The 72,089-nt window shown below is 29.9% G+C and overlaps 4 protein-coding genes across 8 annotated transcripts in view; 1 reads left to right on the forward strand and 3 right to left on the reverse strand.

Annotated features, from left to right (window-relative positions):
- The first annotated feature begins 1,972 nt into the window (after window positions 1–1,972).
- On the forward strand, window positions 1,973–23,979 carry LOC129292842 (uncharacterized). Its single transcript, XM_054930497.1, has 6 exons — window positions 1,973–2,137; window positions 3,522–3,846; window positions 3,930–4,146; window positions 21,734–22,271; window positions 22,599–22,697; window positions 23,138–23,979. The coding sequence occupies exons 1-6, from the start codon at window positions 2,074–2,076 to the stop codon at window positions 23,392–23,394; spliced, it is 1,500 nt and encodes a 499-aa protein (XP_054786472.1). The 5' UTR covers window positions 1,973–2,073; the 3' UTR covers window positions 23,395–23,979.
- A 10-nt stretch (window positions 23,980–23,989) lies between these two features.
- Window positions 23,990–30,546, reverse strand: LOC129292843 (cystinosin homolog). 4 transcript variants are annotated; one of them, XM_054930498.1, is made up of 12 exons: window positions 30,495–30,546; window positions 30,133–30,349; window positions 29,779–29,925; window positions 26,985–27,126; window positions 26,092–26,238; window positions 25,829–25,961; window positions 25,645–25,734; window positions 25,419–25,543; window positions 25,218–25,260; window positions 24,510–24,627; window positions 24,377–24,426; window positions 23,990–24,298 (listed from the first exon to the last, which is right to left on the reverse strand). In XM_054930498.1, the coding sequence occupies exons 1-12, from the start codon at window positions 30,504–30,506 to the stop codon at window positions 24,161–24,163; spliced, it is 1,362 nt and encodes a 453-aa protein (XP_054786473.1). In that variant the 5' UTR covers window positions 30,507–30,546; the 3' UTR covers window positions 23,990–24,160. The 4 variants fall into 4 exon arrangements, with proteins under 4 accessions (XP_054786473.1, XP_054786477.1, XP_054786475.1 ...); XM_054930502.1 differs by lacking the exon at window positions 30,495–30,546 and having other exon boundaries at window positions 30,066–30,262; XM_054930500.1 differs by lacking the exons at window positions 26,985–27,126; window positions 30,495–30,546 and having other exon boundaries at window positions 30,103–30,276.
- A 21,699-nt stretch (window positions 30,547–52,245) lies between these two features.
- LOC129293764 (cystinosin homolog) lies at window positions 52,246–54,272 on the reverse strand. Its single transcript, XM_054931865.1, has 8 exons — window positions 54,073–54,272; window positions 53,732–53,864; window positions 53,527–53,616; window positions 53,290–53,414; window positions 53,147–53,189; window positions 52,813–52,930; window positions 52,675–52,724; window positions 52,246–52,582 (listed from the first exon to the last, which is right to left on the reverse strand). The coding sequence occupies exons 1-8, from the start codon at window positions 54,189–54,191 to the stop codon at window positions 52,442–52,444; spliced, it is 819 nt and encodes a 272-aa protein (XP_054787840.1). The 5' UTR covers window positions 54,192–54,272; the 3' UTR covers window positions 52,246–52,441.
- A 16,058-nt stretch (window positions 54,273–70,330) lies between these two features.
- LOC129293413 (cystinosin homolog) overlaps window positions 70,331–72,089 on the reverse strand; it is a 4,255-nt gene continuing 2,496 nt past the window's right edge. For both annotated transcript variants that reach the window (XM_054931362.1, XM_054931361.1), the window contains 3 exons: window positions 71,000–71,117; window positions 70,852–70,901; window positions 70,331–70,731 (listed from right to left, as the gene is read on the reverse strand). In XM_054931362.1, the coding sequence (XP_054787337.1) occupies window positions 70,588–70,731; window positions 70,852–70,901; window positions 71,000–71,117 (312 nt within the window). In that variant the 3' untranslated portion in view covers window positions 70,331–70,587. The remainder of the gene's footprint in view (window positions 70,732–70,851; window positions 70,902–70,999; window positions 71,118–72,089) is intronic.

A 72,089-nucleotide genomic window follows, 5' to 3' on the forward strand; every position in this document is an offset into this window, starting at 1 on the left:
TACATGTAAATATAAACAATCACTTATTTTATTTAAGGATTTCTTATCCTCGTCCATATAAAACAATGTAAATAACACAATTTTGCTTTTATACAGTTATTTAACTAGGTGAAATTCAAATATTGCTCAATACAATTTAAGGTAGTTCTTTCAAAGATATTTTTACATTCACACAACTTTTTATTATAGAAATTTTCACCTCATCAACAACTTATTCTATTTTGTATCTTGTCATTTTGTGTACATTAAAAACATAAATGATATATTTTATAAACAAAATTTATGACCCTTGCACTTTGTTATTAAAATTTTAAAATTAAAAACCAAAATTAGAACATACATAAATAAAAATATATATGTTAAAATACTATCATTTAATTATAGATGATAACTCACTCTATCTTATAATTTATTATCTAATGCCTATTTATAAAGGGATGATAAAATTTTAATCCTTTAATTTTGCATCAATAACAATTTAGTTTTTTAAGCTTATTGTTAGAAGCAAATGTAACATATCATTAAAATTTGCTAACATAAATAAAGAATATTGAGTTGACAGCCACATAAGTTAATGATAAAATCAATCTGACTTGAAGGCAATTTTTTTTTTCATTTAGCCACATGTAATATGTTAAGTCATGAACATATTCTATACATCAGATTAATTTAAATTTGCTTAGTTATTGATAAAAATTAAACTTAAAAAACTAAAGTAATAACTAAGCAAACTTGTAGAGTTAAAAGTTTTATTATTCTTTTAAAAAAACATCATACTTTATTTTAAAATTAGTTACCCCATGGATATTAAATAAATGTACACCAACTTATTCAAGTTGGATCATTGTAGAATTATAGTAATTTATTTTGGAATTTAAATTTTGTAAATGGCTTGGATCAACTTATTTAATGAATATATTAATTATATATATTGAATTATATTAATATTTAAAAATTATTAAAATACATTTTTTCTAAAATTTTAAAATATTTATCATGATCAAAACATTCATCATGTTTATTTTTCTTTTTAAAAATTTAAGATTTTTTTAATATTATATGATAAACCATCTTATAAAAATTAAATTAAATCGAATATATGTTATTGTGTCACTAGTGAAACTCATTAAGTGTAAAGATTTGTTCCACTTATTAAATCTAAATTTGATTTATATCACAAAATCAGTAAACTTCTAACGTTATCCATTGGTGAATTTTATTATATATTTTAAAAGTATTTATTACATCTTTTACATGATTTGTTGTTATTTTTTTTATAAGCAAAACGATAATTTTCAAAAAGTATTTATGACATATTTCCTTAATTACTCTTTATTAAATGATATTATCATTAAATTATAAAACAATAAAACATTAATGAAAATCTATCTTAATCTGAATTTTTAATTTCAGATATAATTAAGATTAATTAATTTTTTTAAATCATGTGAATTGATTAAAATTTGCTTATATTTAAAAATAGAGTGAATAAGTTGATTGATTTAAACAATAGAACATTCTATTTTACAATTTATTATTTAAATTTGTATGTGCAATTAACTATCTTATACATATACAAAATACAAGTAATAAATGATAAGTCTCCTATATTTACAAAAAAATATCATATGTCATACATATTATTTTTATTATGAATCTCATATTTACAAAGATATTTTATTACATGTCTCAGACTTATTTTTTAAATTTTTGTTATGGGTCCAATAAACTCTTAATATGAAAGGATGAAATAGGGAAAAAAAATTAATGGTTACTGTTCAAACAACCATAAATGAACAGTTACCATGACAAATTTTAAAAATAAGATAAGATAAGAATTTACAAATGTATAAGATTTCATGAATTTATAGCTTTCACTTTTGGAGTCTTTTTTTTTTATTGGCCAAAAAAAAAAACTTCTTTTCCTTTGGCGGTCCTTTTTCCGTTTGTTTTCTGTTGACTTTAGTATAGCTTGGCTGCCACCTACCTCCCGCCGTCCCACGTCCTTCGAAAACGGTCCTGTGGGAAAAATTTTCAGTTACCCTCTCACAAAATTTTCATTGCCAAGCGAAAATGGTCAGTCACTGTATGTTCTCTGCTGATCTGTCTCACACTTCACCCTGCTTCCACCATAAAGGTACTTGATGTTTCTTTTTCCTCATACTTGACTTTTGTTTCTCGTTGTATCATCTTCATTTTCTTGGCTTGTTCTAGATCTGCCATCTCTGTTTCGCTATGATGCATTAAATTGACTTTGCTTTAAGTACTAGGAATGACAAATCAGTATTAGAAATTGAAGCGCTGGAAAATGCAGTGATTGATTACAACTAATTAGGTATGAAGCTTTTCCATAAAATGGCAAAGACAAAGGGTTGCACTGCCTAAGTGTGAGACTTTAAAGCGGCTTGAAATCATGAGGAAAACTAGGAAGTTTATAAAGAGTACTATAATTCAAGACCAACTTGGGAGTTTACTAGCAGAAAGCTGTGAAGTATCTTTTCCGAGTAAAGCTGGAGAGAGGATATCCAACTTTGCTCCCGACGGATCTCTCTCGTATGAGAGAAAATCTTCTCTCAACTTTCCTTGATCTTGAAGCAAAATAAGTATAATTGGGTAGATACAACCATTCTGGGAGAAACTTCACTGTAGTCTCGTCTAGTTCTTTTGTATGTTTTTTTCTTTTCCTTCAGGGAAGAACCATCATTGAAGACTGTCCTCTCACAATACTCAATGTAGCCAAAATTTAAAGCCATGTTAATGGAGACAAGCTAAGTTAAAGTGCCTGAGTGACTGACTTCTCTTGAACAATTCGTTTCCATTTTCAAGAAATTTTACGGTGACCAAGTTAACTTGAAGCTTTATTCACCTATCTTTAATGATTTATCTTTTGGGCTCTTCTGAGCTGGTACAATAATCAAAATACTCATGTAGTTAAATGTCTTGCTCAGGAATTTATCTTTTGTCAATCTTCTGCCTCTACATAAAAATATAGGCCGGTAAGCGGCGGTCAAATTAAAATGGTTTTCTTTCAAATGAGAATTTTTAAGATTGAAGTTTCTGTAATAGTGGGCGTTAAAAAGAAGTTCGAAAACACCAACTAGGACTTTGTAAAAAAGAACTATGGTGAAGCGGGTGTAGTATTCTTGAGAGTTTGACAGGACATAAAAGTTTATGTAAACAATTTTCTCTTACATGCTCAAAAGAAAAAAACAATTTTCTTTTACATGCTTACAGAACCCAGACTATATAATACACTACAAGGGGGACAAATATTGTCGTCTGAATTATTCAAAGGGAAGAAACATGAGGGTGTTGAGGTACCAAATAATAGCGTGTAATGGAGGTTCTTCGAATCATTTCATATTAGCTTTGAACTTTTGACGGTATGTTAAAAAATAAGATATAATTATTACATGGTTTGAATTGGCATTGTGATTTGTTTTTATGGTTTTACCTTACCCAACTTAGTAGTATAGCTTGGTTATTACTTATTACATCTTCTTGTTACTTGCTACATTCAGTTAATGGGAACTGGCCTCAGCGTCTTGCCTTGGATGTAAGGCCAGTGCATGTGAGACCTTCAAATGCTTGCAGAATAAGAGCAACATCAGATGTTGACAAATCAATTGAAATTCCCAATCAGTGGTACAATCTAATTGCTGATCTTCCTGTTAAACCTCCTCCACCATTGCATCCTAAGACTCATGAACCAATTAAGCCAGAAGACTTGTCTGCTCTTTTTCCTGATGCGCTTATCAAACAAGAGGTGACTAGTGATAGATTCATCGACATACCGGATGAAGTTCGAGATGTTTATAGTCTTTGGCGACCCACCCCCCTTATTAGGTTTGATTGACTGTTTCATTTATCTCAAACTTTATTTCTAAAACTGCGGTCAGTTGAATCTTATAATTCTTAGTTGACCTTAGAGCCAAGAGGCTGGAGAAGCTTCTCAATACACCTGCCAGAATTTACTACAAGTATGAGGGTGTAAGCCCCGCAGGATCACACAAACCCAACTCTGCTGTTCCACAGGCCTGGTATAATTTGCAAGAAGGCGTCAAGAATGTTGTGACTGAAACTGGTGCTGGACAGTGGGGAAGTGCATTAGCCTTTGCATGTAGCATATTTGGACTTGGCTGTGAGGTAGGAGTACTATATTGATGAATAATTTTCCCAGATGACTACACAGGACCTGTTCAAAAGAAAAAAGGTCTCGAGTGTTATGAACTTCCTGTTAGTACTTGTACAAATTTTTAGCGTGTCTAAACTAGGAAAGTAGAATGAATCTCTGATTTCAAATCTTGTTAATATTCAACATAGTCAAATTCCATTTTAGTGACTCTGCTTTCTGTCAAGAACCATTTCAACTCAAACAGAAACTTCATTTTAACTAAGGATATGTGGCATCGACGGAACTCTAAATCACTTGGTCATGAAAGCTATTATACCGTATCAGGAATTATTCTTTTAAGTTTAAACTGCTATGAAAGGGTCTATAAAATTTTTTTTAAGGTGAATTAATCTTCCCTCTCCATTCCCAAATTATGCTAATCTCTCATCCTTATTTGAAGTATTATTAAACAAATAATAAACCGAATAAATGAGTCAGGTCAGAATTTTACCAAATCTAGGTATAGTAGAATCTACCCAACCATCTACATTAGTTAGACTATAATACATAATAGATGCCCGAAGAGAAAGAGAGGGAGAGGAAGAGTGAACTAGAGAGCTATTTACTCTGGGATGCTTTTACCTCTAGCCTCTGGTCACTATCCATGATGAAGGAGAGTATCCGCATAAAAGGAAGATTCAATGCACATTAATTTGCCTCATTATAGAGGAAATATGTTGATTGGAATAATCGCAATCATGATGGAGGATTGTTTTTGATAGAAAATATGGCAAATATTACTTTAGGAGGAAATAATTTATTAGTTCTTTATTGCTTTTCATTAGTTTATTAGTTTTTGTTGCTTTTCACTTAACTTTTGTAAGTTTCCTTGTTATGAAGAAAACCAGGCAGCACAAGTGACGTTTCCTTGTTAGGAAGGAAACCTTATACTTATAAATAGCATGACTTGTGTATTCAAAAGGGGATGAAAAATGAGTGAAGTTATTTGATATATTTTGAAAACTCTCCCTCCAGTCTGCGTCCTTCCCCTCTCAGTTCTTCATCCCTCTTTGTTCTGCCCTTCCTTGTCTCTTCCCCCACTACCCTCTTCTCGTCCCTCTCCCTACCACTCGTGAGTGTTTGTGTTTTACATCAACTTGGTATTAGAGAAAGGCTCTGATTGTTCCTAGGCTTTTCCGTGGCCAGAGATCGTAGAAAACTCACAAGGAAGCTCAACATACTCTGTGTTCACGCTGCAAGCGCCCAGAGCCACATTTCCTGATGTCAGATTCGAAAACGGATGCCACCGTCGTGCTCAGGAGGAGAAATCCGGTCAGAACTAGAAAAACCACCTCCGCTCGCGGGCACACACGCCGGCACATGCCGGAGGAGTTTCTGCTCGTGGTCATCAAGTGCCTCACGCCCCATCACATGCGCCGTCCGTACAGTTTCGCCAGAACCTGATTTTCAGCATTTTCTTGTGTTTTTGCAGAATTTCTTCAACTCTGAAGAAGCTAAAGGGCACAAGTCATCGTTTAAAACTTATTTGGGGGTAAGACTTTTTGTTTAGGCTCCTTAAGCAACGCTGGTAAGGCTGACAATGCTCTCATTTAACTGGCTTATTTGGTTATTAAAGGGAGGTGTTTTATTTATAGCTAGTTCTGAAATCTTTGTTGTGTGGTACTTTGGTTTCTTTGAGCATTGCAATTTTTATTTTTTTAATCGTGTTTTAATTTAATATTTTGGAATATATATATAAAAAAGGAATTTACATTGATCATTATGTTATTAATTTGTGACTTTTGATAGTAGTATTCATATAACCTAGGACACCTACCTCACACAATTCAGCCCTATACCCGGGTCCAAAAATTACCCTAGTTAGTTGAAGTTTCTAACGATTTTCCTGAAAGGTTTTTGAACCTTCGGAGATTTTTGTGAAGATTTCACTCGAGTTGTTACCTATTTAGCATACGATCCCTGTGGAATTTTTGAATTCTCAGAAGATTAGTGTTGTTAAAAAGGAACTTCACCTATTTAAGTGCGGGCAACTTGGGGGCCTTTCTTCCTTAGGTTATTAAATCCACTCCAAACTTGCACTTTACTATACCATCTTTGTCATTGTATGACCATTCGTGATTTATATGATAACCAAGCTTTATTAGACCAAGAAATTACTGCCTTAAAATTTGCCATGGCCAATAACTCCCAAATCACCCAAAATCATCTTGAGGAATATGAAAGGACTCAAAGGGCATATGTGGACCAGCGGCTAGATGAAATTAAAGAATTCATGAACAATAAATTTGAAGAGATAATGGGTGCAATTCAGTTAACATACATACAAGATATAGGGAAAACGACTAAAGGGTTACTCAAAAGACCTATCATTAGAGGAGAGTCAAGTCTTAGAAATGAGCAATTCCCAGTCCACAATCAACTTAGGGGTAATTCTCTTAGGATTGGTCATTCCTCTAGAACTATAGGTAAAAGACACAGTAGACCATCTCCTCATGAGTTTACTAATCATCATTCTGATGACATAGATGATACTTGGGATGGACAAGGGCTTGAAGAACAATATTATAGACCATACCAGCTAGTTTATAGGAATGGTAGAGAAGGCCTTAGAAGGACACATGCTGATAACATCACCAAAAAAGTTAAAGTTGAAGCTCTTGAGTTTGATGGATGATTGAATCCTAGTTCGTTCTTGGATTGGTTAGCCGGCATGAAAGATTATTTTGAATGGTATGACATGAGAGATATTCAACGAGTTCGGTTTACAAAGATGAAGCTTATGGGATCTGCTAGAAAATACTAGCAAAATGTCCAAAGGAACATTGAGCGACAAGGTTATCCACCGATTGAGATATGGGACGAAATGAAGGCCAAGTTGAAAGAAAAATATATGCCGACTCATTATAAGAGTCAACTGTATGACAAATACCTTAATTTGAGGCAAGTCTCCATAGCTTCCGAGTATATTTCTTGATTCGATGACCTTATGATTAGATGTGACGTGGATGAAGAGAAATGGCGTACTATTACCAAGTTTGTTAATGGACTCAAGCTATATATACAGAAGGAGCTCAAGTTAAACTTTCCAGAGTCTCTTGAAGAAGCTTATCATAGGACTTTGGAAGTAGAGTCTCTGTCATAGTACTCGTCTGTAAAGTGTATCGACATGTAGAGCAATCAGTTTAGACAAGCACGAACTTCCAGTCTGTCTGAACAACCAACAGGAACACTTATATCTAGGCCTAGCTCGTCTTTTACACCTACTCAAGCAACTGGGTTGAAGGGTAATACTTCTAAGCCTAGTGAGGCTATAGTTCCCGCTTCCCGCCCTAACAATTCTTTTATTGAGTGTTTTTGCTGTCACTCAATGGGTCACATTGCATCGAAATGCCCATAGCATACTCTAGTTATTGACTTACAAATGTGAGGGTGAGGAAAACGATGCAAATGCTGATGTTGTCATAGATCTGGTTGAGTGTCCTTCAAATGTCGATGAGGACATCATCATTGATGAACATGGGTGTGAGACACGTCGAGTTGGAGTTATGCGATGCATTCTATTTGTCCCTCTACCTAGTGATTCATGGAAGCGAACAAGTATTTTCCACATTTTTGTGAAGTGTGGAGATAAAGCTTGCAAATTAGTGATTAATGGAGAGAGTTCTAGAAATGTTATTTCTAGTCAAGGAGTAGACCAACTCGGCCTCAAGACAGAACCTCACCCAGAACCTTTTCGTATTGCATGGGTCGACAAAACTTCTTTACCAGTCACCCAACAGTGTCGCGTTCCTCTTCACTTAGGTGACTCTAAAGAAGAGATTATTTGTGATGTTCTTCCAATGGATGTTGCTCACATTTTATTAGGTCGATCGTGGCTTTATGACCACAATGTTATCAATCATGGTTGTGAGAATACCTATACATTTAAGCATAGAGGCAAGACGATCCTGTTACGTCCTGTTAAGCCTGACAATGAAGGCAAATACTCAAGTAAATCGAAAGGCATAAAAACCCAAAACCCACAACTTGCATCTTCTAACAAAAAAACAATTTGTATAAGAAAACAGAGAAAGTACAATTGTATTTATTTTGGTATTCAAGATCTCACAATGAATTGCCACTACTTTAGAAATGCTAGAAGAGGTGCAACAGCTCTTACAACAATTCCGGGATATCACTCCAGGTGAGTTTTCATCTGAATTATCACCAATGAGAGATATCCAACATGCAATTGATTTCATTCCAGGTTCTAAACTCCCCAATCTACCGCACTACAGGATGAACCCTAAAGATAGGGCAGAGCTTAATCAACAAGTCAATGGATTATTGGAAAGAGATTATATCTAGCATAGTATGAGTCTTTGTGCAGTACCTGCTCTTTTAAGCCTAAAGAAAGACGGCTCTTGGAGAATGTGTGTAGACAGCAGCGCCATCAACAAGATCACCATCAAGTATAGGTTTTCCATTCCTAGACTTGATGACATGCTTGATTTAGTGTCTGGATCTAGTTGGTTTTCAAAGATTGACCTTAGAAGTGGTTATCATCAGATTAGGATTAGATCTGGAGATGAGTGGAAGGCTGCTTTTAAAACGCAAGATGAGTTGTTTGAATGGCTTGTCATGCCTTTTGGGTTATCAAACGCCCCAAGTACATTCATGAAAGTAATGACTCACCTCCTTCGCTTATACTTGGGAAAATTTTTGGTGGTATACTTTGATGACATACTAGTTTTTAGCAAGTGAAAAGAAGAACACTTGGAACATTTTGAGTTAATTTTTCTCACCTTGCATCAAGAACAGTTTTATGTTAACTTGTCTAAGTGTTCATTTCTTCAAAATCAAGTCATCTTCCTAGGTTTCATAGTTTCTGAAAGGGGCTTAGCAGCTGACCCTAAGAAAGTCCAAGCCATTCAAGAATGGCCTGAGCCACAATCTCTCCATAAAGTACGAAGTTTTCATGGCTTTGCTTCTTTCTATAGATGCTTCATTAGAAACTTCAGTACCATTATGGCACCTATCACTGATTGCTTAAAACAAGACAAGTTCCAGTGGACTTCTACAACTTTCATGGCTTTCCAAGATATTAAGAAGAAGCTTTTTAAAGCTCCAGTCTTGTCTTTGCCGGATTTTACAAAGTGTTTCAAAGTTGCTTGTGATGCGTCTGGGACAGGAATCGGAGGTGTATTAAGCCAAGAAGGTTACCTTGTGGCTTTCTTTAGCGAAAAGCTCATTGATGCCAAACAAAAGTACTCTACTTATGATAAGGAATTTTATACGATTGTGAGATCCCTTAAGCATTGGAAATACTATCTTCTTTCGCAACAATTTGTTCTTTACCCTGATCATCAGGCGCTTAGGTTTATCAACTCTCAGTGGCACTTAAATGCTAAACATGCTAAATGGGTTGAGTATATTCAAGGATTCACTTTTGTGGTCAAGCATCGTTCAGGAACAGAAAATGCAGTGGCTGACGCCCTGAGCCGACGGATCAACTTGTTGCACACTATAAGCGTTAGTGGTGTTGGTTTTGAAAACTTGAAGGAAGACTATGCTTCATGTCCAGATTCTGGGATAATATACCAAGAAGTTCGCAGTCGTAACCATCATGAGCATGTTCATTTCATCCTTAAAGACAGTCATCTCTTTCACGGAAGCAAGCTGTACATCCTACATACTTCTATGCCAGATTTTCTTATATGGGAGTTACACGTTGGAGGTTTAGCTGGTTATTTTGGGGTTAATAAGACAATGGCATTAGCCGAAGATAGGTTCTACTGGCTTTTACTCAAGCGTGATGTGGCTCGCATAGTGTCTCAATGTCGAAATTGTCAAACTTCTAAAGCCAGGCAATAGAATACCGGTTGGTATACTCCTTTGCCGACTCCCGAGGCACCTTGGAAAGACTTGAGTATGGATTTTGTCTTAGGATTGCCTCACACAGCTAGAGGTCATGACTTTGTATTAGTTATTGTGGACAAGTTTTCAAAAATGGCTCACTTTATTCCTTGTAGCAAAACTACGGATGCTTCACATCTGGCAAAGTTGTTCTATAAGGAAATTGTGCATTTGCATGGTTTACCTATCACTATCGTATTTGATAAAGATGTTAAGTTTGTTTGCTACTTTTAGAAGACCTTATGGAAACTTTTTGGTACCCAATTGAAGTTCTCTTCTACTTTCCACCCCCAAACTGATGGGCAAACTGAAGTCACTAATCGCAGTTTGGGTAATTTGCTTCGGAGTTTAGTTGGAGATGGGCTGAAGAATTGGGATTTGGTTCTATCCACTACAGAGTTTGCATATAATAATTTAGTGAATAGGTCTACAGGCATGAGTCCCTTCTAGATTGTTCAAGATTTTAATCCTAAACAGCCTGTTGACCTCCTGCTAATCCTGTTGACATTTTGCATCTTTGAATCTATGAAATCCTTTGCCAATTGCCTTCATGAATTGCATGCTGAAATTAGGCACAGATTAGCGACGAGTAATGATCAATATAAATTATCTGCTAATACTCATCGCCGATTTCAAAGCTTCAATATAGGTGATTATGGCTCGCATTCATCCAGAACGTTACCTTAAACACACTTTTAAAAAGTTGCATGCTCGAGCTTTGGGACCTTTTCGCATGACAAAGAAATTAGGACCTAATGCTTATCTTTTAGAATTACCTTCGGATATGGCGATAAGTCTAGTTTTTAATGTGGAGGATCTTATGTCTTACTGGGGAACTTTTGAGCCTACCCTTTTGCTTTCTGATGATTCTGCAGGTACTCGGCCTTCACAGGTGCCAATTCCATCATTGCCTGCTGTCTCACCATTAGTTGACGAAATTGAGACCATTATGGATGATTAAATGGTCTTTACCTCTAAGAGGCCCCTCCATCGTTATTTGGTTCGTTGGAGAGGTCGATCTGATGAAGATGCCACCTGGATTTCAGAAGATGAATTCTAACAACTTAATCCTGCTTTGCTAGAAGCCTATCAACTCTCTACCTCTCCGAAGGAGAGTTCTTTGCTGCGGGGGGAATTGATAGAAAATATGGCAAATATTACTTTAGGAGAAAATAATTTATTAGTTCTTTAGTGCATTTCATTAGTTTATTAGTTTTTGTTGCTTTTCACTTAACTTTTGTAAGTTTCCTTCTTGTGAAGGAAACCAGGCAGCACAAGTGGATGTTTCCTTGTTAGGAAGGAAACCTCATACTTATAAATAGCATGACTTGTGTATTCAGAAGGGGATGAAAAATGAATGAAGTTATTTGATATATTCTGAAAACTCTCTCCCTCCAGTCTGCGTCCTACCTTTCTCAGTTTTTCCTCCATCTTTATTTTGCCCTTCCTCGTCTCTTCCCCCACTACCCTGTTCTCATCCCTCTCCCTACCACTCTCTATTTTTGTTTCATCTCACTTTTCCTTTTCTATTTAAATCAATGTGAGTGTGAGTGTTTGTGTTTTACATCAGTTTCCCTTTCAGGCTATCAATCAAAAATTAATATCAGATTTCAGTCAATTAATTATGATTAAAATTATTGCAAATCCCACTGATAACTTATCATGTTCAGAAATTATGCAAATTCAAAATTCTAACGTTGGCATCAGAGCTGTGTCGTTTTTATGGTTGCAGTTGTAGGTAATATTGATAAAATTTATTTCATTTTTGTTTTCTCATTGCTGTATTTTATTTATGCTTAAGTGTACATCATGCATAAAATTTCCTCTCTTGGCCATTTGTTGATAAAGGGGCCTCCTTACCTTGATTTAGGACTTGGCTGGCTTTTCAACATGCTCTAAATTCAGCTGCGTTTAATATTGAATGCGCTCATAATATCTGGCTTCTTGTTTTATTTCTGGTATTTTTTTCATTTATCTTGGGTTATTCGGGTCTTTGTCTTATTGTATATAAATGATTTTTTATCACTTCTGGATCATCTCTTCTTCCTCCCCATATTCTTGTGAGTTGAAATGGTTTTTTGGAAGCGTCCAAAACCTCCGTTGAAGCTGTTCCTGAGAACACGCAAAGGAAAAATTTTCAAAAAATATGGATCTCTGAAATCTGGGTTTCTAGCTTGCAAAATTAGTATGGTTGTGTAGAGGATGAAGAGACGATTCCAACGAGACTGGAATCAAATCAAATAAAGGGGATACAAAGGAGAAATGAGTGAAAAAGGGTGATAGACAATCGGGCTAGAGGTTGAAGACAACCTCTATGACACGTTTTGGCCAAGGCCAAAACGACGCATCGTTTTAAGACTCATAGGGCACTGCGTTTCATTAATGAAACGCAACGTTTCATGTTGGGTTGTCAAACCAGTTGACTCGGTCAACTGGTCAACTCAACTTGATCAGGCCCAAAATTTTGTTTTTAAAAAAATTATTTTTTTTTCTTTACTCGCTTGGTAAGTGTGTGTGGGCCACGTGCTTACCCTTTGGTCAAAGTAAATATATGGTTGGACTTGTGACACCGAGAGGAATTTAATGGCAAGCCGTGTGTGGCAGAATTCAGCCTCCATGGTGGTGTGTGTATGTCATACTTTGGCGCCAAGGGTAAGCTTCGTCCCATTTTTTGCATTTTGAATGAATTTTTCATTCCATAACCTTTTAGAGGCGTGTGAAGGCGTGTGGGAGCTCTTTTTGGGGCACAGTTTAGACCTAAAATTCCTAAATTCATGATCTACGTAATGATATATTGTTTGCTTGGTTTTTGATACAAGTTTTATGTGTTTTATATGTGTTTTTGACCATTTTTCACTATTTTCTTTGCAGAAATTTAATAAAGGCTTTCTTAATTTATAGTTGACATTAATTGAATATGTCTAATGGTAGAAACTCTCCAATATATTCTCCTCTATCTTATTATTCTGATGAGGAGGAAAATACTTTATGAAATTTATGCTTAGTAATTCCCCAAAGAAAGCAAAGGCTTCACTGAAGTTATATTCTAAGAGCAGAATTAAAGGAAAAAGGTCTATTTCTATTCGAGGATCTTGTGAGATCCAAAAGATGTCAGAAGATCCAGAGGTTGATCAACCATTGATGTGTTCTTTGGCTAGAGACCTTGTAGAAAAATATGCAAATAAAATCAGGCATGCCAATGATCTGAAGATTGTGCCAAAAGAGTAAAAGATCTTCTTAGAAGATAGGCCATGGCTCATGTTTCTATGAATAGCCATCAAGGATTTGAGGGAAGAATTGAATAAGAGGGGCAAGAAGTATGCCACTCTAGTTTGGAGAGAGTCACTCGAGGAGGTTATGCAAGGCATTAATAATGACAAAAAGGATTTTGCAATTATAACATGCTTTCCTCAATGAGTTATTTTTTGTTTAGCCCTTCTCGATGCATTTTTAAGGACAATTAGTTATTGAGTTTTTTTTAGACTTGCTTTAATTAATTATTGGATCTTTTATGGATACTTATAATTGATTTATAAATATTGGTTATCTACTTTTCTGTTTAAGCTTTTATTGTTATCTAATTGTTTTACTTTATAGATATTAGTTATCTATTTAAATGCTTTTATTATTTAAAATGCTTTGTTTGAGCGGGAGTCATTCTAAAATGCATCGTTTAGAGAGGACACAAGGGGAAATAAGTTCAACAAAGATCCTAACCAAGAGGAAGGTAGTACTGAGATGGGAGTCAACTTAGCTGTGTCCTGAACATGAATCTAGCAAACCCTACAATCCAATTGGCCAAGGATCTAACTTGAATAAACTATATTGTATACCATATTAAGAATGCATAATTGTCTTTGTTATAGTAATGGCAACCAAATCCATCGTCCTTGAGCTTAGCAAGGGTGATAAGCTTAACAGGAACAACTATGACATATGGCATTGCAAGATCTCATATGTCCTAAAAGAGCAAGACGTTATGGACATCCTAACAACTGTGATCCCAAAACTAGAATCTAGGAATTGGAGGGAACATGAGGTTTACGCATCCCAGAAAAAAATAGCATTGTTCACATCACCATGCTTAGTGACAGGCTAATGATATCATGCGTGAATACAAGCGCTATCCCATTGCTCAAAGCATGTGGATAGCCCTGAAAGAGAAATTTGGTGGAACCTTTACCACTAAGCTGAGGAAGCTTGCTATCAAATTCGACACATACAAACTGAGACCTAATATCTCTACTAGGCAACACCTAAGAGAAATGTTGAATATGATTAGATAGTTAATAGGTAGGACATGTTATTTCTGATAAGCAGTAAGTGCAAGCTGTGATCAAATCACTCCTAACAAGCTAGAAACACAAGAAAATAAATCCAACACACAGTGAACACTTTGTAATCTTTAGTGATGTGGCAAGGCATATTGAGCTTAAGAAAGAAAGGATGGAAGCTGCGAAGTTCAGCCAAGCATACTTAGTTGAAGGAATGGAGGGTTCATCCTCCAAACCTAAGTCTAAGAAAGGCAAGGGTCTGTAAAAGAAGAAAAGTGGATTAAAAGCCCAGAAAGGCAAGAAACCTGCAAAGAAACTCAACTTGAAGAAGGTTAAGTACTTCACTTGCCAAAAGAAGGGTCTCTTTGCCAAGGATTGTTTTAAGTAGTAAAAGGTACTAGAGCCTAACTTTTCTTATTATGCTTATGTTTCTAACACTGCTTTTATTGTTGAAACTAATCCTGTGTGGATTATAGATTCAAGGGCAACAGACCATATGATTGAGATTGTGGAAACTTCTCCGCATTTCGACAATTAGCAACAGGAAGCAGATGGCTTTATGTTGGGAACAACGCTGGAGTTGAGATGAAAGGGATTGGCACCTGAGGGCTAGTATTGCAAGGTGGGCAAATCCTAGTGCTACAAGATATACTCTACACACCAGAGATTCAGAGACATTTAACATTTGTTATTTCTTTAGCTAGTCGAATAAATGGCTTTTTCCATGACTTTGTTGTGAAAATTTTAGATGGGACAAATTGTATTGGTTTTAGATATTTTTCCAATGATTTCTTTGTTTTGGAGAATTACTTTGGTAATTCAAGTTCTTGTTTTGCTATTTCCAGTACTTTAAATTATGATATTTGGCATGCTAGATTGGGATATATTGGTCAAGGAAGAATGATCAAAGTAGCAAGAAGGTTTGCTAGGAACTATTCCAAAACAAAAATTTTCTTATGTGAGCGCTGTCTGGCTGGCAAAGCAATAAGGAAACCTTCTGAAAAAGAAACTAGAGTTGAATTTCCTTTGCAATTAGTATATTCTGACATTTGTGGATCAATGAGTGCGAGAGCTTGACACGAAGAATGGTATTTTATTACCATTATCGATAATTTCTCTTAATATGGCCATATTTTCTTGATTTCTCATAAATATGTTAGAATGCTTTAGAAAATACCTTAACGTTGTAGAGAATCGATTAAATAGTTAGAGAGTATCTATCGAAACAATTCAAAACTCTTGGTGAAGAGAAGGAAATAGTAAGACAGCTTATCATCCCCGGCACTCTTCAACAAAACGAAGTTGCTGAAAAGAGAAACTGAACTCTCCTTGACATGGTTAGGTTTATGAAGGTACAAGTAAACCTACCATTTTGGGGGGATGCACTAATGACAACTACTTTCATATTTAATCGTGTACCCTCTAAATGACATGGTTGGTTTGCTGATTTAAGTGGGAGAGATGAATCATTTTCACATGAAAATCTCACCTAAAAACAAGAACAGAATCTTGAAACCCCACTTTGGAGAAGCAAGAGAGACAAAGCTCCGAGAAGACGACTCTTAGAGAAAATGAAAAGAGGAGGAAAAGAGAAAATGGAGAGCACAACCAAAGCTCTGCTAGAGCACACACATTGGGACCCTTGAGGATAGTTTGAAGCTCCCAAACACCCAAGGTAAATAAACTATGCTCTTATCTTCCTTTCTCTCCCACATTTATAAAGGTTTAAGTTAGGGTTTGAGTTGAAAAGTTGATTTTCAGTCCATAAAAGCTATGGTTCTGAACCCATTGGTTGAAATGAATATAGTGGGGGTTGTTTGTGGTAGATAAACCCTATATTAATGATTTTATCAAGAGTTAGTTGGGGTGAGTTATTATTATACGAAAATTGCCATTAATATGGTTGTTGGTAGAGTTGAGGCTCATCAATGGTAGTTTAAGGACTCAATGGTAATAATGTGAGTTAATGGAACCTAGTAAACCCATTGGGTATGGATGGGTAGTGAAATTATGGGATAAATAGAATAGAAGTGGAAATTAATGTGGCAAGCTCATAAAAATGGTATAATGACAACACCTTTGTGTATGATTGTAGTGTGATTTGTATTGATACCATTCAAGCTTGTGAGAATCTTTGAAAATTAGTATTTAGAAGAGTAAACCTTTGATCTAAAAGGTTTGTGGTCATTGGGGAAAATCTAATTTATATAGTTGAATATTAATTGTTTGTTTATTGAACTGGGTGAATTGAGATGTGATTTATGTTTCTAAATTTTGATGCAAATTTGGTATGTTTGAAATGGTAATGAATTGATGAATTGGTTGGAAACAATATTAGAAAAATGGCAAACCTTATATAGGTTTGCATTTAGTGAGCAACAATTTTGATTAGTTTGCTATTGTGAAATTAATGATAATATGGTATTTGGCATGTGGAGTGAGTGAGTATGTGATTATGGATATGTAAATACCTGTTATGTGGTTAATGATTTAATTGCATGAATATGTGTTGTACATTCATCGCATGACCATTGGCGGAAGTTTGCCTAAGGAGAGAAGTAGATGGTTAAATCCACGTGGTATTAGCAGTGATCGTTGGAATCGAGAATTTGCTTTGGCACTGACCATTGAAATCGGGAGGTAGCCCGTGTCCCATGGTTAATTCGGGACTGTTCCACTCGTTATACAAGGGACTAAAACTTAACTAGCCTCTACCGGTTCATCAGGAGGCTAGATGAGAGGTACGACACTCCATAGTTGTTAGTATTGGGGAAACCGAATTACATAAGTAAGTTAATCTTTGACTCGGTAGCTCCTCACAAGTAGAAGGCTTGGATAGTATGTGAAGGACATAGCCACATGATAGCCATCAGTTTCATGTCGAAGGTAATAGGAGGGTATAAGGCTGGCATTTGATCATGCATATAAATCCGGCCATATGGTTGTTAGTATTGTAGTTCAGCACATGTTAAGGGCGCATAGCTGGTAGTATTGCGACCCCGTATTGTGCACTGTGATTTAAAATGAATATGTGTTTTTGGACCCGATCACATGGTTGTTAGTATTATGAACCGTGGCCAAGTTCATCATATGTGTTTTGATGGTGTGTTTTTGCCTATTTGCATATGTTCCAATTGATATGCAACTGTATAGATTAGGTGAAACTTGATTATTGAGTAGTTGTACTCACCCCTCAATTCTCAATATTTTTAGGGCCTAGCTCATTGGATCTGAGTTGGAAAAAACGTTCTGAGGCATAGGATTGTAGTGAAAATCCTATTTTTATGCCTCTCCTTGTTGTTTTATGTATATGAATGTTAATACAATTGCCAACTAGGTTTCAATGATTCATTTTGTACTACTTGCATGATTATAGTATACAATTTATGTATTTTGTGCCTTGAGTTAGTGAGTTTTGGTTGTAAACTTATAGGTAGGGCCAAAATACTTGTGCAAGTAGAAATATAAATATTTTGAATGATTTGAAATGAAAATGATGGTTTTGTGCATGAATTTCTTCCCCCTTATATTTTGTGGAATTTGGAGTTGAGTGATAATTTTGTGATTCATGTGTTTTGGTTGAGTATGGTATGTTGCACAGGTCCGTCAGAGTCCATTGAGTGTGGTCGGATGGTCGGTATACACTTTTGATACTTGAGGTTGAGTTAGGACACCATGGTTGTGAAATTTTAATGAAAAAGTGGTAAAATGGGTTTTGATATCCAACTTTTCATAGAAAATGAATTTAAGTGTGAAATTTGTGTCATTAGCTAAAATTAGGAGAAAGCTCTGTGTAGACACTGAAACCATTTCAATCGGATGTCTGACGGAGATTTGGGACGTGTCAGAAGTTCGCTCCCACTGCTGTCAAATGATAGTAGTTGTTGCTTCAAATTTGCGCAATGCGACGCGGCGCAGGGTCATTTTCTGCACAAAACATAGTTTCGAGTTTTGAAACTCATTGTTTTGGGTCCCATGATTTTTAAACTTCCGCATTATTTTAAAACTTTGATTTGAGCATTTCAAATGTTTGTTTGAGATTGAAAATATTAAATTTGGGGATCCTATTGTCTATGACTGGAGAATTCTTCCCACTTTTGTAATTTACAAACTTGGTAATCTTTTGAGGGTTCAATCCCTTGATTACCTCAAAATTAGAGTTAAATGTGGTTAAGTAAAGGAGATTTTACAAACCAAGTTTGGGAATTGGTTGACCTACCGCTGCTAAGCCGAAAGGCAATTGAAAACAATGGGTTCTCTAATACAAAAGAAAAGCAGATGGATCAATCAACAAAGCAAAAGCCCTCTTGGTAGCTAAGGGGTATATACAACAAGAAGGTGTAGATTATGAGTACACTTTCTCACTAATTGTGCATTTTAGTTCAATTAGGTTAATCTTAGTTATGGTAGCAAGCTTATATTTGGAATTACATCAGATAGATGTAAAGACCACTTTCCTAAATGAGAAACTAGATGAGAAAATCTTTATGGAGTAACTAGAAGGCTCTATACAAAAGGGTAAAGAGCATAAAGTGTATAGATTCCTTTGACCTATATATGGATTGAACCAATCATTTAGGCAATAGAACTTGATGTTTCATAAAGTAGTAACCTCATTTAACTTTGAAATAATCAAAGAAGACCATTGCATATACATGATGGGTGAATTTGTCATATTATCCTGTATGTCGATGACATACTGTTAGCCAAAACCAGCCTCAAGGCAGTTAAAACAATCAAGGATTTATTATCCTTAAATTTTGAAATGAAAGATATGGGTAAAGCAGAATATATCTTGGGAGTCAAGATAAACAAAGATTGTTCAAGGAAACCCTTGTCTTTGTCACAAAAAACCTCTGTAAGCAAAATCCTTGAACATTTTAACATGAGAGACTGCAAATCCATAGACACCGCTGTAGTCAATGATCATAACTTAAGTGAGGAAATGTGGCCCACTAAGAAATTTGACATTGAACGCAGGAAACAAGTCCCATACTTAAATGCAATTGGTAGTCTAATGTACGCAATGTTATGTACTCGACTAGATATTTGTTATGTGGTTAGACTTATAAGTCGGTTCCAGTCCAACTCTAGAATCAAACACTAGGAAGCTATGAAGAGAATAATAAGATACCTAAAAGGCACGATGGACTACGAGTTGTGTTACCAAGGCAACAGTTTGGATTTGGAAGGCTACATTAATCCTGACTGGGCAGGAGATGTAGATGAGCGACATTTAACTTCAAGATATGCATTCCTGTTAAATAGAAGAGCCATCACCTGGAGCAGCAAGAAACAGACATATGTGCCTCTGTCCTCCAAGGAATCAGAGTATATGGCGTGCTTTGTCATGGTACAAGAAGCTGTGTGGCTTAAAAGGCTCTTAGAATGAATGGGAATAAACCATGGAGAAAAGGGTCTAATATTGATACATTGCGATAGTCAAGCATCCATAATTTATACTAAAAATCCTAAATATCACAATAGAACTAAGCACATAGATAGTAAGTATCATTTTGTTAGAGATATGATTACTAAGAAGCAAATCAATGTTCAATAATTATCTACTCACAAGGTGTTAGTTGATCCCCTTACCAAACCTATAGCCAAAGATCCATTTGTGAAACATGTAAAGGCTTTGGATATGCATAGGCTATAATGTATTTGAACTTATCTCATGAATAAAATTATGCATTCTTCTTGGTAAACATGAGTATAATGATATACAATATTCAAGTATATTATGCAGGTTTGCATGGTAAGTTCTCTCATATGAACAGTTGCCTTCGATGTTCAAGAGGAGCCAATGAGATCAGATAGAATCTGATCACCACCAATTTAGAAAGAATAATGGAATAGTTAAGAAGAATCATATAATGAATGTTGCTTGAATAGTGGTATCAAATTGAGATTTGGAAGCTAAAATCTAGGTTAAATCATATAGGCTTGCTATCCATGATACCTGTAGCCAAGCAAAGAATTCATTAAAGAAGGACATTATGAGTGATTTAGGGAATTCTAGTTTAAATACTGTGTGTGTCTGAGACTCGAGCTTAAACAGTGTTGATAAATCAAAATTGATATATGCTTCTAACAAAGAAACATTGTAGCATGCAATTCATATTGCATGTGCTTAAGTTTTGACCACAGTTATGGAAGTGGATGGAAGGATCCCTATTCCATCACCGTGTGAGTCCTAGAAAGGAGAAAAATCATTTCATAGTACCTTTAAGACTTAGACAATGTCATGAGATGATGAATTTGTGATGGCTACTTTAACTTGTACCCCATAGTCATGAATGATTCGATTTAATGAGCCGAGTATTGAGAAAGTGATCAAGTCAAACTTGATTGACATAAGGGCTGAAGGAAGATTAACCCTGAAATACATAATTGTGCTAGTGTTTGAAACATGCCCCTTGCAAGTAGAGAACTTGTAAGTATAGGTACTAAGCATATGAGAAGGTACTTTGAGTTAGATGAAGAACTCGAGAGGGATTAGAGATACCAAGAGTAATGTGTATGGGTAAATTTAGGGTGCTTGAGGCAACTTATAATTGCAGTGCAGGTGTGCAATAGGGTGTCTTTGTATGTCGATGCTGCCATAGGATTTTTAGTGCACAAACATCCAAATTGAGGATATCATGCCCACGCAGTCACGATAGAGCACCAAATATGAAAGAAAAGAGATGGAGTTCGCATGATGATAGTCTTATCAAGTGCAAGTAAGAGATATTAGAATTTTAAATTTGCATCATTTTTGCCCATGACAAGTCATTAGTGGGATTTGCAATCTTGTCATAATGAGTTGACCGGAGTCCAACATTAATCTTTGATTGATAGCCTGAAAGGGAAACAATCCTCCATCATAATAGTGATTATTCAAATTAGCATATTTCCTCTATAATAAGGCGAATTAATGCTGATTGAATCTTCTTTTTATGCAGAGACCTCCTTTCACTATTAATAGTGACCAAAGACTGGAGGTAGAAGCATCCTAGAGTGAACAATTCTCTAGTTCACTCTTCCTCTCCCTCTGTTTCTCTTAGGTGCATTTGCTGTGTACTATAGTTTAGACTCTAATAGCCTAAACTTGTGTGGGTGGTCGGGTAGATTTTACTATGCCCAGATCTGGTAAGACTCTACCCTGAGTCATTTATTTGATTTATTATGTATTTAATAATCTTTCATTATGAATATACACAAGCCTTTGAAACTTAAGGTAAGAAAAAAAACTTTTCAAACCAAAATATAAACAAGCAGACCTCACTTGTCCAAGTTACCAAGCTGTCATGATTATCTTTTGTGTATTATTGATTCCTCGTTTCGCCCATGACAAACAAAAATTTTGCACGTGGTTTTGATCTGGCACTGCAGTTTGTAACTGTAAGCTCAGAAACTGTTATATGTATTTTAACAACAATTGTAGGTTTGGCAAGTTCGTGCATCTTTTGATCAGAAACCAAATCGGAGATTGATGATGCAAACTTGGGGTGCAAAAGTACACCCATCTCCATCTACAATCACCGAGGCAGGTCAAAGAATCCTTGAAAAGGATCCATCAAGCCCTGGAAGTTTAGGAATAGCTATATCTGAAGCTGTAGAGGTTGCAGCTAAAAATGCTGATACCAAGTACTGCTTGGGAAGTGTGCTCAATCACGTTTTACTACATCAGACTGTTATTGGGGAAGAATGCCTTCAACAAATGGAAGCTATTGGAGAAACCCCGGATGTTATCATAGGATGTACTGGTGGCGGCTCCAACTTTGCTGGGCTTAGTTTTCCATTCGTTAGAGAGAAGCTTAATAAGAAAATTAACCCTATTATAAGAGCAGTTGAGCCTGCAGCTTGTCCTTCTTTAACACAAGGAGTATATGCATATGATTATGGAGATATAGCAGGGATGACTCCATTGATGAAAATGCACACACTTGGACACAACTTCATTCCGGATCCAATTCACGCTGGTAAAAATATTTTAGGAAAAAAATATAATTTTCAATCCTTGAATTTTTTCTCAATTATCCATTCAATCTTTAAATTTTGACTCATAACAACTCAATACCTGTCATTTCTTGACTTAAAAACAACTCAACCCTTATAGCTGTTTTTGATTTGATACAACTCAATTCTTAAAATTCCTTAACTCAATAATAGGGATTGAGTTGTATTAAGTTAAAGTTTAAGACTAAAAGTAATGTTATCCCAAAATTTTATGATGAGAGATTTTTGCTCAGATTTGTCCGTTCATACTTATTTTTTGCCCTAATCCGTAGTTTTTTGCTTATGTGTAGGGGGTTTGCGCTACCATGGAATGGCTCCATTGCTGTCACATATCTATGAGTTGGGATTTATGGAAGCAATTGCAATTCCACAGACTGAGTGCTTTCACGGTAATTGTACTTGCCTCTATTGAAAAGACTAACTACTATCCAGCCTTGGTGTTTTCAAAAAAAAAAAAAAAAAAACCTATTTTGATCCTGGATTGAGAAAGGCAATTCAATTTTGTTCTTCACTGATAATTTATTTTCATCTTGTCCTTCGACGATTATTATACCAAAATTAACGCCAAAGTTAATGGATTAATAGCTTGGACAATTAATGACTTACCTAGTATGGTAGTTTCATGAATCCACACCTCAACTTGCTTGCACCAAGTTAGCAATTTGTTAGGTTTGATGTTAAATTTTGCTCGGAGATAAGATGGAAGGGTAACAGTGACGACATTTTATTGATTGGGGGACGAAAATACTGTTTTTTGTTACTCTAGAATGAAAATATAGCAAACAACTATGGAAGGAATTAGAAAGGATAACTTGTTACCTTGTTGCAGGTGCCATACAGTTTGCCAGGTCTGAAGGGTTGATACCAGCACCTGAACCTACTCATGCTATAGCGGCAACTATTAGGGAAGCTCTTCGTTGTAGGGAGACTGGAGAGGCCAAGGTCATTCTGACAGCTATGTGTGGACATGGCGATTTTGACCTGGCAGCTTATGAGAAGTATTTGCAAGGTGATATGGTTGACCTCTCGTTGTCGCATGAGAAGGTTCAGGCTTCACTGGCCAATATTCCTCAACTGATAGTCTGAATTCTTGTATGAATGAAAAACGGTAAGAAGACACCTAGGGGACAAGGAAAAGGCATATTTGTCTTCCACCTTTAAGGCATTTTTTCAATCCTGACAGATATTTGCCTGTTACTTTGAGATCCTTCATCTGAAAACCATGTATCACGGAATTGGAGCCCTCGTGTTAGCTATATCTACGCCATACTGGAAGAGTATTAGTCATGTCACTTGGAACTTCTGGTGAATAAAACCAAGTTTCTTGATACATTCCTTCTGATGTGCACTGTTTAGAAACCTCGTGTTCTTGGAGCTGTTGGTATATTGCTTTCATACATTTCAAGGAATCTTAGATGCTGGGTATAAAACATTAGGGAAGAAGATACCTTGGGCCTTTTTTCCCTTGGACAATAGGATATCAAAATATTCAGCTAGTTTTGTTGTGACAGAATTTGGTGTAAAAGCAATGGAATTAGTATGTCATGAAAGTTGATAGCGGTAGAAATTTAGGCGCATATCTTAAGAGGTTCGAAGTGCTTGTATGACTGCGAATCTTGGGCGCTAAATTCTATTGTCTCAAATTATAACAACATTTCTTCCATATTCTTACATTCTCGTATACTTTTAACCCTGGTCAATCACTCTTGTGAAACGTAAAAATTAATACAAGGGAATGATCCCCCACATTATTACAACATAAAAGCCATTCTAAACATCGACTTGGAACTATGGGTTAACCATTTATGAAGAATGATCTCACTCAAAGCTGACTTCTGAACTACCACAAATCCTAGACATTTTGTGCCACTTGTCTGTCAGTAGACTTGGCAATCTCAATTTCAAGAGGAGGCTTTGAGTTTGGATCTTTTTTGTGCCGATATAGAACATAATGCTGGATCATGAATACAATGTCAAAGAATACAGAAACCTGCAATTGCCAAATTACATCACTATTAACAATTCATTGTCATTCCGTACAAGTTAGGAGTGAGAGAATGATCCATACCAGAGACAGCATTAATTTTCCTATATTTCCATAGAAGTTCATCAAAGAACCTGAGATTTGAAATTTTGTCAGTGTGATGATATACACAGAAAGTTCATGCGCTTATAGCTAAAGGAGATATGTCAAGACAAACCTTGATCTACTGATTGCAAAACCATTTGTGTGTAGTTTCCAACGCTTCCAGAAAAATCTAGCAGAATGTTAGTAATGCTCCAGCCTTCTGTACTTTTTCTTTTATAGTTCATCACAGCCTACATTCATAACTCATTAATTACAAATGGAAATGGCCATGGCCAGTTCATTTTATACCAAGAGCAGTCCACTAGCTAAACTAATGATTCAAACATATCAAACCCAAGGGGGGGAAAAAAACAAGTTCTATAGTAAATCATGCATTTGCATCAGTTAAGAATTATGAAATTCTAATTTTGCCTATGTTCTATAGCTGACCCTAAGCCTAGATATAAGAGAGATGTCTTGTTTGATCCTCTGCAGCCAACATAAAACCTTATCACATCCTTTATGGCATATATCAAAGATCCTCTACAGCCAACATAAAACCTAAAAGTAAGGTATGGTGTAGCTTGAATATAGTGTCAAAAGAGCAAAGTAGTACATTAGCACTTGCTAATTTGTTAATGTTTACGTGTTAGAAATCCTAGTCGGTGGTCTTTAATGGTGTTGGCAAGGAAGCAAGATATTAAGTGGAAAGATATCCATAACTGTGCAAACTACCAAGAGAAGAATACAAAAATGATTTTCAACATCAGGGTCTATTAACACGTTCCTTGCAATACAAATTTCATGAAGAGAAGAATTACAAAATGGATTAAATCCTTACCTGGGGGATATATTTTATAACCGTCATGCAAACTTGAATGCCACTGTAAAATGGTTAATTTCAACACAATTAATTAGAAGGAATCAATCCCAAATAAACATTCATGCATCATGTCATTCAATCATGTAGTGTAATATCTATGACGAATGAAGGCAACAGTTTGGTGTTAAAAAAATGAGATGTTAAGAAAGAACAACATACTTGAATACAGTGAGCAGCCAGAGCCAATGGTGTGTAGAGAGAGTTACAAAGAAGCAGATTGCAGCAACTAACCAAACAGTAGACACAATTCCAAGAGCTATTCTGGACACTTTTTGATTTCCGCGCTACAATAACAAACTATAATAAGCCATTTGAACAATGTCCCAGAAAATTAAAGAAATTAAAAGTACAAAAAGCTCAGTGGAGAAAAGAGTACGATGGATACATCATATATAGCAATTTGGAACAAGGAAATTGCAGTAAGCAGAACAGCATGGGATGAGAAAGCAACATCATTTGCTGCTACAGGTATCATCTGAAAAACAAATGAAAATTAACGTGTTCGTTTTAAATATCAAACTTATAATCTTTGATTGTGTATTTATAAGCTCATTATACAAGGAATTAACCTCCTTTTGACCGAATTTGTTTCTGTATTGCTTCTGAACAGCAGGGCTGAAGAACAGAGATGCATTGTAGAATAGATAGGATGAGTGCTTAGTGAGATTGAATAGCACAAAATCAAAGTTCAATCCCACAACGCTGAAATCCAATAAGGTGAGGCAAATTAGTTAGGAAGTTTAAAAGTAGTAAAAGCATGAACGGAGATTGTGCTTTTGAGATGATGATGATGATGATGATGATAAATGAAGTTGATCTATTGTGCTTGAACCTTTTCCTGCGATAATTCAAGATAACTTGTGGGTAAAAGCTGATAGACCAGCAAATAAAAGTGAGCCAACCCAGGACTTCATATGAGACATGTAGTGGGACTGAATTCCAAGAAGCCATTTTTTTTTTCCTTTGGTCTTGATAAAGCCTACAAAGTACCAATATATATTGTCACTGAACAAAAAGAATGAATTAAATTTGGTTGAACATATAAGCTACTATCTCCATATGTTTTACCCTTGGTATAAACAGAGTGTAGTGCATAATCTTGTGCAATATTATGTACACCATCCTTACACTAACCTTACACCAAATAGCAAACACAATCTCAGAACTTAAAGTCACAAATCAGTCAAACTGTCAAAGAGGGGGAAGAGCTTTATTTAAAAGTATAGTATGAAAATTCAGGTTAACTCTCCTGATTAAATCAATAAACTATTAAATCAGTGTTTTAAATAGTTTTTTAAAATGCATTGCTAATGACCAATTTAATTACAATTTGACTATAGTTTGGATCATTAACTATTAATCAGTACCCTAACAGGTTCAATGTCCGGTTCAGTTTTGAGTATAAAAAGCTATCACAACTTTAGGAAAAACTGTTGATAAGGAACATAAGAATAAAATACCTTGTTCAAAAAATAAAAATGAAATAATACCTGGAAGGAAAAACCAAACCTCGAAGATTCTTGAAGATTTTAAAATCTGTGATCTAACCGTAAGATACCTTCAAGAATGCATTGATGATTCTTGAAACTTGATTGCAGATCTGCAATGTACTTTCAAAAATCTTCAATGCTTGGTTCTTCCTCCCAAATATTTCACCCATTTAATCCTTATGCACAATTTTTCCACTGTTTTATCTCACTCAGTCATTAATCTTATATCTCTTACCTGACTTCCTTTGTGGGTGCTTCGTCAGAAGGTGAAGCCTTGGCTCTGCTTACATTGTAATGTGTGAAGTTGTAGTTTTGATTTGTAGCTCCACACACAACGTTATTAATTCTGGGTTTTATATAACTTTGTGTTTCAAAACCTAATGTACAGAGTATTTATTACTCTATCTCTTAAAAAATGTAAAGCATTTTTAACCGAATATCACTCCAATAAAGTAGTTATCTACTTTCAAACTAACCTTATCTTTTATATTTACCCTATTAAATACTCTACAATAAATACAAAGTCATTCATTAATATGGGCACCTTTAAAAAAAAAAAGGCAATGATCACACCTCAAAAGACTAAATACCTTACATTTTTTTAACATTCAACTCTTCAAAAAATGTTTTATATTTTTGAACGAAGAGAGTAGCTGCTATGTAAACTATCCTGTAATTATTTGATACATTATGAAAAATTAACTTGGTGCGTTGTATCTGCCCTGTAAGTATTCTTGATACATGCATGTGATGCTGAGTTTAATCTTCTTTTATATATATATATATATATATATATATTAGCTGAGTTTTCTTTCTTTCTTTTTTTTTAGTGGGCCAACACAGAATAGTATTTTAATAAAGCAGAGGGCAAACGTCCGGAAAAAAACAGCAGAGAAAGAAAACAAGGTAAGCCAAAACAGAGCAGAGACAAAACAAAAGCTATAAAGATGAAACAAAGAAATCAATTAGCCATCACCACGCCGAGTAACAGAAGCTATAATAGCTGAGTTTAATCTTTAACAATGTTACTGATTTGAAGTTTGAGCCTTTTCTTTTGCCTCCAAAGAAACAAAGAAAGGGAAAAAAACAAAAAGATTCTCCTCAGTAACATATTAAATATATAATTTTACTTTATAATTTTATACTCAATCCATTAAAAAATATAAAATATTTTTAATCAAGTCTCACCGTCAATAAATTAATTAATTATCTTCAAATTGACATTATCTTTTTACATTTATTTTTATTTAATAGAGTGTTTTAGTTTTCACTTAAAAATAAATATAAAATAATTTAATAATTTATTTTTTAAGGGCATTTTTGAAAATCAAACACATTAATTACACGTTAAAACATTAAAAATATCTTATATTTTTTAACAATCAATCCTAAAAAAAATGCCTTAACCAAGGGAGTATATTTTTTAAAATTTAACAATAGAAAAAATTTATAATATTCATTATCTAGTATTTTTTAATTATAAAAATATGTTTGAAATTTTTAGAATAAATATAAAAAAATTAAATTAAATACGCACACAAACACATGTACAGTAGTTTAGAACAACGCCGCCCAAAAAAACCAAATCACGTTGAATCAGCCGGAACTATTATCATAAAGATGCCACTTTATACGTGTAGCGGTGTAAGCAAAGTCCTTATTTATTAATTGCTTTTTTGACCAGCCCTTATTTATTCAATCGCTTTATATCGTCATTCATCAATAATGCGCATGTGCTTCATAAATCTACACCTTTCTACTATATATTATAGCATGTGAAAAAGGTCCATATATATTATTATTGTTGGGATATACGTATTATGGTGTTGACTATACCTCTCAGAAATTTCCGTTCACACACATTTACGTGGCCATTCTCGGTTCACACTCATACACTTAGGTCGGCCCATCATTTCTTAGAATAAATGAATTGATTTTTTGTTGCTTTCGGAATCTCACCAAACAAATCATTAAGAATTGCGTTTCAAGAAAATACTTTTTTTATCATTTTATAAAATATTTTTAAATAAAATCACGTTTGTTCAATAAAATTTAGTAAATATATCTTTTGTTTTTATTTTTTAAAATAAATATATAAATTTTTAAAAAACTGTTTATTTAATATTACATTTGTAAAAGAATATTAATGAAAGAATTTTTTATTTTATTAACATAATTGTTACTCTCTCTAATCATATTTATGAGTCACTTATAGCAAATTTTACTGAAATAAAAAAAAAAAACCTTCAACCTCATTAAATCTACCTTAAAATTTAATACATTTTTGCCTCTACCTTTTAGTAAGACAAAAAGAACTATTTTTAATAATTTTTTCTAGTATCTAATAAGAGTATAAATGTAAAAATGAATGTAAAAAATAGTGAATTGTCCTCTAAATAAGACTAAAATTAATCTATTAATCTTCTTTCTTTATCTTCTAAATAGGACTAAAAAAGTATTAATGAAAACATGATGTTTGTGTCTTTTCTATAATTTTTGCAAAAATAAAAAATAAAAAAATATTTTGGATTTTTATTTTTTCAAAACATTTTTTTAACTTTTTATTTTTAAAAAATAACAAAGATAGTTTTTGTTTTATAAATGGACTTTCAGCAGGGGGGGGGGAAGACGAAGAGTTTTTCTACCTGTCAAACTTTTAGAAAACTTGCTTTCTAAAAAGATTTTTCAGAACATTGAATATGGCATCCGAACATCCACTAGCTTCCTTTATGTTTTGATGTTTGTTTGAGCTTAAAAGGTGAACGCACAATTGTATGTTTTTGTGAACAACCTTGGCACATGACCGATTTGGCAATTGACTTTTTTATATGACTGGAAATTAAGTATCTTATCAGCCCACATCTTTTCTAATGTTCTTAAATAAATTAATTATAAACAATTTCCCGTCATAGAAAGTAATATTTTTTTCATCAGCTCCATCTACATCTATATGCCAAAAATTAATCTAAAATTAATAAAGAAAAAAAGGAAAGAAAAGAAAAGAAAAGAAAAGAAAGCAGAGTTCTTACCTCCGAGTCTTGTTACGGTAATCAACAAACAAACTTGAATCTGCTGAAACACTAATTGGATCTCTCTGTCCCTCAGTTCAGCTTCAAATTTGACGTCACCAGAATCAGATGTTTCTCTATGTCTCAGTTTAAACTTGCATTTGAAATCTGCATGCAACAAGCCAAAATGCAATGCTCAGAAACTAATATGTAAGCTAACAATGAAGTTGCGTATGTGTGAAGCTCATCGATCATCACGTAAGGGAATAAAAATTAAAAGCTTGGTTTGAATATCTGTGAGGACATGCATGCAGGAGAAAGTAGAGCCAAACAATGGTGATGAACCTTTCTTCTTACTGCTAGATCAGATCTTGCCTGCTTCTGATCTTCTCGTGTGCGTTTCCACAATGTGTTGTCTCGGACTTTTAAAGCTGTCGAGAAGATGATACGACCTTGAAGAGAGAAGAGAGAAGATCGAGTGGGCGAGAAAAGAGAGAACTTTTTTTCGCTCTTTCTGTATTCTCTGTTCTTGGTGTCTGGGAATCAGATGCCACGCATGCAGTGATCGATCAGAAATGGCAATCTCGTCTCTCTACACGAAACTACATATATATCATGCATCTGGCATCAGATACCACGCGATTTACTGGAGATAGAATTAAATATGGCCTCTCACACCGAGTGGAGCCGTGGATCAATTAATGATGAAGTTGTTGAGATGTAAAGTGTGAACTGACTTGACTTGGCATGGAAAAAAAGTCTCATTGGATATATGTTTTTTCGAAATCATTGGATAGCTCAACTGTACTTTTCCCCCCTTTCAAGATGCTCCTCGAGCCTAACAGAAGTTATGGTGCTAAATTTAGATGAGAAATCTCAAAAAGGTCCCATTCGAGCTTGATTTGAACAAGCTCCTATTAAAATCTTCTCAACTTGATATGAGGCAGACCTTAAAATACTTGGTGTTCCATATATTAAAAAAAAAATATATATATATATATATAAATAGCCTCTCAAACTACTCCCTCAAATTGATTTGTTTGTTGGAAAACATCTCAATATTTCAATGATATTAATTAACTTCCACCATTTAATATTATTGTTAGGCATCTTAAAATTTTGACCACTTTTATTTTTTAAAGGCACTACTTGAGAGAGTAATTAAAGGGCTTTTTGGAAAGGGCAATGTGGGAGGTTGCCACTTAAAGGAAATGAAAAATATTTTAAATTAAGTTAGATAAAGATGGCCTTAGAAAATGAAGTTTGGTTCCAGTCTGTTAACTCTTTGGAGAATGTATGTTAAGTCATCTCTAGGTTTTGTATCATAATATACTTTCATCTCTAGGTAATTAATTCATTGAATTTGTCTTAAATTAAAAAATATTCCAACTTTACTCGTCTCAGAGAGAGAGAGAGAGAGAGAGAGATAACATTCAAAGAGGCATATATAGAAACATTAAATTAGAATTAAATTCTCTTTTTAATAATTTACTCTGAGTAAAATTTGAAAAAAATATTAATTAATAACTCTATATGTGTCTTATATTAAGAATGAATAATTTTTTTAAAATACGTCCTGAATAAAAGCTGGAAGGAGAATTTCACAACAAAAAAAATTGAAATAGATATGAGAGAAGTTTTCTTCATCTCTCCCTCTGGTTACGAGTCATGGAAACATATCAAATAAATAAAGTAATTTTTTATACCATAAAATCCCTTGGGTATTTATTATAAGAATAATTGTTAGATAATTTTTTTATTTTTTATACATAAAATTATAAAATTTAAGAAACATTTATCATATTTTTTAAAATTACCTCGTTTAAATTTAAAGTTTATCTTTACAAAGTAAACTTGTTTCATTAATTATAAAGGTGTTGTAGTTCAAATTTTTAATTTCAAATATAATTAATATATTTAATTAATTTTTTTAAAAACAATGTGAGTTGATAATTTTTTATATTTAAAAACGGACGGCGGGTGTTTAAGCAATCATACATAAAACGTTTTATTCAATGGGACCGCATATGTCGGTGTGAAAGGACAAATTTTGTGCTCGTTTGTTTAAGATTAAAAAATAAATAATTTTTAAATAATTTAAACATTTTTAAAAAAGCTGGCATTATTTTATATTTAATTATAATAATAATAAATAATTATTAATTAATTATTTTTAAATTTTATGATATCTTTTTTATTTTTATTTTATAAAAATAATTTATTATTATATTATTTTAAAATTTTATGATATATTCTTATATCATGTCTCTATAAAACACTCTCTTTCATTTATCATATTAGATTATTTTTAAAAATTACTCAAAATAATTTTTTAAAATAATTAAAAATATATTTTTTGAATTCTAATTATTTTTAAAAGTTTAAATAAACATAATAAAAATTTATGAAATAATTTTTTAAGAAAAATAAGTAATTTGTTTTTAAAATATTCTTTTCGTTTAAAAATATAAAATATTTTTAATTAAATTTTATATTTTAATAAAATAATTAATTATTTTTAAATTAATTATATCTTTTTATAGTTATCCTTATTAAATATTTTATAATAAATATAAAGTAACTATTAATAAAAATATTTTTAAAAAATAATTATATTTTAAAAAATTAAAAATATTTTATATTTTTTAATATATAATTTTTAAAAAAATATTTTATATTTTTAAATAAAGAGAGTACGATAAAATAAACGAGGCTTTAGAATCAAGGAGAAAGAAAAAAGTAGAAAGATTTGTATTGTTTTTCATGATAGAAAGAGACAAGATTTTGAGGCCTATGACTGTAAGGGAGTTAAATTTTTTGAAAAACGTAGCAAGTCGGCGGACACACATTGATTGCCAGTTAATTTGTGAAACCACGTGGTACATGGGTGTCGGTCACCCAGAGTTGTGGGGACACTAGCCTCTGACCCAACTCTCTCTACATTATTGGAGGACTCTGGGTTCATACTATAAATCAATGTTGTTAAATTCATGATTTTGAATAAATTTATAATTAAAAAATAAATTTAAATCATAAATTTATATTATAAATTATAAGAGTTTTTTTATTAATATATGGCTATTATAACTATAAAATTAAATAATTAAAATATAATATATAATTATAATTTGATTTAAATATATTGTAAATATAAATTATTGAAATTAAAATGTATTTAAAGTAATAGATTATCATATTTAATATAAAATTTTAAATTAGGGAAACTCATTTATGGTATTTTTGTTTTTTCATTAATATTTTTTTTGATTTTTTTTTTGAACTAGCTCATATCGCTTTTATAAACCAAATTCTACATAGTATATACTTAGTTGATTCAATTCAATAAAAAATTGACAAGTTTAATCAAGTTTGCGTTAATTAAAATTTATAAACAAGTTGATATGATTTTATAAGATAAAAACGTAAATATAGTAAACTCGGAGAGTCAACTTACAAGTTTAACTGAGTTTTATCTAATCAAGATTTATGAATGAATTAATATAATTTTATTATCTAAAAACATAAAAATAATAAACTTATAAAGTTAATTCAAGTTTGATAACAAGCTTGTAGATTATTTGAGCACTTTTTGGTTATTTTCTCTCTAAATATAAGTTTTAATAAACATATTTTAGATATGATCAAAGTATGTATATTCCTTTCTTTTCCCCCCACTAGGACCTATATTCCTTTAAAGAATGCATGTGGTTAGCTGCTAGTTTACTTTCCAGGGCTATTTAACTTGTACCTATTTTAATTAGTTTGGTATTATCCTGATCATATCATGATAGATTTAAAGTCGACCCAAAATTAATTGGGATCGAATTTTATGAGATGAGATAGGAAAAGAGTTTGGGACGGGACAAGACACAAAATTACTATCAAAACGTCCCGTCGCGAATATTATACACACACACACTATTTTTATTTTAAAAATATATATTAAATATATTAATATAGTTTATACTTATATTAATTATATCAATTGTAATTTTAATACGTGCAATTCTTATTTAAAATTAAAATTTTTTATATTGATAATTCTAATAATATAGATTAAATATGGTGATATCTTTCTTTAAAATATATTAATTTTATTGATAATAGAAGAACAATGATTTGATGTTATGCTTAACTTGTATGTTGTTGCTACTCTTATAGCATAAAGATCACTTCCAATTGCTATTATAATGTATAGTTGTGATTAATATAATTTAATAATTGACTTTAAATTATTGTGATTTATGTACTTGTGTTGTTTTGATTTTAAACTTAAGAAATTATATGGTTTAAAATTTTAATGAATGTTAATATTCAAATTTTTCTCCCACATGGTCTGATTTATTGGGACAGTGAGAATTTTCGATCTTATCCCTGTTCCATCCCAATTGCTAATGGGACGGGACGGAAGACAGAATAAAAATTTAATCTTAATTTTTTTTTAAGATGGGATATTAGATAAAAGTATCTCAATTTTATCTTGTCTCAATTTTATCTTGTCCTGAAAATCAGGTGTCTCAATCTTGCTTTCGATTAATACTGAATTTGCCTTGCTATAATAGCATCATTCAGTTTTATTCATGACTACAGAGCCCCCTTGCAGGAAGATACAAGTCGAAACCTTCATCCGCCAATTTTAATTTTAACAGTTTTTTTATTTGTGTTTTTAAATTGAGAACAATTAAAGGGAGGAAAGGAAAGTCAACTCAACTCATATTTTTCTTTATTTCAGAATTCCTTAATAGAAAAAGATGATTTAAACTACATATATTAGTCGCATCCTCTCAATTTATGAGACACAAGGTCACATATATAAATAAAATTTATTGAATATATCTTATAATTTAATTTTTTAAAATAAGAATATAAAATTTTAAAAATACTCTTAATTTAATATTTCATTTATAAAAAACATTAAAAAGAATGAATATAATATGAAGAGTAATAATAAAAAAAATATTATTAATAAAACTTTACTTATGTCTAAGTATTTTATATTTTGAGATACCAAATCTTCTTCAAAAGTGTATGATAAATTAGGATGGAGGGAGTATATTATACTCCCCCAAAATCATCATACTGCTTGTCTATTTCAAACGTATTTGCGTGTATGTGCGTGTATTTTCCTAGTGAATCATAATCAAAAACAGAAAAGCCAAGTGTCTCAAATATAGAAGTCTGCAAGTTAGGAGTAACATTTGGACTAAGGACTGGGGAAGATTTATTTTTGTTGACCTCCAAGCCAGACCACCTACTGAAAGTAATCAAGATACCATTGACAGCTTGAATTCCAGAAGTGGAGTACTCAAAAAACAGTGTTGAATCATCAGCATAAAGGAAGTGACTTACAAGATAAGAATCATTGCAGACTTTGATCCCTCTACGTAAACCATATTCTTCTTTGTGGAGAATTAAACTAGAGAGGATGTTGGCTGCAATAATGTCCAAAAAGGAGGATAGAGGATCCTCTTATCTAATGCCATTAGAGGGGAACCTTGGTGAGGTGGCTCTTCCACTGAAGGGGAATATTGTTTAATCAAAATGCTTGAAAATAAAGCTGTATATATATATATATATATATATTATTTTGCACCATACATCTTAAATTTTTAGGTGATTCAATGGTTTTTTCTATATTTAAAAACCAATAAATCATGAGTTCAAACTCCTTTAACCATTTTCCAAAATTGACTGTCGTTGATTATGTTGCTGACAACAGAGCTATGGCGCCAATGGCTAGTGGTGATTTTTTTTTTAAAAAAAAAATAAACTAGGACATTTAAGTAATCAACTCCTAAAATTTAATTACAATTAAAAATTTTGAGTCTTTCATGAAATTTCAGCATGTTTTAGGCCCTTCATACTACAATTTCCTTTATAGGGCCCTCTATATGATGGTCTCTTTTGTTTAATACCCTTTGACTTTAATTTATAAGGTACTCTTTCTATTTTAAAATATTTATCTTTTATAATTATCAAATATATAAAGTTAAGTAGTTAACTCTTATCTTATTTTTGTTTTGAAAATTATTTGTAATTTATGATAAATTGAAGATTGATAATCGCTTTTAAGTTTTAACCAATTTCCTTGTAGAAGTGTGTGAATTGGCTAGTTATTTGTGATTTATATTTGGATAGAAGAAAGTAAAATATATTTAAGGCTGTAAAAGAAGGTGGAGTGGGGGTCCTATACATAGATCCTCTGTTCTTAGACGTGATCGTCTTATCATAATTAAAGAATTCATTTTTTTTATAACATAAGAATTAGGCTTTGCCATAGTAAATATTGTCTCTCTTGAAGTATAGAAGAAGGGTAAATATATTCTAACTAAATTACTGTATATACAAAGATTGAGATTCCAACTTTTAATCACTTATTTAAATAATGAGAGTGCTTACTACTCACACTAATTTTAGTTTGTTGAAATTCATTAATTACACCTGGCTAAAATATACAACATTAATTAATTTTAACAAAGTTAAGAAAAATGTTAAAATTCATTAATTTTATCTAGCTAAAATATATAAAATTTTCTTGAATTCTAAAGCAACCGTATAGAACTCATCTCACGTTTAAAATTTTAAAATTAACCTTTATACTATAAAAAAATAGTAGATTAGTAAAGAAATTTATTGACAGAATAAATTTTTATCATTAATTTGTCGCTAATTTAGTCATAGAATTTAGCAATGGAATATTTTGTCATAAAAATTTTATCATTATTTCATCGTTAATTCATTAGAAATAATTTACTGATAGAAAATTCCATCGCAAATGGTTAAAATAATTATTCCAATTTAGTGACAAAAAATTCCATCATAAGTATTCTGTTATAATTCTATTAGTAACTCTGTCACAAATTATTTTTAATTTAATTTTATTATTTATAATATATATTTATATATAATTTATTTAATAATTTATTATTATGCTATAAATAAATAATTTAAAAATTATAATTTAAATAATTTATTATTGTAAATTATTTTTATAATAATAATAATTTAAATTGTATACTTAATTATTCTTATTTAAAAATAAAAATAAAATAAAATAATTAAAAATAAAAATTTAAAATATTATATATTATATAGATAAACATTATAATATAATATATAATGATAATAAAATATTTTCTAATTTAATATTAAATTTATTATCAAAAATAATTTTTTAATAAAATATAATAGAAATAATTATTATATATAAATTAATTTTTCCATATTAATAAATAAATATAATGTTAAAAAATAAGTAAATTTAAATACTATATTTAATACTATATTTATTAATGTGTGTGTGGTTAAATATTATATACTTAATTTATTAATTAAGAGTGAAGATTCCTTTCAACTCAACTGGCAATAAGGTGGACACAAGGAAAATTTTTGTTGCTATTCCATCAGAAATTAGCAATAGAATGTAATTTTATCATTAATTATGTTACTAATTAGTGATTGAATTGCAAATTCTGTGTGCAATTCCACCACTAATGAATTAGTGATGGTGTTTTTACTAATAAAAATATTCTGTCGCTAATCTATTTAGCGACAAAATTTTTCGTCACTAATCAGCTATATTTTTATAGTGTTTTAACCTTTTTTTTTTGTACCACAAACTCCCTTATCATTATTTTTTAGTTATTTGACTAGTAAAAATTGGCATATCATATTAAGAAAAGACAAGTAACAACTTATGTTACATCTAATGTAAGTTACCAATAATTTTATAAAAAATTATCTATTTTTTTGTTATTGTTAATTTACATAGGATACCATATAAGCTGCTACATTTCTTTTATTAATATGACATGCCAATTTTTATTAGTAAGAGATAAGTAAAAAATAATAGTAGAAAAATTTTTGGTAAAAAAATAAAAGCTTAGATAGATAAATTTTTAAAAAGGTGATGGAAATTCTATGCAACTACCTCAAAATATAAAAGATTTTTATATATTTTAATCATTCTACTTAAAAATTTAATAAGTTTTTAATGTTGTCTCTACTAAATATGTATACTTTAATAATACATATTTTCTCATCAACATTAAAGGGAAGTTCTCCCTCCAATTTAAAATATAAATATTTTTTCTTCAATTAGTTTTGGTTCAAAATAAAGTAAACTAGTAATGTAAAAAAATTTCTAGGCTTGACTTCTTGAATTTATTAACTTAGATTCTTGTATAAATTTATTTCTTACTAATCATGAAGTATATTGATAATTGGGATTAAAGATAAAAAATAAAAAAATATTATACTTTGTTTCAAATTATAAAATACTTTTAAGTGAGATTTAATATTTTAAAATACAAGACACTTTAAAAAATAAATTTTATTAATAATATTTTTAAATATTACTTTTTTCAATATATTCATTCTCTTAAATATTCTTTTTTAAATGGAGTGTTAAGTGAATGATATTTTTAAAAGTTTATTTTTTATTTTAAAAAATATGAAATTGTAAATTCGCGTATATTTTTATGAAAATAAAAATATTATTGGTATGTGAATTGTTCCTAAAAATTATTTATATTTTTAATTAAAGGGAATAAATAAAGAAATTTGTACTAAGAATTTAATGGGGGGGAAAAAATTCAATCTCCTTCTACCTCATAAGTTGAACTCAAACGAAGTACGCGCAATGTTACACCAATTTAACGTCAGCATGCGGTGGCTGATTTCAATATTTTTTTTTTAAGCAGAAAATAAATGTGGCGTAATTCAATCAACTTCTACAATTTTTTTTAAATTACCATGTTAAAAAATATTCCCCCTTTCCAAATAATAAAATATTTTTAAATAAAATCTCACATACTAATAATTTTAATAAATATATTCAATAATTTTATTTTTTAAAAAATATAAATTTTTAAAATATCTTTCATTTAATATATTGAAAAGAAAGTAGGCACAAATTAAATAGAAAGAAGAAAGGGTAATATTAAAGTATCGTATTAAATAAAAATAAACTTGCTGGAAAATAAAAAGGATAACAATAAAAATAGTGTAAAAATTTTAAAGATAATTAACTAATTAATTAGATATATGATTCAATTAAAAGTACCATGTAATACTGGAGGGAGTAAAACAAAACATTAAAATATACTTTATTCATTCAATATTATAAAACATTTGTCTAAAGTACCATATTAAAAAATATATTATCTTTGTTAAAAAAATATAAGGTATTTTTAATATCAAACCTCACTAACTAATAAGTTAGTTAATTATTTTTAAACTAACATTATTTTTTTATATCTAATCTTATTTAATAAAATGTCTCACTTAAAGGTGAAATGATGAGTGATTTATTTATTAAGAATATTTTAAAAATTCATTAATTGTACCTTAAAAATTTAAAATTAGAACACCCTATTAAGTAAGAAAAACATGAAAAAGAATGTGTAATTTTAAAGAGGTACTTTATCCGTTAAAAAATGTAAAATATTTTTTAAGAGGTTGGATGTTAAAAAATATAAGATATATACTTTTAATCTTTCAAGATGTAATCATCATTTTTTTTAGAAGTGCTCTTATTGAATAAATTATTTTATATTTATTTTAGGGTAAAACACTATATTAAATAAGGATAAATAAAAAAAAGATAGGGTTAGTTTGAAGACAAGCAATTATTTTATTGAGAGATAAGATTCATTAACGGGGAGAGTAACTTATTGGAGAGTATAATTTAATTAAAAATGTCTAATAATATCAAATGAAGAGATATTAATTGTCCTGCTCATGAGATACCTCCCATGAAGCTTGTCCCTTCGCTTTATTGAGATTTTGTGAGGGATTATCCCTCATTTTGCGTATCAGTGTACTTTCGTGTATTCTTGCGTATTAGCATACTTTTATGTGGGCTTATCCTTGTTTTCTACCTTAAGAACATATTAAACGAAGGGAGTATAATTAAAAACCAAATAAAAGTTCAAAGAAAAAACCCATTCAATTCCTTTGTTCTCAAGGACGAAATATAAAGGGATATGTATAGATGTGCCCATCATATCCAAGTCAAGCAATGAAAGTATACGATGAGATGACTTGGCATATTTACCTTTTACGGCTTGACTGAACAACACTCACCCAATTCTTTTTGTCATTATTTTTTATGTGACAGCAAGAGGAAGCTTCAAGACCGTCCAAAGAGAATTAATACTCAGTTAATAAGGACCGCATATGCTAAAAGGCATTAGAATTCTATCTCCAACAAAGAATTCTATGCCCACCATCTATTATGACCCGTTTCAATCACAAACACATTGTGGCTATCTCTTCAATTAAGAGACATATTCTCTACGTTACAATTCAAGCCACTCACACAAGATTGTTTTTCTTTTCAAAATTTATCAGTTTAATTTTGAAAACTTTCATGTTCTAATGTGAAAACCAATCTATTTGTTAATAGGCTTAATTGGTATTAATTTTTTTATATAGTTATTTTTTATAATTTTTTTAATCAACTAACGATTATATTAATGAATATTTAATAGAGGTGTGATATTGCTACAATTTTTAATATGTAAAGAGTAATATTTTATCATCTTTGATTTCATGGTATCTAGTGCTTTTTTTAAAAAAAATAATTAAATTGCATGATGTTTTGAAAAATGCTACATAGTTCACGGCTAACTTATTACATACGACAAAAAATGTTACCAGACACACTTTATCATCAATTCGTTTTGACCGATGTAAAATATTGCTATAAAATCTCTTTTTTATACTAGTGTGTGCTATGTAGTTCATGACTCAAAAACAGAAACTAGCTTATTAATATAGTTTTTTTGTTATATAGATTAAAGTATACTTTTCATTCTTTAATTTTACATAAGATTTCATTTCATTTTGGTTAGTTTCATAAACAAAAAAAATTATCATATTGAACTTTTAAAATACTGACAAAATATTTTTAAATATTGATATATTAAATTTAATTTTTTAAAATTATAATTATTGGTATAAAAATAATTATTTGAAACTAACAGTGTTATGATAATTAGAAGACTAAAAAAAATATTTTGTAAAATTAGGAGGCTAAATTAAAACTTTAAATAAATTAATACAGTTAAAAGATAAAAGTACATTTTAACTAATTAGATATAGATAGATTATCGAGGATATATAGCTCATACATTAACAATGTCTGCATCATACCAGAAGAGCAGCGTTAGTGACGTTGCCCAGAACATTTTGTCAAGAAAACCATGCCTTCTTTTTTTTTGGAATACATGGCCACAATAAAATCATGTAAATGACTAAAATCAAGTCACGTCTCACAAAGCTTTTACAATCAGGCAGTCTATCCAAAAAGGTAATATCAAAATGATTCCTCAAACTCTTGTGGGTTAGAAAATTAACACAGTCAAGGATAGAGAAGGGGGATCAATAGAGGCCACAATCCCTCTAACTTTTTAATTTTTTCTTAATAAAATGTATGAGTTATATATTTTTGACTCCCATAAGTTGGTAGATTATAAAATATATGAAATACTAAATAAAATTCTCATTTTAATTACATATATAGTCTTTTACAAATACATAGAGAAACCTATTTCAGACGCTTGAAAATATAGTTGTCAAATGATTTATTTATTTCAACAAGATAATTGATACTATACACGCTCTTAAAGTATTAGTGTCATTTTATTTTGCTTTCATTTTATATTTAATGAAAGAAATTATAAGAATTATTATTAACAAACTTTATTAAGCATTGCAAATCTTAAGATATATTGAATGTTATGTTCTTGATATCTATCATAAATTACTTATTCAAAAGTTAGGAGGTTTGATGAAGATGTTTTTCTAGAAAAAAAGTACTTTTTTAAATAATCAAACTATTAAAACTTATGATATAAATGATTTTTCTTCTTATGAATTCGATCTCGTTGTCATAAAAATTTTATGACAGTTAAGCATTATTAATGTGTTGATATATTTATGTACTATGATTATCAATTGAAAGAATTAAATAATAAATTTAACAAGTAAGTAATAGAGTTTTACATTAGATAGAACTTTAGATTTCAATGATGTATTTAAATCATTTAATGCTCATAGGGATAATAAATTTTTACCAATTTAATGATAATTTATATTGAGAAGGAAATTGTTAAAATATTTATCATAGACATAATAACTAATGATTTTTATATCATGAAAAGTCGATGAGCAAAACCTAATATATATATATATATATATATTGTTATGTATGTGTAAAATTAAATATAAATAGATATGTTAAAATATTTATATTATATTGGTAATATATACTTACCTTTCCTTTAATTATTATATATACTTTATCATCTTGATCCCCTTAATAAAAATTCCTGGCCTCACCCCTAGGCACAACAATTGACTTCTCTATAAACGTGATCAAAAATGATCTTTCAATTTTTTATTATAAGGTTTTAGATGTTCTTTAAGATAGATGCAAGAGGGTGACTTTGATTGAAATTACTTTCAATGATTCTTTATCTTTTGGATTGGTCCATTGCTTTCTTATTTCTCAAGCTATTTCACATAGAGGGTATAAAAAAGTAAGGAAGAAGATATCCATATATTTAAAATTTATCTTCATTCTCACAAAATTTTGTAAAACAAAAAATTGATATAAAAGAGCAACTAAATAATTATTGCATTCATTTTTACATTTTATCTGGAAAGTCACATTATGTTGACAATACATGAGTTCTTGAAAAAAATGATTTCAGCTTACGGTGGAGTCTTCTATGATGAAAAAGGAAATTGAATTATCAGCTTTTCAAAATATATTGACAACCAACCTTGTACGGCAACTGAATTATCAGGCATTTTAGAAGGCCTTCAGCTTGGTTGGAATGCAAATTTTACAAAGATCAATTTACACATTGACTCCATGGAGGCCTTCTCTCTTATTCAACATAACTTCTCTGATCATCATCCTTTATCGATTACCATCAAGAAAATCAGGGAGTTTACTATGAAAAATTGGACGGTCATTTTTGATCATGTTTTTAGAGAGGCAAGTAAATGTGCTGACTTGCTCGCACGATAAACTTCTCACAAAAACTATAACCTTTTTATCTACAACGAACCTCCTATGGGATGTAGGATCATCTTAGATTTTGATTCATCCTGACTTTTGTAATCCTTGTACAATTTTGTCTGTATTTTTATTCCAAAAAAAAACAATAATTTCATGAGATAGCAAGTTTCGCCACGAATCCGCCGCATAATAGCAAGATGCTATCATGAGATATGTGCAATGCGGCATCCTTCTGTATGTACGTTTTCTCATGAAGTTCATCACAGCTTGCATCTTTCTGGCCTTATTAAATATTAATTAATGGGGATGGCCATAGCCCATGAATTTGCCATTAATTAATGGATAAAATTTATGTACTTAATCTTATATATTTAATATATTTATATTTAATCAAATTATGACAAAGGGGATCACAATGTGTTAATTAAATTAATAACAAAAAATTTATTATAGAATAAATAATCTATAAAAGATCAACATGTCTTGATTTAATTAAAAATATGCATACTAAATATGTAAAGCTAAATATATCAGTTTTTCTCTTAGTTATAATCTTTCAACTAAACAAATGGACTTCAATTTGAGAAATTCTATATTTACAACCATATACTATGATATGTTTTTATTGAACAGATCATGATACGTTGAGTCTTGCAAGAATTTCTCCAACAATTTTCAAATGCAACAAAGCCACTTTTTAGGAAAAAGATTTCTTGGCTTGTTGCTTGTTTGGATCAATTGAAAATATGATTTCACCATAAGGCTTTATAAACATATTCAATGTGATAAAAGATTTTTAGGTAGCTCCCAACTCTCCTATTTATAAGGGGGAGAGAGAATGATTTTTAAGTAATTCCTTTTTTGTTTATAAATTATTTTTAACATGTTTTATCATAATTAAAAAAACTTTTAAACCCATTAATTATGCTTAATAAATTATTAACTTTACCCCTATTAAATATATATTTTTTAACAACATATTTTTTCTCCCTAGCATTTACTAAAGGATACAAGGAAAAATTTTTAATAAAAAATTAATAACATGACTTATAAATAGAACAAAAAAAATTTCACCTTATATTCTATAAATAGGACCAAAGAGTACTTAGAAGACATATTATTGATTTTTGGAATAAAGTCTAATTTTGTTCTTGTACTTATTTATTAGGACCATTGAACACCTTATATTTTTCAGTGGAGCAATTGTCGTGCTGAAGTATTTTTTTCAAGATCCAAAAACACCTTTTTGTTAGGATATTGTTAAGTTTTTTATTCTTTTGCTGACATGGACGGTGTGGGCCCCACACATAGTGATGGGTAAGACTTTGATTATGTCTTTTGGTGTTAATTTGCTCCTAAATTCTTTTTTGGAGGAGCGCTGGGCACTTTAAATTTTCTTTCTAAGAGCACTGAGTACCTTAAAGTTTTAGTAAAATAAAATTTAATCAATATTATTAAAATATTAAATATTTTCATATTTAATAATTTAAATATTATTATTTATATCATTCAAAATTTAAAAATTACTTTTCAGATCTTAATAACTCAAACTAGTATTTTATAAATTTATAGATAACTTTTTATTTTTTATATATTGATTTTTGATCTTCTCTTCGAGATAGTACTCAAATCGTTATGCTTTTTGTTTATGTTAGAAATTATTTATATTTTTAATATTGGTTAAGTAATTTAAATTTTTAGGTCATTTTCTATAATTTTTTTGATCAACTAATGATCTTCTTCTAAAATATTACACCATCCAAATTTAATACTCCATGTATGTTGTAGTGTTAGGAGTACAATTAGAAATATGACAAATCAGGACCAACAATATGTGAACAAAAATATTAATTTGAAAGATATTTCTTATTCTATTAATGTGTTATGAAAAAATTGCTTAACAAGACAAAAATAGAGAGATGAGAAGAAAATTTTTTTTCATTAATTTGAAAGTTTATTCCCTTTATTTTTAATACAAAATTACAAAATATAAAAATATTAAATTGGGTGTTATAATGTTTTAGATAAAATACTTAATATTTTAATAATATTTATTAAATTTTATTTTAATAAGATTTTAGGATGCCCAATGCTCTTAGAAAAAGAGTTTAAAGACAAATTGGTACCAAAAGGCATGGTTAAAATCCTACATATTACTGTACATAGGCCCAATGCATGCACCATAATGGTTGACTAATAGAAGGAATTTTTGCTCCTCAAAAAAATAATTTAAGAATAAAATTGCCCCATTTAAAAGTATAGAGTCCCTAACACTCTAAACAAAATACAAGATCAAAATTAGACCTTAACCCTTGATTTTTTATTACAAGTTTCTTCTTTTATCCTTCATTAAATATTGGTGAAAGAAAGTATACTATTAAAGTATGCATATATGTAATAAGAATAAAGTTAAAAACTTATAAAATTTTTAAACAGAGTTAATGAATTTTAATTTTTTTTTAATTTTAATAAAACATATTGAGAATAACTTATAAAAAAATTAGAAGGATTATATACAAAATTTATATATTCCTTCCCTAAGATATTTTTCTAAGGTTAGATGTTAAAAAAATATAAAATATTTTTAGTTTTTCAATACGTAATTATTTAATTTTATTTTTCCAAACATACCCTTAATAAATAAATTTTCTTACTTTTGAGTGAAATATTTTATTAAATAAGAATAAATCAAAAATATATTAATTTAAAATAAAGATGTAATTCAATTAAAAATAATTTATACATATAATTGCACAACCTTTTAAAGGAGACATTAAATGAAAAAAAGTGACTTCAATATTAAAATAAACACAGACTAGGGATTGATAAATGGACGAATCACATTGTAGGCATTGAAATGATAAAAAATTGTGGTTTGGACCTAAAAAATTCCATGCATGCACTGTTAGCCCAAAGGTCATTGTTGCAAATTTTTTTGAGAGTGAAAATATAATTTTACCTTTATGCAATTTGAAAACTCAGGACTTGTGCCAGACCCTCATCCATAGGGCACATTATATTGTCAATGAATTCTCAATATAATGTTTATAAATTTTCAACATAATGTCATATGTATCCAATTGATATGTAAGTTAGTTAAAACATAAGTCATACAGAGCATGTACAACACAATGTATATGAATGCATAATATGATATTTATGAAGTATCAACACAATTAAACACGCAGAGCATGTATAACACAATGTACATGAGTGCATAACATGATATTTATGTATTTTCAATACAATGTCCATAGGTATCTAGTTAATATGTAGGTTAATTAAAACATAAGTTACATAGAGTATGCACAACATAATATACATGGATACATAATGCAATGTTAATGAATTCTCAACACAATTAAAATTAAAATAGTTACACAAAGCATGTAAAACACAATATTCATAGGTGTACGACATGATGTTCATCAATTTTCAACCCAAAATCTATGCGTGTCCAATTGATCAATATAATGTCAATGAATTCTCACCATGATGTTTATAAATTTTCAACACAATATCTACACATATTCAGGTTAGTTAAAACATAAATCACACAGAGCATGTACAATACAATGTAGATGAATGTATAATACGATATTCATGAATTCTCAACGCAATTAAAATAATCACGTAGAGCATGTGCGTTCATGAATTCTCAATGCAATTAAAATAATCATGCAGAGCATGTATAACATAATGTATATGGGTGCACAACATAATATTTATGTATTCTCAATACAATGTCCATAAGTATCTAATTAATATATAGGTTAATTAAAATATAAGTCATATAAAGCATACACAACACAATGTATATGGATGCATGACACGATATTCATGAATTCTCAATAGAATTAAAATAATCATGTAGAGCATATAAAACATAACGTTCATAGGTGCACAACACGATACTTATAAATTTTTAATCCAAAGTTCACGCTTGTCTAGTTGATCAATAGGTTTAATAAAATATACAAGTTAAATAGATAATGTACAATACAATATATATGCATGCATAACATAATATTTATAAATTTTTAATTGAATGTGTGTGCATGTTAAGTTGATTAAGGGCAAAATTGTACTTTTGTCTTTAAGAAAAACTGCAACAAGGGCCCTTGAATCTTTTTATTTTTATTTTTTTTAGCTTGCAGTGCAATTTTTTTCATTTTTAGGGCCCTGCGATTTTCCCTGACAAATGTGATGAAAAAGAAAGTCAAAAAAATTGTGCAGGGGAGGAGTCCATGATGATGAACCACACCCGTGCTCGTGCACCAACCACCACAAGATTGCGATCAGTTAAAGGCCTAGGACGCGTTTGCGCCACTGTATGCTCTCAACAACGATTTTTGCTGAAATTAAATGTGATCCAACTTAAATCTACTTTTTTTTTTTTAAGAGTTGATGAGCTTCTTAAATCTTAAATTATTACTCAAAATTAAATAGTATTCAGATATTAAACTTTTAAAATATACAAAAACTCTCTTTAATTTTTAAATTATGAGCATCTTAATTATTTCTCAAAGTTAAATAGTATCCGGATATTGAATTTTTAAAATGTATAAAAACTTTTTTTAATTTTAAATTATGAGCTCCTTAAATCTTGCCATTAAGTTGAAAAAAATAACCATTACTTTTATAGTTGTAGGGCCTAGTTGCATACTAATATGGTACTCCTTTTGATCTTTAAAAATAAATACCCTTTTATTTAACTTAATGATAACGTTTCAAACACTCAAAATTTAAAAGTTGAGAAAAATTTTTGCACATTTTAAAAGTTTAAAGAAATGCTATTCACATAATAATTTTGGATTTAGAACAGGAAAAATAGCATTCAAGGACCTCTATATTGAATTTATATCACACAAGAATCAAATAATTTGATATTTGCTTTGCAGTCCTCTAGTTCTTCTTTCACATTAATTTCGTTAACAAAATGACAGAATTGCCTCTCAAGTTAAAAAAACTAAAAAAAAAAAAGAACTCCTAATTCATTCGAAATTAACAACAATTTATTCTGGTTTTACCAAGTTAAAAAAATTAATAAAAAGGGCTTAATTGTGCGTGTTAAACATTTATTAATAAGTATTCATTTAGTTTTTGACAACAACCTATTTATAATTGATAATAATACATTGGGACACTTAACAAGTAAAATGCGTAAAGTTTTAAAGTTTTTAATTTGTTATTATTTACATCAAATTAACAAGTAATATTTATAAAATAATAAGTTCTATTTAGAAATTAACAACATACCATTATGTTATTACATGAAAGTGGTTAGAAGCTTGGTTTACAATTTATTAACCCTTTTTTTTTAAAAAAAAAGAATACTCCATTCATCATCTTTTGAGGTATGAACTACATTAAGAAATGTAGTAAACGCATAAAAATATGAATTACATTATCAATTTTACTTCTCATTTGTTTTTTAAATTTGTCCCTCATTTAAAATTGTTGAAATAAATAAGGGTAAAAACAAGAAATTTTTTTATTAAGGTTTCTAAAATAGTAATTAATTCTATGCGACATTATATTAAGGATCGAGAAATTCTTTTTTAGAAGTACATGTAATAAAAATTGGGAGAAGTACTTCTAATTTACACCTTATACATTTAAGGAGGAATGAGATCTCGCCCACTAATTAAAAATTATTAAAATAATTATTGAAATACTTACGAACTAGTGGGAGAAAATGCCAATTAAAATAGTTATTCACCTTTTTGACCAAACAGAAATTATTCACCTTAATGGCAACCCCACCTTATTTTAAGTGTGAGGTTGATATGTATGTGTGGCTTATAAATATTAATAAATTGATCGATTTAGTAAAAAGACAAAGTAGTAAGAGGAAATATTATATTGAAATATTCACAAAAACAAACAGATTTGTCCTTAAAGAACCTCGTTAATTGATTGAGCTTGTTTTGCATATTTGTTCCATAATGCACAGCTACGATATAATATTAAACACAAACAGATCTCTGCGACAATAATGAATGGACTATAGATTGCGGCTGTGCGGCCGGCTACCCTCCCACTGCCATCACTTTTTGTGTATTTCGACTTTTGCTTTTCTAATTTATGCATATTCTTCAATTTCATGTTCACTTTTTGACTTTTTAAGTTGACTTTAGATTTTTGTAAGGACGTACTTTAACAATAATATACTAATTTTTATAATATTTATTTAAACTATAAATTGATATATAAATAAATATAAAGGTTAAAGAGTAAAAATATTTTAAAATATTTTTTTTTAATATGATATCCTATATTTTTTTGAAGCATTTTTGCTTTAAAAGTTTTTAAAAAACAGAACATTTTTATCTTGCCATTAAAAGTAGCAAACGTTGATTGTTAAATTAAAGTTTGATTAAAGATTTTTTTTTATTTTTTATTTTCCTTCCTTCTTTGTTTGATTTTCAATTCCATTCTCCATTGAAGTTTTTAACTTTTTTCTTTCAACAAATAAAAATGAAAACTAAAAAAATGTAAAAACAAAAGATATAAAATATCCTGGTCAAACTTTAATTAATGGTCAATGTTTCATATTTAATAGTAGAGTTGATAATTTGGGTCAAACCAGACTGGCTAGCTTGAATTCACTCAAAAAATTTTAGGATCAGGTTTGGCTATATGAGCTTTTTTAAGAGGGTAGGATGTTTTAAGTCCAATTCGAATAAGCCAATCCAAATAAGCCTAACAGTTAAAATTTTCACCTCTCTATATATATAAAATCGGTAATCTTATCCAAACACGAGAGCCAGCCCGAACCTAGCCAAACAATTAGGGTTGAACTTGGTTATATAAATTTTTTTAAAAAGGTAAGTAATATTTGAATAAGTTCGACTCACTTGAATTTTCTGCTTTATTTAATGGTGGGGGTAAAAATCCTCTGTTTTTAAAATTTTCAAGACAAAAAATACTCTAAAAAAATTAGAACGCTAGGCGCTTGTGCTTGTGGGAAAAAAATTTAAAATATTTTTACTATTTAACCTTGAACATAAATAACTACAGACGTGTGTGTATTTAAAGAACTAATATTTTATATATTAGCTTACCTACATCATTAATTAATATATCAATCCTTTGACGTGTGTTACATGGGAATGGATTCTCTAAAATTGAAAATTCAAGAATTTCATAAAATTTATCTTTTTAAAAAAATTATGAAACTTTATACTCTTTTTATTAAAAAATATAAGATATTTTTAACTGAATCTTACCTTTTAGTAAAATAATTATTTATCTTTAAATTAACCCTATCTTTTTATATTTACCCCTATTTATACCGTAAAAAAAATATAAAGTGATCTATTTAATAAGGATACTTTTTTAAAAAAAAATAATGATTACACCATAAAAAACTAAAAATAGCTTGTATTTTTAAACATTTAACTTCTCAAAAAATACCTTACATTTTTAAATAGAGAGAGTGCTTTATAGGAAATAATAAAATAAAAATTACATTAAAATATTTCACAGATATTTTAGTTGGTTGTATATGTGAGAATTCTGTTGGAAAAATAAATATGGGAGCATTCCATACTTCTCTTCTCCACGCAGGTTAAAGAAAAAGTGAAAAACCTCCTCTTGTTTATAAATTGATACCATATAGATATAACGATAACAAAAAAAAACCTATTAGGTTATTTAACCCTAATTATCTAAGCAATATTTTTTAAACATTAATTTTTTCATGATATGAAAGATAACTTAATTTAATACTGTAATAGAAGCCTTAACGTTTTATAGATTGGCTTTAAGCTATATCACCCATTTTTTTGACAAGCTTAAATAAAAATAAATTTATCTAATAAAATTGAAATATTTAATAAATAATTTAAAATAAAAGGTTTATCTAATTCAAGCATATATATAAAATTGATTAATTTGATTGAAGATAGACTACCTTTTGTGATATATAATAAATTGTAATATATTATATATTATGTGTGTCCGCAGTCCGCATGCATATGTATCATTTTAGATTGATTTTATTTTATTTTTTAAACTCTTTTGATTGTAGAGACTAGTCAAACTTATAATACTGGACCTGTATTTGGATTAAGAGAGGATGATGAAAGGAAAGAGAGGGAAGGAAAGTGTTCTTATGTTATATATCTTAGGGCAAAAAGGTAAAAAAAAAATCTAATAATTTGCTGGCAAGGAACATCCCGTAGCTTAAAAAAAAAAATACATAAGTTCTCATGAGTTATTTTTTTTAATGCATTTGTGACTAAATCATTAAATGTCAAATATGTTGACCATTATGTTTTGGATTTAAAATTTAGTGACTAGATCATAGATGTACAAGGAAAAAAAAAAAGGGATTTACTAGCACTAGTGTATTTTTTTTCACTTTAGACCATTAAATGCTCTTGAACGATGACTTCTTATGTATTTTTGTCCCTTTGACCTTTATTTTATTTGATTTTGTTGGAGGGAAAAGGAAGAGAAATGTTTTCTTATAATCCTTTGTTTGATTTAAGAAGAGAGAAAAAGAGAGATAATATGCAATTTACTATTATACTCTTGCATATTAGATTCTATTTTTTTTTATTTTTACTTTTTCTCTTATAAATCAATTTTGCATGTAATCTCTTAACATGCTATCCATATGTTATTTAAAAAACGGAATAACCATCATAGAATCATATTTAGGTTAGCTCTGCCTACTATTGATATACTCCACATGGTATAAACTATTATTGGAAATGAGGAGCGATCACCAGGAGAACAGGAAGAGAAAAGAAATGGCTAAGAGTAATGAAAAAATAATATCTTAATTTAAAACCTTAAAAACTTAAGTTTATGGATCCTTTCTCAATTGGTTTTAAATCTTCAAAGCTATTTATAAACAGTTTATTTTGACTAGCCATTGTGTAGTTTAATTGACTTTTGTGCGTGTTTAGTTTATTGAACTGAATACGTGAAGGATTTACAATTGATCTCAGGCCGTAAAAGATGCAAGGCTGGCATAATATTTAGAAAACATTCTCCCTCATATTTGGATATATATATATATATATATATTGCATCGAAGCCATTGTTAATCATCATCAGTACCATCAACGAATCAGATGCATAGGTTAGCTAGTTTAGTTACAAAATTAATCGTTGCCATTGTCCTATAATGCTGTCGTGAATGCCATGAGGTTCTTAATTAACACCTCCTAAACTTATCTATATTTTAGGAGATCATGCTCATCTTTTCAAATGGTTTCTCAAGGTTTTTCCTTATAATTTTGATGATGACTCCTCTGTAATTTGATTTTCAGTTTTCAGCTGATCTGTTTTTAATTTCTGATTGAGTCATAAAAAAACCCTGTTGTAGGTAAGCATATATATATGTAAAATATTCATGATTGTAATCGGTGATTTTCAATAGGAAAATTTCAAGAGCCTTGTAGGGATATATATATATATATATATATAGGTAGAGTAGCTAAACCAGCAAAATTTCCTTGTTTCTGTTCTCTCTTTATCTATATTGACTAGTTACTTGATGAAGGGCATACATATCATGACCCAAATTCATACGACATACAAAACAAATAGAACTGTAACTCATCTCAAATACATGGATTAACCATGTCTAGAGAATGGTTTTATTTCAAAGATAGATGATGAACACACTAAATCCTACACAATCTTCGCCACTGGTCTATCAGAAGACATGTTGATCTCGACTTCAGGTGGTGGGGTCTCTGAGTTTGAGACTTTTTTGTGCCGATACAGTATATAATGTTGGATCATGAACAGAATGTTGTAGAATACAGAAACCTGAAAAACATCAAATTAATTATATCACCATTAACATCTGATGTTGTCATTCCTTGTATATAATTGAATGCAAGAGAATGATCTATATATACCAGAGATATCGTTAGTTTTCCTATATTTCCAGAGAAGTTCGCCCAAGAACCTGACATTTGAAATTTTGATTTGTCAGTTTGAGATTATTAACTTGAAAACATTCATGCTTTGTAACTACTGGTGATGTCAATACAAACCTTGATCTACGGATTGTATAACCATTTGACCATAGTTTCCTATGCTTCCAGAAAAATCCAACAGAATATTGCCAATGCTCCATCCTTCTGTACTCTTTCTCTTGAAGTTCATCACAGCCTGCACAAAACAATTTTCAAACTCGGCTAAAAAAACCCGGTTTTGAGTTGGGTCCAAACTAATCCGGGATTCTTTCGAGTTAAAGCTCTATCACTATTGTTAGTTCATTTTTTGAACTCAAACTTGAAATCTCTAGTTAAATTAATATAATTTTCTTGCCAATTGAATTGAACATTCAAAAGGAACAGTAGAATAGAAAATGGAATAAATCCTAACCTGTGGCAGATACTTTATAACTGTCATGCAAACTTGAATGATACTGCAAAATGGTTAACATCAACAAATATTCATTAATTAGAGGAAATTCAAATCAATCACAGATAAACACACACACACACACACACACACACACAACATGCCTGAGTATTGAGAGAAGCCACAGCCAATGATGATTGGACAAAGCAATGAAGAAGCATATTGCAGCAACTGTCCAAGCGACAAACAGAATCCCACAAGTTATTTTTGACACTTTCTGATTCCCACGCTACAGTATCAAAAAGAAATTTCATCAGTTAATAACAAATAAAATAACTAATATTAAAAAAAAAGTACAAAGAAGCTCAATGAAAAAAAAGCAGAGAGCGCAAAGTACTAACTTCGTAGATTGCCATCTGGAAAATGGTAAAAACTGTGACTAGAACAGCATGGGATGAGAAAGCAACATCATTTGCTGCTACAGGTATCATCTGAAGCATATATAGATCAAAAATAAAAATTGGTTTTCAAGCTAGGTGTGAAAGTTTTAAGCCTTTTGATTTAGCTTTCATAATAAGGTGATGATTGATAGTACAAGGATCTAACCTCATTCTGACCGTACTTGTCTTTGTACTGCTTCTGTACGGTAGAGCTGAAGTACAGAGATGCATTGTATATCAAATAACATGTGTGCTTGGTGAGATTCAACACCTCAAAATCAAAGTTCAATCCCACCACACTGAAATTCAAAAACCATTCCCAAAACCCATAAAGTGAGGCAAACTAGAATTGATCAAATGAATATTTCCCACTTATCAAAACAAAAAGAGAATGGTAAAATGAAACATGTGAGCACCGGTTAAAAAAGACTCTTTACACCGATTCTCTAAACCTAGAGTCATAGAAAGTGAACTGAGGAAAAAGTTGATGTAGTTGGATATTGAAACCTTTTCCTGCGGAAGTTCAAGATGACTTGTGGGTAGAAACTGATAGACCAACAAGTAAAAACAAGCCAACCCACGATCTCGTAAGAAATGTGGAGAGGAAGTGAATTCCATGAAGCCATTTTTGGTAAAGGCTTGCTTGGTTGAGATAATATGCTTCGTTCTATAATAAGAAGAGCTTAATTACAAATAATCAGTTTGTCACATTGCTTTATATAGGAGAGCCAAGGCATAGGATAGCTCATCATCATAATTACATCTTTGATTCTCCCAGTCGTCTCTGTTTCAACAAGAGATTGAGTTTTGGATTTCCTAACCCCACGATGCATATGTATGCAGAATATAAAAGCAGACAAACGTTGTACGTGATTGAATACCAAAAATTTCAGTTATTTATTATATATTTTAAAACATGTATTAAATGATAATAAGACATGTGAATTGAATACTTTCTCTCCCTCCCAATTTATGAGACACTTCTTTAATAAGAGACAGAGAAGAAAATTTATTTAAAGAATGGAATAATGAGGGGTAATATTAGAAAATACTCATTGCGTCCTAATTTATAAAATAAATTTAGACAAAATTAGGTGTATCAAAAAATACAGTTTACAACTTCTTTTAAAATAAAAATATAAATTTTTAAAAATATCTTTCATTTAATATAACCTGTATATTATGAAGAAAGAGTAACATAAAAAAGTATATGATATTTAATGCAATTTTATTTTTGTCAAATTATTTTATATTCTGGGATATCAAATTATCTGTAAAATTGTCTTATAATTTTAAAGAGATGTGGTAATAATTAATGAAACCTTACTTTTTTAAAAAATATCTTATAAGAATTTAAAATATCAAATTTTTTTTAACAATAACTTATAGAAAAAGGCAGATAAATCATAATATACTATGCTATGCTTGGTAGGAGAGAATAGTGAGGAGGAAATAATATTTTTCCCTGCTTGGCTATAAAAAGAAAAGTGAGAAGAAAATAACATGTAAGACCTACTCCATCTATTTAAAAATATAAGATATTTTTTTGAGTAGTTGGATGTTTAAAAATGTAAAGTATTTTTAATCTTTTGAGGTAGAATAATTATCTTTTTTCCAAAAGTGTTATTATTGATGATTGACTTTATATTTATTGTAAGATATTTAATAAGGTAAATATAGCAAGATAAGATTAGTTTGGAAGTAGGTAACTACTTTATTGGGGGTGAGATTTAATTAAAAATACCTTACATTTTTTAATAGATGGAGTACATGTTTTTACCTTTAACTTTTTTCTTCAAATATGAATAGATTTTGGAGAGAAAATTCCACTTCTAAATTTAGCCACCAATTTTCATTTTATATTTATAGTGTAGTTACATTTTGAACATTAATTTTTGCTAAACAAGAAATATATTTAATTTTTAAAATAATTAGACAAATACTAATTTTAAATTTTTCAATTAAATTCCTTATATATGGTTGTAGTTTCAAAATTTTAAAATTATTATATATTGGGTTAATGAGTAAATGGGACCTTAAGCTCTTGCTTGAAAAGTATTTTGAACTCTAAACTTTTAAAATGTATAAAATAAACCCTAAACTTTTAAATTCATAAAAAATTACCCCAACTAATGCTAACATGTCATTACTAATTAGCGCCACAGTCCCTAAACTATTATGTTAGTAGTGTTCTAGACCTTAAATTTTAAAATTTTGAGCAAATTATCCTCATTATTTATGTATAAAATATTAACTATTATGTAAATTAAATTAGTCTCAGCGTGGTTCGTCACAATAAATGTATCATTGGCTGTGGCGAACAAGCCATAATTTTATAAAATAACATTTTTTTCCTTTTTGCAATGTTTTTAAATGATTGATAGCTCATGCTTTCATATACTCTATAACTCTGATTTACTCTTATTTTGAATAATGTTTATTTATTTAATAGTGAAAATTTAGGATTCCATTTGAAAAGAAATTTAAATATTAGATAATTTAATAATTTAATAAATACAATTATAAATTAGATGAAATAATTTTTGGTTAGTATTGGATAAAATAATTTGAAATTATGTTTTTATTCAATCAATAATACATGATAAAAATTATTATATATAATATATTAAAACATTAAATTTTATTGTATATAACTATTTTTATAAATAATAAGGTTATTATTATCTTTTTATATAACATTAGCAATTTTTCTCCTCTTTCTATTTTTCCTCACTCAATTAAGCATAACAAGAGAAAATTATTTCGTTCTCTCTTTATTTTCTCACTTCTCACTTCTCACTTCTCATTTTTTTCGTTTTGTTTTCTTTTGGTGAGGAAAGCGCAGCCTTAATTAAAGTCAAACAGGAGGAAGTCAAATTTGTAATGTGGACAGGACACAGTGGGTTGGAGAACTACATGGCCGGTCTGTCCGCCCAACTCCCCACGATCCGCTTACAACCAACCACGTGGTCAATCAACAAAGGTTTTAATATTTCTTTAAAATAATTTTGATCCCACTAACCTCAATTATTTTTTTTAAAAAAGGAAATACCAAAAAAAAAAAATCATTAGCTTTTCAAATACCGCACGAGGAGATGCTATAAAGAGCTTGAGACCAGTTAGGTTTAATATTCAGGAGAGCATGATTTGGCTTTTTTTAAAAGAAAAATGTTTGGACAAGCATAATTTGGCATTGAGGGCAACTCAAGGAGATAAAACAAAATATTAAAATAATCATAAAATAATAAAAGAATATTAAAATATTTACAAACATAAATAATTACCAAGACAATCTCGATCTATAAACTCCAACTGGGAAGTGTTAATTAAAAACTTTTGGGTGGTTGAGTCAAGTTACTTAAAATCGAATATTGAATGGAATTTAAGAATTTATACTTTAAAGTGTACTCTCTCAAGTGGCACATCCATGAGAAGTTGTGATCGTGGGACGCACAGTCCTCATCGTGAGTGAGGACTGGTTTCGCAGATGAGGTTTGCCTTCCAAAGTGGACTACCTTTCCATTATCGACCATTCACATTTTGTCTCTTTCGCCTTTTGCTTAATTTTCCGATTTTGACAAGCAATATTAATAAGAGCTGCGACTTGGTGCATATTTAATTATTTATGATACATATTCGCCAGATTTATAATTGCTTTTTGAGTTTTTTTTGGGTTGACTTAGCTTATAATCATGATAAATAGGGAGAATAAAAGTTAAATCTCAAAATATTGAATTAATAACATTCAGGTTTTCAATAAAAAAAATTAAAAATAAATTATAAATATCAATTCAAATAATTATAAATAAAAATTTGTATTGCAATTTAATAGTTATATTTGATACGTAAATACTTATTTACAGTTGAAATTCTTGAATTTGTAATTATTTAGATTGATATTTTTAACTTATTTTTTTAAAAAAATTGTTGGGGACTTACTTGTCACTAATTCAATATTCTGAGATCTAATTGTGGTTTACCCTAATAAATATATACTCAGTTGCCATCAAATATCTCTTATTTCAAATATATTTTATGTTTGATTCTTAAAATGCCCTTACTTTACCCTTTTATTAAATAAATATATATATATATATATATATAACCACCATTAGTCATTGGGACTCTAACAAACTGTTGGCAATCGATGCCAACTATCGGTTGCCACTAGCACCAGAGATGACAAGGGAATTATTGGTTATGGAAAGATTTGAGGACACAACCTCTTAGATTCCAAGAAATTATGGTACTACTAGACTATTGAAGCTATTTGATAAGCATATGTAAAATATTTTATATATATATATATATTGAACTTCGGAGACAAGTTTGGAGAAATAAAATTTAATAGTTATTGTTATGTAGTATTTTTTTTGGATAGAGAAAAAAACAATTCATTAAAAGAGTCACTAATACAAGCACTAACATCCAAAACCCAACAACAAACCCAAAACAAACAAAAGTTCAAAATACCCTACAAAAAAACTGAAAGACACAGCAATGATAAGACTAATTCTTCTGCATATCAAGAAGCTAGCCAAGGTGTAGTAGACTGTCCTATGTATCTTGAAGCCTATGATAATCACCAAGAAATGGCTGGAAGGGATGGTAGTCCAAAGACTTGCTCAAACACTGAGCCCACACCCTTATGCGCCAAAGTTGCATTCATTAAAGCAGCATCAATAATCACTCTCAACACAAGAGGGAAAGAACAACACTAAAAGCAAAAAATAACTTTCAGGTCAACAAAGAACACCATAAGACTGAAGTAACAACACCACAGCAAAGCCAAATGATCCATGAGAAGCAGTCTCTCTTATTAACAAACAAAAAAGACACAAACACAAGCTTATAAAGAATACTTTTACGAATTGCTAAGGGCAAAATGATCTCCATCAACACAACCAAGAGAGCCCTCAACCCTTAGTACCTACACCAATTAATCTTCATGGCACTTTGGTGGCTATAAGCCAATCACTTGAGCTCTCACAATATGCTTTCCCAAGACCTTTAACCATTGCATCTTGAATCATCATCATGAAAACCATGAAGCATAACTTGACAAATCCATCAAACCACAGCCAGAGATACACACCAAATAAGATAGAATCAATAAAGAACATAACAACAACACGAGCACCATCCACATTAACAGCAAGCCCATATTCAATCAGGAAATCACTTAACTAGTCCATCTTCACACACAGTTTCAGAAAATATAAAGACACATTCATCAATTCACATATAGCCAACACTTGTTCATTCTCACTCATTTTCTTGAACGACAAATCCATTATATTGATAAAAAATCTCCATTAGTCAAGATGATTATTCAAAACTAGCCATTTAGTGAATAGAGCATACCTTACTTGTTGATTCAGACTCAAATCATTCAACCTAACAGACATTGGAATCATCTAAATTAACTTCAAAAGATCCTTCATATAGCTTCGCAACTCACCATTATTAAACATCACACTAATTCCACTGATCGATACATCATGACTAACACTCCAGATCGGATAGTTCAGTTCATTATCCTGCCCTAACAGCTCAAATCCATGTCAAAAATCAATGCTATCTAGGTTGATCGGCGCTATTTCCTCCAGATCATCCTTCTCCTGGATGAAATTCGCCCCAATCTTTACCTTCCAATCCTCATCCTCCCTTCCACGATCTCCTTTTTGAAATCATGATGGAAAGAATCAACTTCTTTTACAATAAGCATGACCACTAGTGTTGGCATCTCTGACGGTTGCCGGAGAACAAGAGAACACAGACTCCATCTAGACGCCAATCGAGGCTCCTATCGAGGGGAGAGTCGGAGCTCCCACGCCATCGTGAGGAGAGTCTTTTGCAACTATTGTTATATAGTATTAAATGAGTAGATTATTCTCTATTAACAAGTAACCCATCGTGAATAATAAGTACTTTGTATAATGATACCTACTAAATAAGCAAATTCTTTGTTAACAAATGACTCACCGTCAATGACAAGTAATTTATATGACAGTGACTATTAAATAAGCATATTTTTCATTAATGAGTGACTCACCATAAATCACAAATTCTTTATATAATAGTGACTACTAAATGATCATATTCTCCATTAACAACTAACCCATTATAAATAACAAATACCTATTAACCAAATTCAATATATGTAAAATATTTTGCACATAACTATTAAACAATTTTAATGATCTAGTGGTGTCATAAATTCTTGGGATCCAAGAGATTGTATCCTTAAATCCTTCCATAACCAATTCTTGACTGACAGTTCCCTGGCCACTAAAATATCTCCATTAACTAAACACTATTAGAACCATAGTCCTTGATAATCAAGAGATTAACCCCATAAAGATATCACTAAGTTTGTAATTTTAAGAAAATAGAATCTCAAGTTTTCTTAGTTTAAAATACTTTGGAAACCATCTATTATCTCCTAATTAGAGTAAAATCAAGTTACAGAAGCCTAGAATACCTTAGAGCAGTGGAAGAAGTTGAAAACAATTAAAAAAACCTCATAATGTTGAAAATAAAGTAGTGCACTGTGGCTTATGCACGATACGCCGTGGCTTATCACTCTCCATGTGATGCACTGTGACGTGCTGTATGCATATGATAGCAGATTTCGGGCAACTTTCGAAGTACCCCATTTCTTCGTTTGATATTCGAATGACATAATCTAGGTGTCTATAAAAAGATATTTTCATAAACTAGCTAATAACATGAGTTTTCCTTCCAAAACAAGTCACGTTAAAAAGTTAGACACCTAAATAAATTTTTACACTTTTTCAAAAACTTTCACATCAAAAGGGTGTCCTAAAGCCCTATACAAGTATCAAAAGCCATTCTTAATACCTAGACTATATTCATTGGATCTATGACTACTTGTACAACATACTACATGCACACATATATTGTTATATAACAAATTCACTCATCAACCCTTTAATATAGAAAACAGAAGGGGAAGGCTTTAGCCTTGCATTTTACTAAAAATCTATCATATCATACTTAAAACAACTTTACTACACTTGTACTATTCTTTTAACCCTATTAACATTTATAACCTAACATAAAAAACATTTTAGTGCTTAAAATATTAACCAAACAATCACAGACAACTAAATAGTATAAGTGTAAATCAAATGCACCTTAATGGGCAATATTAGTCTATTATGCAAAAGAATTACATCATAGAGGCATTCACTAGGAATATATAGATTCTTAAGCCTCCGGAGCCTTTTTCCTCTCCATATCCAAGCTAGAGCCTGTAAAATGTTAAAGAAGAGGGGTGAGTCTAGCTACTTAATAACTAAGGTAAGCTTGCCCTATGGAATTGTATATCAATTGCAATAAACACTTAAGTTGAAATAGATATTCATAAAGCACACATTAACACATGAATAACAATTTCTCATTTCCATTTTAATCACAAAGTACATAGTGACAAGACACTTAAACATGTAATCATAACTTGATATATGAACTCGACTTGCCATAACTTAATCATATGACATGTCATATAAACACATATGTGCATGATCAAACCATCCTTATACCTTTCTTATTTGTTTTGACTGAAACCGTGGGCCATAAACCCAAATAAGGCTCTATCCATGTGATTGGACTACCCAAACTCATCAATTGTGAGGTGTGACTTAACCAAAGATCACATGACTCACTCTCGGACCACTGTGTCCCCCAGTTTTAAATCTCTGAGGTGTTGTATACCCTAAGCTAACCTCCTCGATAAACTGGTAGAAAATAGTTAAGTTCTATTCTTTCAACAAACTATAGGATAAGGCTATACCCTCATGTACCAAAAGGCAGTCTAAAATATCATATGAATTTTAACTACTGCTTTTTCAAGGAAAACTCCCGTCCACTGATCATACTATGTATAATGCTTACTCTTTTCACAATCTCATTTATTCATTATTAATATGTTAGGCTCATGATAATACTTTACCTAAGTAAGCGTCTGCATTATTTTCACAAACATTTTTTACTTTATCACATCACCAATTTCTCCATTAACACATATTGATCCCATCACACAACAACACATTTTTCATCTTAAAACATACAGATGTTTATAGTTTGAAAATTATTTTAATTTTAATTTCACATTTCAAGTCAAATAAATGCACGTTCACAATTCAAACAATTATCAAGGCTAGTGACATGCTTTCACATTCAAAAGTCAAATCATATAAGCCAATTTGCATTTTACTATTAACATTCAATTAACAAACAACTACTCAAAGTAGGTTCCCTTGATTGTTTAAAATTTTTAAGAGGTCAAATGTTTACCCCTCAATATATGCTTTCAAGCTTGATTCCCAAGCCAAGATGGTGGCCAAATACTTAATCTACAATTAGTCAAATTTTCAACTCATCAATAATGTCAAACACACATTTTTAATTTTTACTTTCCACTTCTATAATACCTAACATTCTTAATTTTTCACCTTTGGGTTTACCTATTAGGTTTATTATTTATGATATTATTAAAGAGCCATTAAACTCTCATTAATGGCATTATAACTCTTCCAACAATCCCCATTAATGCTCACTTTTGGGTATTTATTAAGCTCACCAATCAAAAATGTCAAAACCCACAATCTCTAGATTTAAATACTTCAATCAACTCTCATTAATTTCATTTGAGTCGATAGATTTGAATCCAAAACCTATATGGATCGAAAATCATCATCACAACTCAAATCCTAAATCTAATCCCCATTAAAAATGAAAGAGATAGGGAGAAATGAAGTATAGGATACTTATTTTAGATGATTACTAGCTTCAAAATGTTCCAAACACCTTTTAAATATGAACCCTAACAGAGCATTAGCCGTCCTTTTCATTTCCTCTCCCTCTTCTCTTTGTTTTTTGCCTCAATTTGTTTTCCATTCTCAAATAAAATTCAAATAAAATTGGCTCTAATAAAAAACACTAGTGTACAACAAAAAATGAAAGAGAAAGGTGCAGGAGTTTTCCATTTATATTATAGATAAAATAAGTCTCATATATAGAAAATAGAACCAAATAACGTAAGCTAGGAAGATATATAACCAAACAACTTAAGCATATCATTAAGCATATTTAATAGGAAAAATGATAATAAAATCCCTCTAAAATATATAAATGATAATTTGATCCATCAAAATGTTATAATTCTCTTGAAATTTCTAGAAACTTTTGCATCATTACTAAGTTTATATAAATTATTAAATTTCTCTTGTTGAAAATAAATGATTCACAAGTTTTGTTTAAATATTCACAACTTTTATTTCTATAGTCACAACAATGCAATAACAAATTACAACTTCGCATGTTAAATTTTTTATTTGCTATTACATTATTGCGAATATAAGAAAAAAAATTATAAGTATTTAAATAAAACTTGTGAATCATTTATTTTTAGTAAAGGTAATTTGATAATTTATATAAATTTATTAATGACGCAAAAGTCCCTAGGGACTTTAGGAAAATTATGACATTTTAATTAATCAAATTACCATTTATATATTTCAGAGACATTTTATTGTCATTTTTCCCATTTAATATAAAAGAATTTAGCACTTAATAATTTACATGTTATTTTGTATATTGTTCAATTGTTTATCAAATTTTACATATCCATTTACATTTTCCCCTAATTTTATAAGTTGCTTTATGAATTTCACAACTCATCCCTTGCCATTTTTTACCTTAGAAAAAAATACAATTGCAATTTTTTTCCTCATTATATGACATATATAAGTTTTCTTCCGTTATTTGAGTCCATGTGTATTTTTTACAAAAGACTCTCATATCCGTATATGAAAATTTCTTTCGCCCAGATCTTTTTTCTAAATTTCTCGGAAATAAAACATTTTTCCATTGTTCTCTGAAATCTATTAGCAAGAACTTAATTTTAAAAAATAATTGGTAATTAAATTATTTTTAAGAGACTTTACTTTTTTTAATAATTTTCTCAACTAGTGAAGCAAATTGGAGAATGAAGGGACAAAAGTTGGTGGCAGCTGGATGGACGTGGTAATTGGAAGGTAGTCCGAAGTCGCACCTTCCACATACGGCAAAATGAAATTTGGTGTATGTCTCTCTGTTTTTTTTTTTTTTTTTCCTTTTCCCTTGTGACAGACTAAAAGTCTGTGTGCAATGTATTTTCTCTAATTTTATTTATAAAATAGAGAAAGAATTTTTTTTATTATATTTCTAAGTGATATCATTAAATTTCTATTACAAACTTCCCTTTTTATCTTCCATTAAAGATTGATGAGATAAAAATATATAATTAAAATATGTATTTAGGTGAAGAAACCATAATAGCTCAATGAGACCAAGCCCTAGTAAATGTTTAAATGGAACGTCGCATTTTGATAATTTATCTTTTCACATTTCATTTTTCAATTTGAAATTTTTATTATTTATATATTTAATATTTTTATCATTTGTAATTTATATATTTATATTCTTTAAATAGATCTAATTAAGTTTTTTAGAAATTAAAAATAATTTCACATTAATGCATTAATTCTTTATTGTTATAATTTTAATTATAATTTTAATACTTTTTAGATTTATCACATCGTATATTTATATATTGTGTCCATGAGATAGACACACACAACTCTTGTGTTTTTTATATTTTTTTTACTAGTTCATATCTTTTTTAGTTATTACATATCTAAACTTGTTTTTTTAATTGTATCATTCAAATAAGTTTCAATTTATCAAATTAATTTTTTAAATAAAAGTATTTAAATATAAATCACATTAAAATAAATAACTTTTAATCTAACTTTAATTTAGAGATTGTCATTTATGTAAAATGTAATTTTCCAAATGTTAATTAAAAAAAAACCTCTAAATTTGAATACTTGATGAAGTCTTGGGCTTTTAGAGTTGGCTTCCTTCTTTTGAGAGAAGTCTCCTTTGCCTCCTTTGTTGAGGTAAAGGCAAATTTAAGCCATTCAGATTTAACATTTTTAATTTATATTTTTAAAATAAAAAATTTATAAAAATTATAAAAATTCTTAATAAATAGGCTTGTTAATCTTACAGTCTAAATTTAATATAAATAATTTAAATTTAATATTAAAATTTTTAATAAGTTTACTGCTCTATTTAAAATATATCTACACTTTTCAATATATATATATATATATATATGAAAAGTTAATTTAAATTGTTAATATTAAATTTGGACTATCCATATTAAATCTGCACTGTTAGATTAATAAATATATTTATTAATTTTTTATAATTTTTATAATTTTTATTTTAAAAATTAAAATTAAAATATTAAAGTTGGATCTCCAGATTAAGGGTCCCTTTGGTTTTTTTTCCGTTTTACACTCAGAAAGTAAAATTTTACTTTTAGAAAGTTAAAAGTTGCTTGGGTAAAATATTTTATAGGAAAGCATATTCTGAAAATACATTCAAACAGTAGCTGAAAGTGAATTTTTAAAACATAACTATTTGAAGCTTTTGAAAAGTAAATTTAAAAAGTAGGATATTATTTGATCATACTACCCCAAGTTTAATCTCTTATTATTTCATTTTAAAAATAGTTAATTCATTAAAAATATAATTATTATTTCAATAATAATAATAATTAGGTATCAATTTTTTAGCATTATAAATTGAATAATTAATCATGTTAATTTTTAACATTAATTTATAATAAAAATTACTAATCTTTATTCCATTTTCTAAAAATTACACATTAAAAAACTGTAAATAATTAGATATCAAATTTTTAACATTATAGATCAAAAATTATGTTATTTAAAAATTTTATCACATTTTTTAAATATTTTAAATATGTTATATTTGTATAATAAAAATTGTAAACTATTATAAATTAATATTCTTTTTGATAACTGTACATTTAAAAACACATTTCACCATTATAAATCAAGTGATTTTTAGTGTAACAAATTAATTTTTAAAAATATATTTAAACATAAATTTCGTTTTGATTTTTATTAAATTAATTTTTATTAAATAAATTTTTGATAAATTAAAAATCACACCGAATCTGAACAATCTATATTAGCTTATGTCTCATCAGAGAAGCAGAAGAGGCTTCCCTCGCGACTCCTAGGCTCTCTCCCTCGGCGAGACAAGCTCTTTAGAATCGGTTTTTGACAAGACATTGCAAACATATGATTATTTATTTTGTTCCTGAATATTCCATAGTGGACTGTCGAATCGCATTTATTTTCTGTAAAAACATAAATCCTTTGTTGAAATAATGTGGACCATGTATGTTGGTCGTGAGGACAATCACGAATCCTAAAGACACCATGTTGATATGGATGAAGCAGGGGAACTAAAATTAAGTCGCCCTCCCTTTATCTATCCCTGGTCATGGCACAATGTCACTGACACAAAGCCATTAAAGATACTTAAAATTGATCCAAATCAGTAACATCAAATTAAATCGACATTAACTGATTAAAATTAATTATAAATAAGGTTTGATTTAATTTTTTTTAACAAAATTAATTGATTTGATTTGGTTTAAATTTTTGTTTCTTAAAATTTAAACACAACTGAACCAAGCTTTACTATATTTTTTTTATATATTTTAATAAATTTGACTACTTTTTTTTCCCTTTCCTAAATTTAGTTATTTATAAATTGATAGTTAAAAATATGATACAATTAGTTAAATATTGTCTGTAATTTTTTATGATATTTTTTAAGGATACTTGTCTATAATTAATTAAATATTGTATACAATTAGAAAAAATACTATTATATATATTTGACCATAAAAGGTTATTGTTATAAGTATTTTTCTGCAAATTAGAGTGACTATGTTATTAGTATTATATATATTTGATCAAGTGCCAGTGAATTAAAATTATAAAATTCAAAAGATACCTACAATTTCATCAGTTTTTAATAATTAATGATTTGAATACGCATATATATGATCCTTTTGTTGTTAGTGTTTTCATGCTATTAAAAATGTTTAGAAAAAAATAAAAAAAATTGGCTATATAAACGCACTCTACAAGAAAAAAAATGACACACTCATACTCAATGTAAGTTATAAAAAAAGAAAAAAAAAATTAAATAAATGCATTGAAACTTGATCTAGACTTTAACGAATCCAAAACAAATCAAAATCAAAACTAAACCAAATTGATTTTTCCACAAACTGATCAGGTCTTAGTCATAACCAAATCGATTGGTTTAGTTTAATTTTATTTCTTTTTAAAATAGTACCAAACCAAATTTTATTTCTTGTGCGTCAATGTTTTTCTTCTTCTTTTTTTTTTTGCACTTTAATTTAGGCTTTTTTAATTATTTATTATAATAATATTTTAAAAATAATCATATAATAAATTATGTATAATTATAGCATGTATTATATAAATTTAAGGTATTATTTTTTTCATTACTAAAGATTTAACCTTAATTAAAATTATAAATATTTTAATAATGAGAAAAACCTATATACTTATTAATGTTATCAATGCATTAAAAGTTATTTTTTATGTGCGTTAATTATAGGGAAAATTTCAGGACCCTCAACCAAACATATTCAAAAAGAGAACCCTAAAATTTTTGAAATTTTATTAGAGGACCCATATGGTATAGAAATTTGATTTGTGATAAAAATGATAAAATTGTTCTAATTTAAATAAACAACATAAATGACTTTTTCGTTCTCATATTGTATGTTGTTCATTTACATACGAAATGTTGTTAATTACCTAACATAATTTTCTTATCACCTTAGTTTCACTTGATTTCATTTCAAGTATTAGTTTTATGATAAGATAATTTGTTCATTTCCATACTATATATTTTTTATTTACTTATAGGATGTTGTTTGTTTTCCTACCTTACTCTTTTATATTGGAGTGAATAGCATTTCATAAATAAATGAATAACATATAGTATGGGAACAAACAAGTCATTTATATTGTTAATTTAAATGAAGACAATTTTATCATTTTCATCAAAAAATAAAAAAATTCCGTACGGGGTCTTGTAGTGAAATTTTAAAATTTTTGGGGTTCTTTTTTTATTATGTTGGGTCAAGGGTCCCCACTTAAAATTTTTCCTTAAATATATAAAGTTAAATATCTAAATCTTCTCCTTTAAATTTTAATAAAATAATAAAATTCATGTTTTATTTCTATTTAAATATATCATGAAAAGATATATGTATAATAAATACTATAGTGTGTGTTGTGAAGTGTGCATGTACAGATACATATTCCAATAATAATTTCTGGAAAATTAAGAAGAGATTACAAGAATTAAAGCAAAATATTCTTAAATCTTCAAATAATCATGTAATTCTTCTTCTTTCTTTCGTGGGTTCCATCATCAAACTTTAACAAATCAGATTTACTTACTATCTTAAATTTTAGTAATAATTTTATAAAACATTGGATGAGAAATTCTTGCATTTGACTACCTCATTTATACTCTATATAATACAATTACACTAAATCAGCTAAATAAAATAGGTTTAAGGGTCATTTTTATCTATCAACTTTACTTGAAAGGTCACTAAGGATTCTAAACTCAATTAAAAGTCAATTATGTCCCTCAACATTAACAATTACCTTCTTCTTCATCATCTTAATATTAAAAATACTTAACGTCTGTTAATTATTAGTGGGTCTCATTTCATCACCTTAATATTTTTATCGAATTAGAGGTCATTTTTGTCTCTCAACTTTTATTTGAAGCGTCACTAGGCATTATTAATTCAAATATTTTATAATAAAAAATATTAAAAAAATATAATGTAGGGCCTGGTAAAGGTTAACTAATAGTGAGGAAACAATAGGTGATACAGGAGGAAATTTTAAAGTTAAGGACATAATTAATCTATTATTAAGTTTATGGTCTCCAATGACTTTTTGAATAAATTTGAAGGGCAAAATGAATGTTAACCTAATAAAATATTATATGTTATTCTTTTTACAATTAAAGTATATATTTAATCCTTTAACTTTACATTATATTTTATTTTAGTCTCTTAACTTTATAAAGTGTCATTTTTTTAATCCTAATATAATTAGTTTTATTTTAACAAATTATTATATTGAACTTTTAAATATTGATAAAACATTCTTATATGTTAACATATTAAATTTAATTTTTTTAAAAATAACAATTGTTGACATAAAAAATAATTATTTGAAAAAATGATGATGGGTTAAAGGATTAAAAAGACATCTTACAAAATTAAAGGATTAAATTAAAATTTAATATAAAGTTAGAAGATCAAAAGTATTCTTTAACTTTATTTTTAATGCTTTTATTTTTTAAAGAGAGTGTCCCTTTAATTTCTTACGTTCTCTCTTTTTATAATCAATTTATATTTACATTTATTTGACATGTCAGTATTTTATTGAATAATATACAAATAACATAAATGTACTAGATTTATATAAGAATATAAAGAAAATCATTCCAATTAGATCTAATAATTAAAATGGGGAAATGGAGAAGAAGCACGCCGGACGGAAACAAGAAGTGGCAGGAGGGTGGCCTGACTCTTCCATTGAATCATCATAAAGGAAGGGAGACCACTCACGTGTGCACCCGCAATATGCTGTCAAGCATCAATGACTCAAATGTGGATATGATGGTAAAAAAGGCATCAATGTGGACATAGAGGTTAAAAAAAAAATTAATTATCCTTTTTTTTTTTAAATTTTATACGTAAAGTCTGCGAGTATTTTAAATTTAATTTTAAATTATTTTATTCTTACATTCTTAAAATTTAATGCCTTATTATTCTGTTGCTCACGCGCAACTTATGAATGATTATCTATTTAGCTAAACTCATTTTGTTGAATTTTTTGAAGTTATGTAACATCCAAGTGAATGCCTAGTTATAATTTAATAGGATCTTAGAAGTATTCACTTATGAATACCTGATGTCCTAAACTCAATTTTTTTGAGTCATTTTCTCCCTTAAACATTTAAAAAACCTAATCAGGTATGACATGAAAAAGCATCCAATAGGATACCATGAGCCTAAAAAAAAAAAGTTAACAAAATGCGTTCATCTAAACAAATAACAGTCAACAAACGACGTGTTAGATTTCAACAATTGAAGAATAAAAATGATTCAAAATTGAGCTAAAGGCACTCACAAACCCTAGGAAAAGTTTTAGGAGGTGGGTAGCTGGGCCACAAATGTGGATATGTGGGCGAACACGTGATACGTACGAGTCTGGATAATGGAGAGTAATGTCATCACTCAAGACACGAGCCACCATTTAGTTTTAGCCCTCTACTTAAAAAAAAAAAAAAAAAAAACACAAGTCCTTTACTACAGTTTCCCCACTCCTCCTTTCACTCTCTGGTCTGTCACTAAAGTCACTTTCTTCAACGCCATCAATCTTTTCTTGCAAGAAAACGACTAGATCAATAAATCGATTCACAGAATATGAGGGGTAATAATTATTATTATCCTGAACATTGACGCTAGCCTATCCTCTCCTTTGGCTTTGTCAAACTTGTGGGAAATGACAATTTGATTGTATAATTACAGTGACCTTGTTGGGGGATTGGTAAGCTTCTTCTTTGACATCAAATTCTGAACTAATCAACCCTATCCAACAATATCAATTTATTCCGTCTTAAATGAAGAAAATGAAACGGGTAAGCATTAGAAGACAAAGAAGAAGGTAACAATCAGCTACATATATGGTTGAGTAGCCCATAAGTGGAGCACTGGCATGACACTGGGTGCTCATTTGAGAATAATTCACACACCTTCACCCTTTATTTTATTCAACCGATTGTAGCTACATTCACAAAGCACTCACAAGCAGATAGGTTAAACGCTGCAACCCCTAGCTTAGTTACAACATAAAGACCATTATAAACATTAAATTCGTCTTGGATATATATATATATATATATATATATTTGCTCACCATTTCGAGAGAATTATTTCAATCAAAGATGGATCACTAACTACTTTTCCCAATGCTAAACTTGTACTAAATCCTACACATTTTCTGCCACTAGTTTATCAGAAGACTGCTTGCTGCTGATCTCAACTTCGGGAGGAGCATTTGAATTTGAGCCTTTTTTGTGCCGATATAACAAATAATGTTGGATCATGAACAGGATGTCAAACGATACAGAAACCTGACATTAATTAATTTTCAAGTTACATATACATATATATATATATATATATATAACCAACATTGTCATTCCATGTGTGTGTGTGTGTGTGTGTTAGAGTAAGAGAATACTGATCCGTACCAGAGATATCATTAGTTTTCCTATGTTTCCAGAGAAGTTGGCCCAAGAACCTGATGAAATTTGAAGTTTTTTGTCAGTATGAGATTATTAATTAACTCGCAAGGTTCATGTTTTATATATAATTGCTGACGCTGATGCCAAGTCAAACCTTGATCTATGGATTGTACAAACATTTGACCATAATTTCCTACGCCTCCAGAAAAATCCAGCAAAATATTACCAATGCTCCATCCTTCAGTGCATTTTCTCATAAAGTTCATCACAGCCTGCACTACTTAATAAATCATCTTGTTCACTAATTAGTGGGCACATTCGTCATAGCCAAATAGCCAGCAAATTAAATTATAAGGTAAAATTAACTAAGTTCACAATTATTAAGGAATGGTAGTTATTCTCTTTAAATTTGTAAAAGATGTTTAACTTTTCAATTTTTTGCTTTACTAAAATTAATGACCATAATAAAATATGTCTAGGAATTAAAAGATTGCCAACAACTTTGTGCAATTAAGGAGAGGCAATATTGGAAAAAAAAAAATTAACTACAACTTCCTTCTGGTCCAAAAATTTAAAGCATTTTTTTCAAGATAAGATGTTCATAAATATAAGGCATATATTTTGGGTCTTTTAAGTGAGGTTTTGCCAAAAGTACCCTTAGTTATGGGTGTAATTAATAAGATTTTCTAATTAAAACAACTATTAAATAAGTGTAAGCAAGAAAAAAGTATGTAATTTTAAAGACAATTAACAAGCTCAATAAGAGATGTGATTTGATTAAAAATATATTATAATATTATATTGAACAGAGAATATAGATTTGGATCCTCTCCATTTTCTCTCTCTCAATGCCTCTCTCCTTACTCAATCTCATCCATCCATTCTCTCTCTCAATACGAGTTGCTACTTAATAAGCATTGTTATCTTATTTTCAAGAGCATTTAAATGATGATAACCTATTTATTTTAATTCCATAAGTATCAATCTCATCCCATTAAACCAAAACAACAATTAAATGAATGGATAAGATTGAATAAGGAAAGATGTATTGAGAGAGAGAGAGAGAGTATGGAGAGGATCCAAATCCAAATGAAGACATCTTTTTTATTTAAAACTAGAGTTTTAAAATTTTCCCTTTAATTATAACAGTAGGGAATATATGATTAATATTTATATGCCAGCTAAACAAATGAACAACAATTTTCCGACACAGAGAAGCCAATTTTTTTTAAATTTCTTTAACA

The sequence above is a fragment of the Prosopis cineraria genome, unplaced genomic scaffold (genome assembly GCF_029017545.1).
Source record: "Prosopis cineraria cultivar Desert tree isolate PC_DT_omini unplaced genomic scaffold, ASM2901754v1 PC14, whole genome shotgun sequence".
NCBI lineage: Eukaryota > Viridiplantae > Streptophyta > Magnoliopsida > Fabales > Fabaceae > Prosopis > Prosopis cineraria.

Bases quoted from the DNA above. Each gene is read 5' to 3' on its own strand.
- LOC129292842 (XM_054930497.1), top strand. From the start codon at position 2,074: ATGGTCAGTCACTGTATGTTCTCTGCTGATCTGTCTCACACTTCACCC. The intron at 3,847-3,929 runs GTTTGATTGACT...AGTTGACCTTAG, and splicing joins CGACCCACCCCCCTTATTAG to AGCCAAGAGGCTGGAGAAGC. The intron at 4,147-21,733 runs GTAGGAGTACTA...CAACAATTGTAG, and splicing joins TATTTGGACTTGGCTGTGAG to GTTTGGCAAGTTCGTGCATC.
- LOC129292843 (XM_054930498.1), bottom strand. The intron at 27,127-29,778 runs GTAAGAACTCTG...TCTGTACATTAG, and splicing joins TACCGTAACAAGACTCGGAG to GTTTTGAAACACAAAGTTAT. The intron at 24,299-24,376 runs GTATGGATCATT...TGGCAATTGCAG, and splicing joins GAAAATTAATGCTGTCTCTG to GTTTCTGTATTCTTTGACAT.
- LOC129293764 (XM_054931865.1), bottom strand. From the start codon at position 54,191: ATGGCTTCATGGAATTCACTTCCTCTCCACATTTCTTACGAGATCGTG. The intron at 53,865-54,072 runs GTTTCAATATCC...TTTGAATTTCAG, and splicing joins TTGAACTTCCGCAGGAAAAG to TGTGGTGGGATTGAACTTTG. The intron at 53,617-53,731 runs GTTAGATCCTTG...TATATGCTTCAG, and splicing joins ACAAGTACGGTCAGAATGAG to ATGATACCTGTAGCAGCAAA.